The sequence below is a fragment of the Chiloscyllium plagiosum genome, unplaced genomic scaffold (assembly GCF_037043375.1).
Source record: "Chiloscyllium plagiosum isolate Xiang-an unplaced genomic scaffold, Cpla_swu_hap1 HiC_scaffold_14, whole genome shotgun sequence".
NCBI classification, from domain to species: Eukaryota; Metazoa; Chordata; class Chondrichthyes; order Orectolobiformes; family Hemiscylliidae; genus Chiloscyllium; species Chiloscyllium plagiosum.
In genome coordinates this window covers 121753652-121825740 of record NW_028270152.1, presented here as the reverse complement: position 1 = coordinate 121825740, position 72089 = coordinate 121753652, and positions in this window count along the sequence as shown.

The window sequence follows — 72089 nt, the reverse complement described above, 5'->3', positions numbered from 1 at the left end:
TATTTGTAGAAATCCTTTGGATTCTCCTTCACTCTGTTTGCCAAAGCTATCACATGCCCTCTTTTTATGCTCCCAATTTCCCTCTTAAGTAGCCTCTTGTTGCCTTGAGACTCGTCTAGTGATTCACTTTAAATCAGGAATTAAGAGGCTAATGATGACCATTTCGATTGTCGGAAAAATCCATCTGGTTCACTGACACGCTTTAAGGAAACAAACTGCCATTCTTACCTGATCTGGCCTACAAGTGACTCCAGACTCGCAGCAATGTGGTTGACTGCTAACTGCCCTCTGGCCAATTAGGGATGGGTAATAGATGCTTGCCTAGCTATGGACGCCTTCATGTGAATGAATTAAGAAAAAAACCTCAATTCCTGCTGTCTATTCATGATATATGCTTCCCAACTGACCCCCTTTTCTGAGAATATCAATCCCAATCGAATACATAGTTAATATCAAAAAAAATGGTTTCAACAATTTAGAACTTTAAGTTTTAGACGTAGTTCATCCTTTTCCATCTATATTTTAAAATTAATAGAATTATGATGACTTACCATAACGTGCTCCGCCACTGATACCAAAACCACCCCCTCCACACTGCCTTATGTCCCAAGGGTAAGGTGACGTTTAACTCCTTCTCTGTGATTCAGAGCATTGGTCGAGCTGCTGCAGCTTTGTAACTGGGATTGGTGTCAGCAGAGTCTTCGACTCATTGGGTTGAATCTAACAATAATTTGTCTAAGTGAGATTTTCATTGAGTGTGACAGAGGGATTTTCTGCACGAAGCTGAACTAGTTTCCTGATGCTATCTTATCTAAGTTAACTAATTATCTACCCACCTCACCCCATGGTATCCCAATCATTCAATGCCATCCCGATTCTGCCACCCATCATGGCTGTAGGTACTCAGCATCACCCGGATATCCCTGGATATTCCGTGGTCCCTGGCACTGGTCCCATCTTTAAAAGGCCAATGGACAAACGGTGAAGCATTCTCTGTTTTGAGCTGCCCTGCACAGTTTACTCCGAGCATGGCAGATAAGGGGCCATTGCACGACGGTTTGTCGGCAGAGGCACAGAGGTCCTGGTGGACAGGCTTGTACAGACGAGGACCATTCTCTTTCCAGAGGGGGCCACACCACCAGACCTACCAAGCATTGTTTGAGCTCATTGCAGTATCTGTGGTCTGAAGGAATCTTCAGCAATACAGGACAAGCATCAATAACCTTCCCCACTCTGTCAGGATAAGGCTCACCGTATACTCTCTGCTCCCTCACACTCACTGTTATTCCGTTAAAGCACCAACCCCAGATCAAGGCACATGCTCCACACTCTCAATGCTGCATGTCGCACCATCCCTCTCCCTTGCCCCTCTACTATGTCTCGCTCACGAATAGCACTGCATGGATACAGCATTGTTGTCTGACTCCCTCTGTACACGTCACCATCCCCCACACGCACACTCCCTCCCAAACTACAGCAGAACTTCCAGCAGGGTCACCCAATCTCACCCTCACTCCATCCTTTCCCGTCTCCTATTCGAGGAGAAACAGCTTGGAATAGGACAGAAACGGCCAAGCCGGGTGGTGGAGTGTCTGATATCCATCTACCACGCCCCCCCCCACCCCCACCCGCCAACACTCCGTACCTGTGTGTCTGTATTTGACTCTGTGTGTATCTGTACGTGGGTGGTGTTTAAAAGGGCACAATCTCTCCCTCAGCTGGCCTCCCCACACTATTGCAGTGACAATGGCAGAGGGTGATAACCTACGAGGATAATGTCTGGGTGGTAGAGAGGGCAGCAGCTCACATCAGCATTCAAACTGACAGGACCATCAACACACACACACACACACACACACACACAACTACATTGTAGTTCAACTGCAGCCTTTCACATGGACAAGAACGGAGCTTTCTTGCTTGCTTGCCCATCTGCAAACCTGCCTTCGAATTTACTTGAACGAATCTGATCTCGTAATGAAATGTAATGCAATTCAATTTAATGACTGTGCAAAGTATTGTAAAGTTTTTCTCCAAACTTGTTCTGATCACATGCCATTCTGTTTGAGAGTGTAGTTAACGCCTTCTGATCCTTCCACGAAAAGCAATACCGCATTTACATTCCTTGCGCAGTCAGCCCGGTTCAAAGATAGGAAAGAAATTGATGCGCTGATGTCCCAGTGCACCTCGGATTCCTGAACTAGTCTGTCTGTCAAATGTACCCCAAAGTCGTCTCTGAAAGACCTCATTTGGAAGCTGTCTGTCGTTATTCAACGTGCGAGAATTGGCACCAGAGGTCCTGAATCATGTTTTGGAGCAGTTCGCACGTTAGTGGCTCATTCAATCAGCAACAACAATGAAAGAAATTACACTCTCAGAGGAACCTCTGGACCTGTGCATTCATAGCGTCGCTAGTATTAAGGTGCGCCCCGAGATCTAAGTCATGTTGGAACTGAAACGGAGGATCCGACAGAGAGGGTACAGAATGACATCGCATTCATTTGGTTTTCTTTAAATCACTGACGAGCAGGAAAATGTAAACGGGGAGGGCGAGTGGGGAAGTGAGGCAGTTGCAGCTCCTTCTTTGTGATTCACTCAGCAACCAGAGACGTGAAGGTGACTCAGGCGTGAGAGCTCTTCACATCGAGAACCTTTTGACTTCTGTTACTCTGTTCAGAAACTGCCTTTTAGACGGAGGTGAACAGAAACTGCATTTCTAAAAAGCACCATGGAATTTACCAAAATTTATTGAGTCGCTTCTCGTCGATACCCACATAGGTTTCCAACTCAGTTGGTATCCATGTGGCTCATGCCCAGGTGTGAACATCTCTGCAGCAAATTGCACGGTTAAGGAAAAAGGCAAGGAAAGTGGCATCTCGAACTGGCTCCGAGGTCAGAGCATTCTCACAATGTGATCTGTCGTTCTCGGATTGTAATGCTACCTCCGGTTTTAGCGTGGAGAACATTCTTTGGGACTCTTATTCTGAAAAACAGGCACAGTGACTGAAACTATGCTGCACGGTATGATGTGGAACACGGCCTGCTCAGCTTTGTGCATTTTCCCTGTAGTCCGGTGTGTTTCATGTTCCGTGTAAACGTGAAAGTCGTCCTGTTTCGAGCAATGTGTGAAATCATTTAGCAAAGCAAGAATCAAAATTGCAGTAATGTCCAGCAGCTCATGATTATTTGACAAATCATAAGCGAACCTATATTCTCACGCACTCAGAGATACATTCATAGTTGAAAAGAGTCTGAGAAGATAGACTCAGCTTACCATTGATTTTTGTCTGGATTGATGGGCTATCAATATCTGCTGCGAAATTGACATTGTACCCGGACACATCCCAGCAGCTGTGCTCGTCGGAGAGGAATCATGGAACCCTTTTCATGTGACTTTGCGTCTGTTGTTATGCAGGAGCACAATTGGAAATGCAAGAAAATGGGGTTCGGGGCCGGCTCGTAGTGTGGCCGAGCGGTCTAAGTCGCTGCATCCAGATTCCAGGCTCGAAAGGGGCGTGGGTTCAAATCCCACCACTGCCATTTCAGCTTATCAACTCCAACGCTGCAGCTTGTTAAAATGCTGTTTCGGTCCCCACTGTACATTGATGTTGAAAGCAAAAGTAAAATGGGTTTGCTTCCCAGGGAATTCACTGTGGTGTGGGATAGTGCCAAATATTTCCAAGTGTCTCTGCTGTCATGATCGTGTTTGCCTCCCGCGCGGAAAATCTCTGCCGTTCCAGGCAAATTGAGCTTTTACTGGAACCGAATGGAGACTGTTATTTCATCGCTGTTGTGAAAAAAAGTCCTACGGTGACTCCAGTCCTTTTTATTTGGCTTTCTGGCTAATGGGAAAATCGTTCCAATGAATTTCGATGTCATACGTTATTGAATTTCTCCCATTTCCTTCATTTCCGTCCTGGAGACATCGGAAGGGAAAGGTAATCTACATCGAGACGTGATTGGTGAAATTCACTTTTTATGGCCAATTCTTATGATGTTCTTTCTTTCTCTCTTTTCAGCATTGTCTGGAAATTGGTGGTGCACTAAGGCTGCAGTATGTTTGAAAGAGTAGTTTGGAAATGCCCTGTTGTTTGTTGTGAGATTACTTTATGACTCATGCCCTCGGACTGTCTCACATTTAGCATTCATGCATCTCAGTGTCTGAAAATGCATGAGGTATGCCAGTTTTGTTTGTGTTCCGTGTTAAATGCTTTCTGTTTTGCGATTCGCTCAATACATTTCGAGTTAACAGGGTTTCTGAGGTAACTTCCAGCAGCAAAAATCCTCAACTGAGGATCTGGGAAAATTTCACAGAGTAAGTCAGTCGGAGCTAAAGTAAGGAAGTCGTTCGTTTCTGCAGTGTTTCACAATACTACCTTTCCCGTGAGCAGTCGAACAGACTAAATGATTGTGCCACAGACTGCAACAGCAAGCTCCGCTAAAAAATAATCCTTTAAAGGCGGTGTCAGCAACACAATGTTATTGGGGTACATCGCGTGAAAACAGGTACTTTGGGGTATCTCGTCCATGCTCACCACATTGCCAAAATTAAACAAGTCCCGTTCCCCAGCATTTGGCCCCAATTCCCTGAAACCCATCCTTTTCAGAAACTCATCCGATTACTTTTGCAATTTTCTTTGTTTAATAGCCTCCTCCACTTCCTCCGGTAGCTCATTCCATACACGCACAACCTTCTGTGTGGAAAATGTGCCTCAGGTCCTTTGTCAATTTCAGCCCACTCACCTTAAACCTATGCTCTCGAGCTTTCAACTCACCCCAACTTGGGTAAAACACGTAAATACTCAGTTTACAACCCTTCCATAAGGTCATGTCGCAGCCGTTACGCTGCAGGGAAAGTCGTCCCAGCCTATTCCACCTCGCCCTATGGTCCAAACATTGACGACATCCTTGTCTGCATTTTGTTATCAATTTCACGTGTCTTCTTTTTTTAGGTTTTCAAGATGTCAATTACGCTGGACAACAACGAGCGCTTGGAAACAGAAAGGTGAAACGAAGAATGGCTTCAAAGTTCATTGCTGGATGCCACAGAGCCGCCGCCGTGGTGCTTGGGGCTTGTTTCGGAAGAGTAGTGGCCATCACGTTCGTCTCACACGCGAAAAGTCCCTAGTTCGAAACTGGGCCGAAACTGCGTTGTTCTTCAACTGCAGCCTTTCCCATCTGCAAGCCTGCCTTCGAATTTGCGTGAACAAATCTGCTCTCGTAGTGAAATGTAATGCAATTCCATTTAATGACTATGCAAAGCATTGTAAAGTTTTTCTCCAACCTGGTTCTGATCATATGCCATTCTGTTTGAGAGTGTAGTTACCGCCTTCTGATCCTTCCACGAAAAGAAGGGCCGCATTTGCATTCCTTGCGCAGGCGGCTTGGTTCAAAGACATCGAAGAAGCTGATGCTCTGGTGTCACAGCGCACCACGAATTCCCGAACTTGTCTGTCTGTCAAATGCAATAGCTGTAGAAGGAAAAATAAAACGTGCTCCAAACTTCCCTTTATCATTCATCCCTGGTTTTGAAGTTCTAAACTCTAGATAGAGATCCATACGAATGAGGGAATTTCCCTCCTGTTAACTCCCACCAAACTCACATCGCCTGGAACCCTTCCATATGGACACAACTCAGTTTTACCTGGTGTCACACCACATGATCTGTTCGTCTTTTCCACCACGCCATGAAACCCCGCCTTGTCTTTCCAAATGTCATTATCCCTCACTACATCGATGGTATCCTTTCCATTTTATTCTTTCCAAGTAAACACTGTCCATTCTTCCTGACGTCTATTCATTGCAGTCATCGTTATCCATGTCTTTTGTTATCTCTTTATATTCCACTATTGTTCATGTTGAGAAAGGATGCTGGGTCCAATGCAACAAATTAAAGCCCGCTCTAATGCTGTATACTGCCATGACCAACGAAGGCAAAATGGAAGCTAATTCTTTCAAAAGGGAATCCGTTAGTTGTCGCATTATGTATCAATCCATGACTGGGAAGTGACTGTTTTTCCTCACTTTTCTCTCCTTTCTGAACATTTGCTAAAGCAACACAATACGGGAACATGACTATTCGCTGCAAGAAATGCACACCAATGCTCCAGGGATTAACCCTTACAGAGCAATTCTTTACCCTTTTTCTCTTCATTTGCTCCTGAATAAGGCACCTTACTGACAGTCGACCCAGTTGTAGGCAAATCATATCTCTGGCGCAGTGAGGCAGCAGTGATAACCAGTGAGCCAACTTGCGGCCCTGTACAATATTGCAAGGCACATGCGGACACGTTTGAAATGCGATTCCTGTCAAAGATGCTCTACTTTTGTTGTTGCCCTTATTAGGAACAATAAATCCTGATTCCCTGACCAAGAAATGAACCCAAACCACAGCGGTGATAGCGCTGCATCGTAACCATTAGCCGACCAGGAAGGATGGCATGTGCAGTTATATCTTCTCTCAGCAGCACAGCTTTCTTTTCCAGCGATGAGAAATTTCTATCAAAAAAGAATGTTCGTGACACCGTTCTTTTACAGCACAGAATAATACATTATGTCAGTGCCAGTCATTAAACATCCGTCTATTCTCCTTTCCAGTTACCACTACTTGGCCCACAGCCTGACGTATGAAGTGATCATTTCAATGAGACTTTCCATGCAAAGTTTTAATCTCAAATGAACCAGCGATAGAGACTTGAAGTCAGATACCGTCACATTTGTTCCTGACCTGCGGGAGACTAAACCTCATTTTGACCCATAGAGGGAACTATACAGACACATCTTTTGACAGCGACGAAGGACTCAGGAGAGCCCAATTTCCATAAAAGGAAGAATTGAACACTTTGGCCTCTTCTTTGTTCACTATTAGCTTTAAAACCCGTTTCTGTTTACATAGGTAAACTGGCAGGAGGCTGTCCTTCTAAGACTGCCCCAATCGTGAATATTTGGAACCTGCTAAACGTTGATTTCTCCACCGCTGGGGCAGCCTGGCTAGCTATGCTCTTCCAGCCTCCTATCTGTTTAATTGGATTCCAGCACATTCCTGTTTCTACATAAGGAACGGAAGCACAAAGCCGCATCCCTGTACGTTTTCGTCCTGCACTGTTTCACCGTTACTTTACTGCTCCTACTGAGTCACGTTGTTCTTCCTGCCAAACAAAGACATTCTTCGCATCAGAAGCTTGTCATTCTCATATTCCTCGAAAGAAAAACACGGATGTGGACTTCCAAACTGAAACAGATGAGGCCTGGTCTGCGTAAAAAAATGACTTCCAGCTGTTCCTTCAAAAATATTTCCTAACAACATATAGAACGCACCTTCGAATGCTTGCTGCAATAGTTGTAAGAAAATTCAGCAAGACCGCCGTGAGAATGGAGGCTACAACTCCTGGTTTACAAAACCAGGGCTCGAACCACTGAGTTAAGGAAGCACTAACGTCTTGAGACTGACAAAAGATGATGACCTCGAGCAGAACAAATTCTGTCAAATCAGCTTTGTGATACAAGCTTCGTTTTGTGTGACAAAATACGACTTGAAACCGACTTCTTTAATCACTTGTTTGATATAACACTTTGTCAGCTTCCGAATATCTCATAATGCGACAGGGATCAACATTTGTTTAAACTCACACAGAGGAAACAACACGACTGGCCTCTGGCTGAACAGTCAACTCTCCCTCCCACACAGCCAAGTTCATTCAGGTCCAGGGCCTCCGCCGCTCTCATGAACTGTCATATCTGTACATCTTCCATCCCACCTATCTGCTCCAGCCTGCGCTGCGACCTTTCATCATTATCCACACCTCCGTCAATCTATCACACTCTCCGCTACCTTGTCCCACCCCACCCGCTTCCATTTGTCTCTGTACCCCCTCGGTTCACAAGCCTCTTTCCTGATGAAGTCTCGTGTCCAAAGTATCGATTGTCCTGCTCATTCGTTGCTGCCTGCCCGCCTGCGCTTTTCCAGCATTACACTTTCGACTCAGTGGAGAGGTAGTGGATTTTGAGTTAGGGACTGAAGTCAGAGGCCTCAATTTTGCAATGATTGAATTGTAAGAAATGTCTGCTCCAACAGGACTGTATGTCAGACATGTCAGGACAGTGTTTGACCTGGAGGGAACACGGAGGCGATCGTCTTCATATCCACCTGCTGACCTGCTCGTTCTCTGTGGTGGAAGTTGTGTGCATGAAAGATTCTGACAAAATTCTGGTCAAATTCTTAGTGTCTAAAATCCCTTACCTTCAGACCATATCTTCAGACAGATTCTTGAGTCTTTTGAAAGACGGTTTCACACTCTCATTTTGGGATCACATCAATTTCGCAGGATATTAGAAGGCGAAGATTTAGAAGTCAACCTCTCCACCATGATCTGTTGAAGCCACGAATTTTATCCCAAATACAACTTGATCAGATTTCGAACATGAAAGGAAAAAGCTCTGGTAATAGTGTGAGATAAGTCGTTCAGGACCAGGTATTTACCTGTCATCAGACTTACACACCTCAATTGCAGTCATAGTGAGGAATGACTGAGGAAATGTAGGGATTCATTTCCCTGTCTGAGCTGAATTCCCACGGACGCAATGATACCAGAAACAAGCCATTCACCTGCTCAGAGTGTGGAAAGGGATTCACTCTGTCTCTGACCTGCTGCGACACCTGCTCATTCAAAATGATGAGAAACGATTTCAGTGTCTGAACTGCGGAAAATGCTTTAAAACGTCCAGCGATTGGAGAACCGAACACGACGCTCATACTAATGAGAAACCTTTTCTCTCTCCGGACTTTGAAAAATGTTATCAAACCTCTATGTGTTTCATCTCTGAGAAATATGCCCACATAAATAAGAGTCCATTAAGATATATAGAGACCTGACGTCTGACCCACGTGCTCACCCGGAATAGAGACCTTTCCAATTCCAAATCTGTGGGACCGTGCTGCAAAGTCAGAGCGACCGGATGGCTCATCACCTTTCTCGTCATATTAACAGGTCTTTCTAAATGCCATGACTGCGGGAAGTGCTGCAGAAGGTGCTGAATACTTGCGTGTGTTCAACGTGTTCACACTGAATAAAGACATTAATCATTATAAACGTTCCTGGGGACAGTTCATCATGAACGTCATCACATTGTGGAGAGACCTATCAAATATGTAGCCTGTGGGATGTGCTCTCTAGTCTCTGTAGAACTGATTTCCCATCGATATTTTCGAATTGTGAAAGACGTTTCAAGGAACCTATTCCAGGAATAGGTTTAAGCGATCATCTCAACTCTCAGTACACCATCTGGTTTGCATTTGGCCGCAAGCATTTACCTGCTCCATGTGAGCAAAACAGTTAGGTCACTCATCGACCCTGTTGAGAGAATAGTGGATCCCACTGAGGGAAGGAATTCACTCACTCATCGACCCTACTAAGGCAGTCTAGTGTTTACATATCGCAACAGCAATTGAACATTTTTGTTCTTCACATTCAGGCCTGGAATCAAAGGTGGAATATTCTAGATAACAATCAAATAAATCAGCTTTGTGCTAAATGCTTTGAGTAGGTAATGAGCAAGTTAGACGAAGTCAAGCCGGTGGAGGTGACCAGCTTGAATTTCCCCAGGCATATGTCAAGGTGCAGTACGGCAAACGGCTAAAGAAGAGGACATGGATTGAGGCTTGGCTGATAGGCAGAAGGCAGACAGTTGGGTAAAGGGGTCTTCTCCAGGATGGCAGCCCGTGACTAGTGGAGTTCAGCAGGAGTCAGTGTTGGCAACACATCTATTCACATTCAGTATGAATGATCCATTCAAAGGAACTGAGGGCGTTGTTGCTCCATTTGAAGAAGACCCAATGATAGGCATAAGGGCAGATCTTATTGTTGAAGTGGGCATGCGGCAGAATGACTTGAACAAACTGAATGCTTTTAAAAAATAGTTGCAGTTGTGGTACTTTGTGGAAAAGTGTGTGGTCATATGTTTGGTTGTAAGAGTAGAGGCACAAACAATTTTATGAAAGCAGAAAGAATTCAAACTTCAATTTTCTCTCATGTTTCACATGCAGTTTCAGTTGGTGATTTGGAAGGCAAATTCAATGCAGGTGTTCAGTTCAAGCGAATGGGAAAGCACGGGCAGAGGTTTACACCTCAGTCAATAGGAGGCTCTGGAACATTAGGATACATTTGGAACATTAGGAGCAGGTCTAGGCCCCATATCGAAGTGATGATATGTTTTGAGTGGTGGATCGGAGGTTTATAATGGCTGCCTCAGTGGCGAGTACCCATGTCTTGCGGCCTCAGCGATTTTGGTTCAATATCTACTTTGGATGACGGTGTATTTGGAGTTTGCACATTTTTCCCCAGATGAAAGATGTGCGGCTGACGTTCTTTGGTCATGGAAAATGCAGAGTTACAGGAATTGTAGAGGTGTGAGTTTGGGTGTGATTCCCTTCGCAGGATTAGTGGGGGCTTCTTGGTCCGAATGGCCGGGTTCCACATTGTAGGTATTCCGTTAGAACAATGTTGATTGCTGAGATTTACGCCTTGTCATAAGACTTTTTTTTAAAAAAGGGGACAGCTCCCATGTCAACACATGGTTTCAAGTGAATCTCTTGAACGATATAAGGAGTGGAGGGGCATTCTTAATGGAGGATATTATAAAGGTCAATCGAGGATATGAGATGTCATCAGAACATAATGCGAAGGATAGTCTAAAGAGAATCTACAAAAATTAAGAACTTGAGACCAAATAGGACTTTAAGATGAAAGAGCTCACCTTTGTTTTGAATCTCAGCAGATGGAGAGACATATAATGTTCACTTCGCGTCAGTTCACACCATGGAGAACGACATAACGGGTAAAATTAAATATTGATGTTTTGAAAGTCACATTGAAAAGGGGAAGGGCTGGAGGACCTGGAAAATATAAAGTTGGATATTTCTCTGGGATCTGATATCCTGTATCCCGGAAACTTGTGGGAAGATAGGGAAAGAAACCTTTGGAACTTTCGTAGAAATATTTTTATTATCTATTATGACGAGTGGGGAGCCGAATGACCAGGGGATGGCTATTGTGCCTTTTTTTAGAAAGGAATTCACGGAGAAGCCTGGGAGCGATAGATGATTGTGTCTGGTTATGGTCGTGGGTAAGTTGTTTGGTGCAATTGTAAATGATAGGATTCATATGAATGTTAAGATACAAGGAATGAATCGGGATAATCAGGATGGTTTTGCACAGAATTGATTGAGTTTTTTGAGGGCGTAACCAAGAAGATCAATGAGGACAAAGTAACAGACTTTGCTCACTTGGACTTTAATAAAATATTTTACACGGTTCCACATGGTTGACTAATTCATAAAGTTAGATCGCATGGAGTTAAATGTACGTTTTCCACTTAGATATAAAATTAGTTTAACAGCAGAGAATGGTGGTGCAGGGTCGTTTTCAGGCTGAAGGATTGTTACCAAAGGTGTCCCATTGGCTGAGCGCACATTCATTTTTTTACATTTAAATAAATGTTTTAGGTGGCAAGATAGAAATAAAGTTGCAAAATTGGTAGTAGAAGGTTTTGAAGCGATTTTTTCGTCAGGTCAGTTTCTCTCTGGCCTCGAGTTTAAAAAACGTGTGGGAGAGGAGTGGAGAAGGGTCATTCGTCCATCGTGAAGCGCACGATATCAGGCATACATCTATTCTCGTCCCGGTTTGCAGCAGTTACATTCTCCCTGTGATCTTAAATGACATAACAATGGTACTGAAGGTTGACCTGGTCACACTGTTGTAACCCCTTTGAGGAGCATATTCTCATGTTCATATACAGAGGCAGTCACACAGGCACATTTCCCGACAGTGACAGTGTCCTCAGGATTCTCCCCACTCCATGTGCTTTACGTCTGTAAGTTTCTCCAGAGAAAGGCGGCTTTAAGTGGAATACAAGGCACTTCGCAAGAAAATGTGCACCGTTGCGGTGAGCCGCGATATGAAATGGATACTGAGCTGAAATAATCGAACACGCTTCTCATGTGTAACTTTCAATAACACAAATCCCACCAAAACAAGCCGTCTGGCTCCTGGGGCCTGACAGGATAGCGCCCAGCAGACATTCCTCACAAAAAACAACGGACCCACGGCAAGATCTAAACACTTTCACGTCTCATCTTGTTCTATTTCTGCCTCTGTCACACCTCCACGTTCCCCTGAACGTCCAGTCTGATGTCAATGAGCTGTTTGATATCAACACAGGCACATCGAGAAAGTAATCTTTATCTCAAAAGCAGAGCCCGGGAATGAAAGCTGCAAGGGCTTGCTCTCGGCTGGTTAATGAGACATCACGGTCTCATCGTCCTGATTATCAGATAGACTGATTCCACAAATATGCACCGTAATAGTTATTACCAATGAAATGTGCCAATGAATACCGTGACTGTCAGAACTATCGGGGAGAGTAGCTTCGACCTCTTCCTCGCCGAGGGACATTTTGCAAAGGATGTCCTGTTACTTCACAAACTGACCACCTCGCAGCTGGCCATGGAAGTGTCTAGCACAAAAATGCCCTTTGGCCCACTAAGTCTGCACCAGTCCAACACAATCCCCTGAACGATTCTTATCTCATTTGGCGTCACTTTTGTCAGAGGGGCAAACGTATTCAGTAATGGAAGTGTACAACTAAATGGATCTTACCTGCTTTGGAGTTTTCTGCCTTTTCCATCCTGACAGGCGGTTGTTTGCAGATTACTAACGTTCCTTGCCTGAGTTATACGCATTTCACCTCATCCTGCGATTTGAATTTGCAACAAGAAAGCAGAGAACAAGCATTCTTCAAGTTCACTCTCGGCTCTCAATTACAGTCAGAAAATGCTTAACTGCATGAGGAATCCACAGTGGATTTAACGCCCATCTCGTCAACCACTTGGCCACAACTGCAGAAGCGCGCTACTAAACTTGTTTCAAGTTTATTTGTTTGAATTCAATCACCACAGTTTCGATAGGGTTAAATGTCAGGACATGTTTGGACTGTGTAAACAATCTCGATGGTTGAAATGGTCATTCAGTTAAAACGAAAGGGAGAGATGCAGGAGAAACTAAACAGATCTGGCAGCATCTGGGGAGAGATAAACAGAGACAACGATTCGGAGCTTCTCCAGGAGTTTTTCAGAACTCCATTTTCTCTCACAGGTAATGTCATACCTGCCGAGTTCCTTGAGCAGTTTCGGTTTTTGTTTGAGAGTCCGAGTGTCCACAACCCTTCACGAGCCATTCAACAATACAAAAACGCATTTGTGTTTCCTCACTGGATTTAGTTTCCGTTTGGCTACATATTACTGACCCTATTAAAAACCAGAAAGTGCACAGCAAAGGAGTCGGATGGATAAAAACAGCGACCGCTCCATGCGTGGGTATACCCTCTCGGTTAACAGCCAAATGAGAGGACTAATTGCTCCACAGAGACTGGGGAGTGCCTTGTAGTAGGCCCTTTGCAGGATCTCCTAAAGCAGACTGTTCGTGAATTCAAGCTTTTGCCTGTCCTTCGCAAAGTGAAAATTGTCTTCAATTTATTTGACGTTTCCAAAATGAATCCTGGAACATTCTTTGTGGACAATGGGAATAGTTTGATCTCACACTTTGCAGACACATACATTTCACCGGGAACCAGCTCTCCTAAAACCGGAACCTTCTCCCTTCGAGCCTTATGAGGAATATTTTTCTGAACTCGGTAAAATCCAGGAACTGTGCGGTCAAAAAAAACAACAGAATGTGTGAGAACAGCTGTCGCTCTGTTCCTGGGTCGTGGGAGAACAGCAACCTTTCAGTGAAGAGACGCACGCACTGACTAACATCGCCACAGAGACTGTTGAGCCAATGGCTTCAATGATCCCCGAATGCAAGCTGCAGCCTCCTCCTCCCATATTGACAATCATCTTTAATTAGTATGTCGTTTCCGAAATAAATCCTGGGCAATTCACGGTGAAGACATGGGAATAGTCTGATCCCACCCTTTACAGTCACATGCAAGACACCGGAAATCAGTTATCCTCCTACAGAGATCGCCTCATTTCCAGCCTTTCAGTGTCCTATCTGTTCCCGCATTTTCTAATTGCCCCGGAGCTGAGATGAGATTAGACTTCCTGACGTGCAGGTACAGAATCCTTTAATGTCACAGATCAATTCAAGTCCGGAGTACATCAGAGTCAAAATACCGGCCTCCGAAAGAACTGAAAGATTTCTAAACTGTCTCTGCCCGGCCGGCCAGTTCACCCTTCATTTTACACTGAATCCGCGCCCAAAGGAATATCTAAAGATTCACAATGCTCGACGCTGGGATTTCTGTTTTGCTTGGTGAAAGGTTTCCCACTTGACAATTGGCAACATTTTCCCAGAATCTTTTCACAATCCGCTGCTTTGCACCATGTAGATAGATAAATAAACCTCCTTTTGTGGAGAGATTCACGTCTCTGGAAATGTTTTCTTTGTAGCAAGTTTCCTGTATGTCAAGAAATGAGCAGACCTGAGAACATATCGAGTTGTTGAGACGGTTTTTCTGGAGTTGCAGAGATAACTCATCCAACAAGAAATCATTTAAAATCAACTGTGAGTGAAACATGCTCGGTATTGATGAGAGATTGAATGCATATAAAGGATCCGTTTTCATGAGCAGAGAGATTAATAATATAGCAATGGTCGAGTGAAAAAAGATGCGCTTTTATCGCGCCTTTCAGCTCCACTCCAATCACAGGCACTGAAGCACCTGTGAAGCAGATGTGTCATTGTCAGTAATAATGTGCTCATCAGGGCAGTTTGTTCAAACAGAGATTAAAAAAGAAAACTCAGAACTGGCACTGGAGACAGCAGTGAGATTGTGTTTTACTTTAAAAGTTTGTTCTGTTCTACTTTATATCCAGAATAGTGAAGGACCGGAGATCCCAATCTCAGGGGAAGGGGTTACCCACATAAGAAATAAATGAGGAGGATGTTCTCACATTCAGAGGGTAGCAAGTATGTAGAAACATTTACAGCAGAGGCCTTTCAAGACTGGGTATATTCAAGGCTTCAATTATCTCTCTGTTAATAGCATGGAGAAAGAGGCAGTGTGAAATGTGTCCAAATTTGCTGACAATACACACGCGTGGGAGAGCATGTTATGATGAGATCGTGGCAATATGAATAGGCATATAGATAGATTGGGTGAGTGGGCAAAAACTTGTCAGATGCAGTTACATGTCCGGATTATGAGGTCATGCACGTTGGTCGGAAGATTCAAAAGACAGAGTACCATTAAAATCGAGAGAAAGTAGAAGAAACGTGTGACACATTGGAGTCTTATACACGGCACAAACAAAGTTTAGTATCATATTATTTCCATGACAAAAAGGATGGCTCCCTTTACGATTGTTAACAATGAAAGAGATGGTTTCCCAGGAAAGAAAAAAATAACTGAAACTAATAGCCGAATCGAAAATTCAGAAAAGACTTGGATCGTTCCAATGGACGACGTTAGTGTTTATGGTTCTCTAACATTTGTTTACAATGGGGCTGGGTGTGGGAATTAGGGGAGCTGCGGAGTGGAAGTCTGATTACCCTTGATTACTCTCATCCTTCATCTGTCTTCGTCATTTTGTACGTTTTATTTCTCATTTTGCTTCCTATGAGTGCCCTTGTAAACTGTACCCGCTGGTGACTTATTTCCCTGGTTGTTCTTCATCACGACCCGAAAGAAATCAACATTCGTTTCTCCTGAATCTCGGTAATTTCTGATCAAATGTCACCAGAACCTCGACATTTTCCACGTCGGTCTGCCTTCTTGAAATATTAATTGATTTGTCACTGTGTTACTGTTGCACAAATCAAGAACAAATCAAACAGCACCAATAGCATCTAGGATGTAAACGCAGATAACTGCAGCCGCTCCCCAGAGCACTGCCAACTGTGCGATCACAGAAGCAGACATTGTACAGCCAGGAAACTCAAAACAACAGAAACACTCTTTTGGGCTGTTTCTCAATCAGCAATCGAATTTTACATTTGTAATATTAACAGTTCCCTCACACAAGGAACTACCTAATGCTGCAGACGGAGGATAAAGTGTGGACTGTAGATACTGGAGATCAGAGTCAAGAGTGTGGTGCTGGAAAACACAGCAGATCAGGCAGCATCTGAGGAGTAGCAGAATCGACGTTTTGGCCGAATATCTGATGAAGTATTCATGTCAGAAACATCCATTCTCCTGCTTCTTGGATGCTGCATAACCTGCTATACTTTTCCAGCAACACATTCTCCATTGCTGCAGACTGTCACACATTGCGAGATTCTAGCCACGGAATCAGCGACAGTCAGTGTCATGAGTCAACTTACTGCGGACACCTGGCAGTGGTGTTTCATGTCAAGTTGATCTTCAAGAATGCGTATCGTGAGTTGTCTGTCCTGTATAATGTTTCCTGCAGTCACGACATGAAATATTTTTTTTCCAAATTTGTCTTGCCTATGATGGGTATTTGGTCCATTTTTTGGTGAATTATTGTCAAATATGTCTTTCGGTTTATGCTGTCTCATAACTCCGAGTGGTCAGAGGAGTCTGGCTGTATGTGCCGAGACATACTTTTACCTATAATTTAGAGAGCTTGTTTTGTTGGGTAATGGCATGTCCTCCTGGCGTTGGTTTTGACAATGAATCTGCGGGAATATCTATTGTAGCAAAATATTTCTGGAAGATCCACGAAACAACACAACCAGCTGTTCCGAGTAGCAATGCACAGCGATGACGAGGACAACAAATTCGACTGTGACAACACAAATACATTGGGGCCAGCTAAACAGAGTGAAGCCAGAGAATTTCTAGAATGACGAGACTCATCCAATGACTCCATTAAAAAACAAGTTGATCTGGACTCAACATATTGGGACATGCAAAGTAACGACAAGAAACAGCAATTGAATGCAATGGGAAATAAATCAAATCAATTCGAAACGCTGCAGGACAGCAGAGCTTCACATGAGTTTCATCTGCCTTGAAGATATCACCGAGAAAGGGGAGGAAACGGCCGCAAACCAACTTCCCAAAACCATCGAACCTCCCCACACCATCTGCACCCTTCACCTGAATAACAGATTTTTACACAAACCTTGAAACCCTGAAACAGTCAGAGCCGCCCCAGCGGGAAAATGAACACTGGCATCCCACGTGACAACTGAGGTTACCAAACGCCACCAGGTGGATGTCAGAACTAACTGAGGCTGCAAGCTACTTGTGCATGCCCTTGTCAATAACACCTGCTTGATTATCCTCATCCCATTTTCCATTATTTAACGTTGTATGCCTTAAGCATTACAAATTCACAGTTAAGTATCTCTGAAGATTATTAGAATTTCTGCCGCTCTGACTCATAGGGACAATGATGTCCAGATTCCAATGACTCGCAAGCTGATAAAGATTTCTTTATGTAGAGCTACTCGAACGTTTATGACTCTTATCTTAAATCTATGATTAATTGATCCATCCATCATCGAGAAATCTTTCGTTAAGTGTACCCAATCCATGCCCCTCATTATTTCCTACATCTCAATGTTGTCTCCTCTCAATCTCTCCTGCTCTCACAAAAGCAAAGCCAGTCTGTCGAAACTCTTTCATAGCTGAAGTTCTTCAATCCAGACAATATATTGGCAAATCACTTCTGCACCATTTCCACAGCTGTCATATCGCTTCTTTTATGTGAATTGCAGAATTATACATAACACTCTAGCGAGAGACGAATAAAGACTAGAAATAAATGTGGGGAATTCGCAAACATTGATCTTTTCCAATAAAGTCGCTTTTCCTTGATACTGTTCTGCGTCCTTTTCATGAATCCAGTGCTCCAATGATATCTGGTCCATGCAAATCAAACACTTTAGATGAGGATTGATAACCAACCACATTATCTGATTGCATTAAGTGGCTTAAAGCTCCTCATGGTGGTATTGGTGCGAGTTCACCTAACAAGAGTGACAGCTGCAGCACTAACCTAACGGTGTCAATGTGAAAGTGAATGTTACTTTGTGCAATGCCCCAGTGGCATGTGAGGTAGGATAGAATGGAAGAATAGTGATTGAGAAAGGGAGAAACTTCTCCGAGATTAGGTGCACATAAAGTTTGAAGCAAGAAAATCATCACCTTCGAGAGCATGTTAACCTTAAAAATTGATTTCTTCCTTTCTGCGTTTGTTTTGCAAGGGTTATGTGGAGTAATATGGAACAAATGCGCATTGCTGATACTCGGTTTTGAATGGAGGTTGCTTCGGCCACAATGCAGAGGATGAGCCACTATACGATCATGTGAAAAAATAACCAACAGTAAAAGCAATAAATGCAATGGCTGAGATTGGCGAGGAACAGCACCACATGCACAAGAGGATAACCTACTGAGATTGGGTTTTATCGTCATCTTCGATGTCCTCAGTGGCTGTGGAGAGTCCATCATTGAGAATGTTGAAGACTGATTTCGATAGATTTCGAGAAAAATGAAATGCACAGGCTTAGCAAACAAATTGTTGAAATGTTGGTTTAAATAACAACGAAGTTTCTCATCGCTAATTCACCAGTGCCTCGAGACAAGATTGTAACTACGGTTGCACACTTCAATCACACTGGCTTCCAGGTCTGGAATAACAGAAATTTAGCGACGCAGTGGCGAAGGTCCGATCGGAATTTGAGAGCGGAATGAACGCGTGAATCTTTACTCTTTCTGCCAGTGACCAAGTCCGTGAGCATGCAGTTCTTCTATGAAGGCAGAGAGGCGCGTGAAACGCCCAGGATGGGAGCTCCAAACTAGGCTGGAGCAACTGGAATAGAGAGCTGTGGGAGAAAAGGCTGGGAGTTCTAACCTTATCTGGATACACTTCACTTGACATGGCGCAGTAACCTTTGGGTTGATGGAAAGTATCTTGAGCCGTTTTAATCTGAACTGAAATAGTTTTTGACAGCATACATTTTTGTGGATTGAGGGAGGATCTGCCCCAGGGAATTGTCACAATTATAAATAAACATTTCGCAAAGACTGAACTCGTCTAGGTGTATCTGTGCATTGTGAAATGGGCTAAATATCAGTGCACTCTGACATTTCTCATATTCTGACTTTGCAGTCGGTTAATTTTCTGGAAGGAATTTTAAAAATATTTTTTGTGTTATTCAATTTCCTGCTAGCTTGTTCTGGTCTGGTCATTGATGTAACATGAACAAACGAACATTAATATGATTTTGGGATTCGGTTCGACGTTCCCTCGAATTACGGAAGAAGAACAGGACAGCAGAGGTGAAATTTATCAGAACAGCAGTGATCAAATTGAATGAATGGGCAGACAGAGGATGAAAGGAAGCTTCATGGGGATAAATGTATTTTCTTTGCCAATGAAACTACCCGCATCACAAAGTGTCTCACGTGGGCTGACAGAAATGAAGTTTATAAGTCCTTATAAACTTGAGGTGGGGAGAATGTAAACACAGCCAGCTCCAAAAAAAAAAAAACAGAAACATTTGTTCTTTTCTGAACCTCAGTCCCGGACTGACTAAGATGACCTTTGGAAAATTATTTTGCACAATGTCCGAAGAGGACTTACAGATTCGACCACGGAAACCAAACTAAATATCAAGATCAAATCATACCACTTTATTCGCTACATCCCCCCTTTTGACAAATGGTCCTCACTGTGTGTTAATTGGCATGGAATGGGAATAATGATCGCGTTGACAGGGTTTACCAATGGGGCCACACCACACCCATTCCCTCATTCTGCACCCTGCCATTGTCCATTCATGCTTGTCCTTCGGCGTGGCCTGCGACTCGACCTCCCATAAGTCTGCTTTAGATTACAAATAATTGACATACACATGTCAACTGATCACTTGGCGGCTGCTGGGCTGCTGTCCTTCCCGGTGAGCTTGAGAAAGGGAATCGTACTTTTTCGTGTGGGCTTCACATTTACAGACAAGGGATGATTTAGGCGGTAGGAGGTCAGAAGTCAGACCACGGTGTATTTTGGGCATTCCAGTGTAGGTCAAGAAGCCCCTGTGTTTCCACAGAGTTCCACAATTATGTACAACCCGGAATGCATATCTGCTGTCTGTGTAAATATTCACTATCATTCACTCAGCCAATTGACATGCCTCAGTCAAGGCAATCAGCTTTGCTGCTTGAGCTGACAGATGACAAGAGAGTGATTCCGCTTTGACTACCTCGTGGGTAGTTACTACAGCATACCAAACACAATTCTGGCCTGTCCGTTTGCCCCTGAATGCGGACCCATTCACAAAAAAACGCAATATCCTGATTCTGAGTTTGTGAATCCTGCACGCCTGGTCTTGGTGAGTTACAGCGACACAGTCATGTGGGTCTCTGTCTCCTGTTGTGGCGAGAAGGCTAGCACATTACGGACGTTACATCTCGTTATTGTAATGTTAGGCATCTCCAATAGTACAGTATTGTTTCTGAGCCAATGTGCTGCAGACATGTGTGCTGTGTTTTGCTCGGAAAACAGTAAGGATGCATGTGGGACCAGGAGGGTTAATTCTCCAAAGCCGACTGTGTCCCTGGACGCTACAACACACTTTTTAAGCTGCAAACACGGCTTGCAGGCATATAGGCAATCCTGCCGCTCCGGGGTCTAGGTTTAGCCAAAATGTAAGTTACTGCCTCAATTTTCCCACATTCTCCTGCATCAGCACAGATGTCATGCATCTACCGTTTGTACAAAAGGCTTGTTTGGATTCGGACCCCCAGTGTAGGTGTGGTTTGGAGCGCCTGTTTAATTCAACTGCAACGGTCTCTGGTTCTGAAACTCTAAGCCATTGGAAATTTCATTTAGGGGCGCCTCAAGGGTTGTGTAATGTGGGATAAAAAATCGACAGTAGGAGTGCAAGACCAAAAAGAATAGCAATTGTTACTTCGTGTGAGGCTTTGGAATTTGCTGGATTGTTTGAACTTTGTCTTGACCAATGCCCTTCCCTTGTTCAGACAAGAAATGACCAAAGAACTTCACCTGTTGTTGCACAAATTGTAGATTTGCGAAACAAGCTTTGTGCCCATTCCTGGCGAGATGGCAGAGCGACACAAGCGTATCTTTCTCACATTGTTCCTCTGTTGGTGCTGCTATTAAGCATTCGTCTACATACTGCAGAAGCGCTGACCCCGGGGTTAAAACAAAAATCTCCAGACTCCAGCATCGAGCCTCATTAATTATGGTGGGGGACTCACAGTCATCTTGACAAAGTCGCTTGAATGTATATGATTTGCCTTTGAGTGGAAAAGTGAACCAGAATTGACTTTCTAGGTGTACCGGTACACTAAAGAAGACATTTGATAAATCCATAGCAGAGAAACATTTACTGCCAGGTGGAATTTGAACTCATATAGTACAAGGATTAGGAACATTTGGGGCGGGCGGAACAACAGTATAATTGACTACCTGCATGTCTTGAACAAAGCTCCGCTTCCCCGATTCACCTGGAATGTTTGCCTTTTTGACCAGAAAAATGGGGGCTCTCACCGGTGATTATCCACAAAGAATTATCACTAAAGCTTTCAGGAGGGATGCAAAGTAGTCTCCTTTGGCAGTCTCGTGTTTTAACGGGTCTCGTGCTCTGCATGGACGATACTCAGACTTCCCGGCTGTTCTTATGGGTTCACAGCTTCATATGAACCCCACATCACGTTTGCCTTTTGCCCTGCCCTTCTTAATCTTGGGTCCGAGACATCTACCATACCTAATCGCCAGGCTACTCTCATGGCGGGGGTTACCTGGACTGCTCCATCTGCCTGAGTTAGCTAATTTAGTTTCTTCATATCTGTCCTTCTGTGTGCATTGAATCAGGTCCGCACATCGTCGCTGAAAATACCATCTTTCGTTTTTTTGTGCCTGCAGTATGCATCGTCTCAAATTCTGCCACCTCTCGCTGGATGCCTTCGCCAATGGTACGTGAGGAAAGGTGCCTTCCATATCAAAAGGATTTTTTTTCTCATTCCTTGACTGTTTGTCCCTGATATGGTAGTTTACTGGCCTTGTATGCTTGCTATTATTTCGGTTTAACTTTACATATTTTTCTGTCTGTCTGCAACACATGCCTCTGCAAAGTCAGGTAATTACTTATTTGTTTCCCTGAGCTTTTATTGGATTCAAAATAAATGTTACTTTACCATTACAATGGACATCACATTTTTTTTACAGGTTGCGGCAACAGCGAGGGCCGAAGTGCCTGTACTGCATTGTAACGTTCGATGTTGTCAGTTGCATTTCCTGCTGGTTTCAGATATCTCTCCTCACTCTGGAAACTCCCGATCGCATGTTCCAGAGATTTGTCTGCACTTCAGTTAATCGAGGCAACTGTATTTCCTGCTCAGAATGTGATCTCTCTCCAATGGAGAGAGGAAAATAAAGTCGGTGACAAAGCTGAGATCTCTTACGTTCTGTCCAGAATCAACAAAAACTATCCCAATCTTCCAGTCTCCTATAACTTCAACATTACACTGTGTTCCCACCCTTCAGGCTCTCTGTTTGTATTCCTGATGAAGGGCTGTTGCCCGAAACGTCGATTTCACTGCTTCTCGGATGCTGCCTGAACTGCTGTGCTTTTCCAGCACCACTCAAATCTAGACAATGTGTTCCCAGGCCATCATTTCAGTCTCTGGTTTGCTGCAGTGCTCCTTCAAACACAACACAAGCTGGAAAACACGCAACTCATTTTCTACCGGCAGACCATGAAAACTTTAGGACCCAACATCAAGTTCAATCATTTTAGAAACCGTCCGCCCTCTTACACATTCTTCACCCACCCTCCCTTCCCATTAGTTCTGAAGATGGATCGTTGGACTCGAAGCGTTAACTTTCCTTCCTCATCAGAGATAGACAAGAGCTGCTGATTTTGTTCAGACCTTTTGGGTTTTCTTCTGAGAACTTTGTTTTTCTGTTGTAATCGCCAGATACTGGAAGCGTCTGAATGCAGGAGGAGAATTTCACAGGAGATGAAAAGAATGGAAAGGGTTTGACCACTCCCATTGTGAAGGTACGCGAGCTAGCCTGGGGATGTTGCTCTAAACGCAGAGAAGGCTGATTAAGAAACCGATTAAAGTGCTCATTTTATGAAGAGGATAGATATGTGTGACAGGGATAAGCCTGTATTGGGAAGGAACAGAGTAACATAAATGAAAGACAGGAGACAAGGAGGAGATTTAGGAAGAATACTTTCACCTATAGAGTATTGATTATCTGGAAATCATTATCTGAATATGTGGTAAAGGTAAGTGTCATGAGAACGTTTCAGCAGTCTGTAGCCGAACACTTGATGAGCCAGAGCACGAGTGGATAAGGACCAGGTATCAGAAAGTGTGACGAGGACAGACAGGCGCGAGATGGGTATCCTGAATGCAATGCGTCAAAGGCAAACTAGTGTGCTTAAAGACCACGGCTTGCGCGGTTCTGTGGCGCAATAGAAAGCGCATTGGACTTCTACATCTCTATTCAGGTTGCTATTCAAAGGTTGTGGGTTCGAATCGTATCAGAGTCGAGTTTTAATTTATGTTTTGCAAAGTGGTCAGACCAGACCCTGCTGCTCATCTGCAAAACCAGTAATATTCGTGCATAAACCTAACTGTCTCGAAACGGAACATTTTCCTCCCACAGATTTACATTATCGATGTCTATTTATGGTAGAGTCTGATAAATACCTGTTAGCCAGTACGATGTTGTGGATGGGCTGGAAAAAGACAGAAAATTGTTCTGTGAGCCAGGATGATATCAAATTACGTGGCAGGACAGGATAGGTGTTAAGAATGGCCTCCTTCTGCTCCTTTGTGTCTGTGCCATTTCTGGCCAAGGTTTTTAAATAATCACAATGAGGACAATATGAATTAAACGCCAAATAATATTTTGATCTCATCTCCACTTCGCTTCCCTCCCGGCTGGAATAGACAGCTCTTGTTTCAGCTTTAGATCATACAGCGGAGGATTCTCACAAGTTCTCCTTCAGGCTGAACGTTCCTTCACATAGGTTTCCAAGTGGACACATGGAGCAAGCAATTGCATGGATTCAGGGGATTCAGGGGCAGATTTCCCCTTTGCTGGGATGGAATTCTGGCCAAGATAATGAACGTGAATTTCTGACATTTTGAATCTTACTCTGGATTTTTGCGACTTTACGAATTAAACTGAATTTAATTTGCCCTTGCAGAACATTATTCAATCTTTACTGTGCATAAAGACCATGCTACATGCTCGTGCACGTGATATGCTGAACATTGTTGATGTTGTGTGCAGTGTGGGTCGATGTCTCAGATGAACATGCCAAAGGAAGTTGGTGAAATATCAGTGAATCGAATTGTCTGACGAATTGAAGCCGATAGAAGGAAAATCCCAGTACAATGGCCACATAACATTGCCTGTGACCAACGCAGGAAGCCATGGTAAATGTATGCAGTATTCAATAAAACCGATTTTCACCACATTTATCTATGCCATTTTCCTGAAGCTGATGCTTCATAATCGATGATCCATTATCAGTATAACCACCTCTGCACTGCGTTTCATTTCAGATACACAGAAAAAAAATGAGTAATTGGGTTGAGGGGCCCAGTGGTAAAATCAGGAGCCGTTCGTCACCATTAGACGGCACATCCAGTGGTGCAGTTAGTTAACTTGCTGTACTTGCATGACAGAATGGCAGCACATGAAGTGCCAAAGTTGTGCATTGGATTCTCGCCAGGTGTTTGGTTTACTGATACTGATCAGAGATGATTGCAACTTCAAGTTGAAGAACAGTTTAAACCCGGAATATTACATTGCAATAAAGTGCTTTTTGCACTAATGTTGCACCGACCTGTAAGACCAATCTGAAGTCCATCTGACCAGCATTTTGACATTATAAGCCGTAAGTTTATCCAATGATCATTTATTTGCCCTGAAGGTTGGTGAGTCTACGACTGTTGAAGACAAGGCGTTCTGCACTCTTACTACTCTCTGAGAAAGGCAGCTACCTCGGCATCTATCACCCTCAAGTTACATCGATATGCCCTTGTGCCAACCATCATAATTTGAAGAAAATGCCTTCACTGTCCACATTACGGCAAACTCTGATCATCTTTTATGTCTCTATTAATTCACTTCTCAAACTTCTTATCTCTATCAAAAACAGCCTCAAGTCCCTCAGCCTTTCGTCGTAAGACCTTCCCTTCACAGAAGGCAACATCCGAGGAAATCTCGTCTACAACCTTTCCAATGCTTTCACATCCATCCTATAATGTGGCGACCAGAACTCGAAACGTTTGGCCATACCAGACAAATTTCTGGAGCTGCAAAGAGATCGTTTGGCCCTGAAACTCAATCCCCCTCCCAATAAAAACTAACACACTGTGCTCATTGCAAACAAATCCATCAACGTGTGTGTTAACTTTCAGAGTTTTATATACATAGACACCGAGATCGCTCTGCTCATCTAAACTTCCAAGAATATTACAATTAGCCCAGAACATTTTATTCTTGTTGTTCATTCCAAAGTAAATCACCTCACACTTTTCCACAATAACCTCCATATGCCACCTCTGAGCACCGATCTGCAGATTATTCATGTCCGTCTGTAACCTGCAGCAGACTTCTGCACTGTTGACAACTCCATCGACTTAGTGTGTCCTGCGAATTTGCTCATCCATCATCCCATGCTCGAACCCAGGTCATTTATAAAGGTGACAAACAGCAGTGGACCCTAAAAGGAACCTTGTGGTACACCATGAATAACTGAACTCCAGGATGAATATTTTCCATTAACTACCACACTCTGTGTTCTTTCAGCGAGCCAATTACTGATCTAAACCGCGAAATCACCCTCAATCCCATGTCTCTGTATTTTCTGCAACAGCCGACCGTGCATTCGTGAAAATCATATCCACCATGTTAACCACTTTACTCTCATCCACTTTTTTGTTGACCTTTTCAACGAGCTCAATAAAGTTTGTGAGGCACAACCTGCTATTCGCAAAATCGTGTTGACTGTAGCGAATCAACTTCTTCCTGCTGAGGTGATCATAAATCATATCTCTCATAACCTTTCCCAAACCTTCACCTTCAAGGAAATACGGCTCACTGTTCTATAATTTCCAGCGTTCTTCCTACTACTCTTCGTGAAGAAGGGGACAATATTTGCTGAACTCGAGTCTTCTCGCACTAATCACACATACACTGACGAAATAAAGTTGGTAGTCAAAAGTTCTGCAATCTCCTCCCACGATTCCCAGAGAATCCTATGATACATCCCATCAAACCCAGGGGACAAATCTATTTTCAGGCTTTCAAGAATTGCTAACAACTCGTCTTTATGAATATCAATTTCGTTTATTCTAACAGATTGCATCTCAAAATTCTCTTCGACAGCATTGTCTTTTTCATTTAAGATATGATGAAAAATATACATTCAGCGCCTCTCCTATCCTCGGACTCCGTTGACGACGTCCTCCTGCTGTTCTTGGCAGGCCCGAATCATATCTTAGATATTATTTTATTCTTGAAATGACAAGAGAAAGCTTCCGGGTTTTAAATGACCCTGCCAGCTAAAGATATTTAATGTCCCCTCTTTGCTCTGAGTAGCTCTCTCTTTTGGCCCTTCCTTGCTAGCTTTTAATTTTCAAAAGCCCTAACTCAGCTTTCATATTACATGTTTACATACACCGCCTTCTCCATCTTGACAAGAAATTCAACTTTTTGAGTACAAATAGCTCCCTGTCTCAACCTCATATTCTCTGCATGACGCACACACACATATCAAGGACATGCATGAGTGCTTTCCTGAACAAGCTCCATATTTCAGGTTTGCAAAACCCCTGCGTTTATTTTCCCATCTGGTGCATCCTAACTCTTGCTGATCGCATCATACTGGCCTTTCTCCCAGCGGTACCTCATGCTCTGCGATATATATATATATTCCTATCCATCACTAAATAAACATACCGAATTGTGGTCACTATCACCAAAGTGCTCAATTATCTCCAAATCGAACAGTTGACTTGCTTCAATACGCAGTACCAAATCCAATATGTTTTTGATTCTTGTTGGCCTGTCTACATGCTGCGTCACGAAACCCTCCTGCACACATTCGACAAAGACTGACCAATCAGAGCTCCTCAAACAATAACATTTCCAATCAATATTTGGAAAGTTAAACTTCTCCACTACAACTACCTTGTTACTTCCGTTCCTATCCAGAATCATCTTTGCAATCTTTTCCTCCATATCTCTAGAACATTTTGGTGGTGACCTCTACTTGCCTGATTTTAATCTCAGCCCATTCTACTTCAACAGATTGAGTCGGGTCCTCACCAAATATCCTTTCTGATACCATAGCACTGTCTTTGACTAAAATTGCCCCATCTCCCCCTCTTTAACGACTTCCCTGTTCTTACTGAAAAATCGAAACTGAGGTGCCAGGAACAACCATTCATTTTAGTGCTCCATTCATGTCTCTGAAATGGCCACAATATTGAAGTCCCAGTTAACAACCCATGACACCTGCTTTATCCCAGATGCTCCAAGCGGTGAAGTAGACAGACTTCAAACCACCTTCATCCTTGCCAGCATTCACTCGCAAACCCGAAAACCTATTTATGTCCTAACCACTCAAAACTTCCAGCAAACCGCAGCTAAAATTCGGGTTTGCAATCCGCTGCTGAATTCGTTTAAACCCTCCTGAAGAGCTTTACAAAATTATCCACTCAGGATATTGGTACCCTTCCGGTCAGGTGAAGACCATCTTGTTTGTAGAGGTCCAACCGACTCCAGAATGAGCCCCAACTATCCAGATATCCAAATCCCTCTCACCTGCACTATCCTTACAACCACGTGTTCATCTGCTCTCTCCCTATTCTTTCCCTCACTATAACGTGGCATGTGTAACCAATCAGAGAGAACAACTCTGTTTGATCTAGATCTAAAATGTCACCCTGGATCTCTGAATTTCTGCCATACATCCACATCAATTTTATTACATAAGTTGTTCGTGCAGATGTGAAACATGATCTCGGGCTGCTCCCCCTCCCCTTAAGGATCCTGAAAACACGCTGCGAGACATCACAAACCTTGGTAACGTGGAGATATCACTTCAATCATGAGCCTGCCCTGTACCCACAGAAACTGCAATCTGTCCCCCTCACCATGTAGTCCCCAATAACTATTGCTCTCCTCCCCGCTCCCCTACCCTTCTGATCACAGGGACAAACACTGTGCCAGAGATCTGTACCCCATGGCTTACCCCTCGTAGGACATCCCCCCCAAAAAGTAACAAATACGGTATGCTTGTTACAGATGGGCACAGCCAAAGTGGATGCCTGCACTGGCTGCCTATTCCCTTTTCGTCTCCCGACTGTATACCATCGACCATTTTCTTGTACCTGAAGTGTAACTGCCTCCATATAACTCCTCTCAATTCACCTCCGACGAACCAAAGTTCCAATGTTCAGCTCCAGATCCCTAAAGCTGTTGCCAAGGAGATGGAGTTGGGTGCAATTCCCGTAGATTCAAATGTCAGGGACATAACAGTAAACTCTAAGCTCTCACATTCTACAGGAAGAACATTCAAATGGCCGACCATCCATTTCTAATGTTCTGAATTCACACACACACACACATACACACACGGAATTGGTTGGTCGGCCATTTGAATGTGCTAGGAGAAAGTGAGGACTGTAGATGCTGGAGGTCAGAGCTGAAAATGTGTTGCTGGAAAAGCGCAGCAGGTCAGGCAGCATACAAGGAACAGGAGAATCGATGTTTCGGGCATAAGCCCTTCTTCAGGAATGAGGAAGGTGTGTCCAGCAGGCTAAGATAAAAGGTAGGGAGGAGGGACTTGGGTGAGGGGCGTTGGAAATGCGATAGGTGGAGGGAGGTCAAGGTGAGGGTGATAGGCAGGAGTGCGGTGGGGGCGGAGAGGTCAGGAAGAATATTACAGGTTAGGAAGGCGGTGCTGAGTTCGAGGAATTTGACTGAGACAAGGTGGGGGGAGGGGAAATGAGGAAACTGGAGAAATCTGAGTTCATCCGTTGTGGTTGGAGTGTTCCCAGGCAGAAGATGAGGCGCTCTTCCTCCAACCGTCGTGTTGCCGTGGTCTGGTGATGGAGGAGTTCAAGAACCTGCATGTCCTTGGTGGAGTGGGAGGGGGAGTTAAAGTGTTGGGCTATGGGTGGTTGGGCTGGTTGGTCCGGGTGTCCCAGAGGTGTTCTCTGAAACGTTCCGCAAGTAGGCGGCCTGTCTCCCCAATATAGAGGAGGCCACATCAGGTGTAGCAGATGCAATAGATGATGTGTGTGGACGTGTAGGTGAATTTGGGGTGGATATGGAAGTGTCCCTTGGGGCCTTGGAGGGATGTAAGGGGGGAGGTGTGGGCGCAAGTTTTGCATTTCTTGCGGTTGCAGGGGAAGGTGCCGGAAGTGGAGGTTGGGTTGGTGTGGTTTGTGGACCTGACGAGGGAGTCACGGAGGGAGTGGTCTTTTCGGATCGCTGATAGGTGAGGGGAGGGAAATATATCCCTGGTGGTGGGGTCCGTTTGGAGGTGGCGGAAATGACGACGGCTGAAACGTTGTACATGGTGGTTGGTGGGGTGGTAGGTGAGGACCAGTGGGGTTCTGTCCTGGTGGCGGTTGGAGGGGCGGGACTCAAGGGCGGAGGAGCGGGAAGTGGAAGAGATGCAGTGGAGGGCATCGTTGACTACGTCTGGCTGGAAATTGCGGTCCTTGAAGAAGGAGGTCATCTGGATTGTATGGTTTTGGAACTGGTCCTCCTGGGAACAGATGCGGCGGAGACGAAGGAATTGGGAACATGGGATGGCGTTTTTACAGGGGGCAGGGTGGGAGTCAGTCGGTTTATAGTAAATGTCCGTGTCGATTCGGTCACCCGAGATAGAAATGGAAAGGTCTAGGAAGGGGAGGAAGGAGTCTGAGACAGTCCAGGTGAATTTGAGATCGGGGTGGAAGGTGTTGGTAAAGTGGAAGAACTGTTCAACCTCCTCGTGGGAGCACGAGGCAGCGCCGATATAAAGTGGATGAACTGTTTAACCTCCTGTTTAACACATATGTATAAATGTGTGTGGGCGTGCATGTATGTGTTTGTATGCATATATATTTAAACGTTGCAAAAGAACATTGAGTAAAACAGCATTTATTCAAAAAAATATCTGATTTTGTGGAGTGTTCTGTCCTTGGGAAATACCTCAGTTACTTAAGACCAGCCATAAAGACTCCCTGAGTGAATATCCATCACTCACTAGAGATACAGAGGTGATTTTTGAAGTCGATGACGTTTGTCATGTCGCTGATCGTGCGCTGTGTTAAATTCTGGAAAGGACGTTTAGCTCGTATCATATTACTAATTTTGCTGCAAACTCGCACAGTCCATTAAAACAATCCAAGTTATTAGGTTTATCTCATTGGACATTTTGTCTGTTATCAGAAAAACTGGAATAGAAATGACAAAGCTGTTTTTAAGTACTGCTATGAAGATTACAGAATTCAAACAGGAATTATTTTCGTGTCTTGTCACTAGATATGCTTGGGGGAGATGAGTGAGCATCAAATGAACTCACTCCCTTCTCTGTGATTGCAGCCAAATTTTCGAATGCAACAGATGAAAGAACAAAGGTGCATCACATCGGCAGGTCAGTTCTAACTCACGATAGTGTAGTTTCACTTTGATTCTCGCCATCTCCTAAAGTATTAGCTGAATGGGGAGATCAGGATCCTGAAGGTATGCTGAGACATTGCGCGAATTATTCCCACACTGTTGCCATCACTTTATATCATAAACCAGTTATGCAGCAGACTGTGCTAACCGGCTTCCCTCTAATGCTGAGCTAACACAAACAGCTCAGTTCTTTTACAATTTATAGAAGTTCACATAGAACAAGCTGCTAAAGCTTTCCTCAAAATCAGCTCATTCTACACTTAGTCGTGCTCAGTTGCAGGTGTTATGAGGCTTCTTTCCAATTAACGTTAACCAACTGGAGAGAGTGCACGTAACGTGTACCCATTCTGGCCGCCCAGACTCCCTGTCCCGATGAAATTCACTCCTTGTGTGTCTGCACATGTGCTAAAGCAACACAATAAGGGAATATGGAATGCCTACAGTTCAGAAATTATCTATACGATACAACAAATGCACACCAATCCTCCTGGGATTAACCCTCACAGAACAATTCCTTACCCTTTTTCTCTTCATTTGCTCCTGAATAAGGCAACTTACTGACAGTCGACCCAGTTGTCGGCAAATCATATCTCTGGCGCTGTGAGGCAGCAGTGATAACCAGTGAGCCACCTTGCGGCCCTGCCCAATTATGCAAGGCACATTCGGACGCGTTTGAAATGTCAAAGACGTTCGACTTGTGTTGTTGCCCTTATCAGGAACAATAAATCCAGAATCCCTGACCAAGAAATTAACCCAAACCACAGCGGTGAAAGCGCTTTATGGTAACCACTAGTCGACCAGGAATGACGGCATGTGCAATTGCGTCTTCTCTTAACAGCATATGTTTCTTTTCCTGCGATGAGAAATTCCTTCCAAAAAAGAGTGTTTGTGACACCGTGCTTTTAGAGCACAGAATAATACATTATGTCAGTGCCAGTCATAAAACATCCAAATATTCTCGTTTCCAATTTCCACTAATTGGCCCACAGCCTGACGTCTGAAGTGTTCATCTGAACGAGACTTTCCCTGCAAAGTTTTGATCTCCAATGAACCAGTGAATGAGTCTGAAGTCAGATACCGTCAAATTTGTTCATGAACTGCGGGAGAACTGAGCCTCATTTTGACCCATAGAGGGAACTATACAGACACATCTTTTGAAAGTGACAAAGGCCTCAGGAGAGCCCAACTTCCATAAAATGAGGGATTGACCCTTTTGGCCTCTTCTTTCTTCATGACTCGCTTTAAAACCGATTCTGTTTACATAAGCAAAGGGGTAAACAGGCGGGAGTCTATCCCTCAAGGACTGTCCCAATCGGTAATAATTGGTACCTGCTAAATGTTGACTTCTCCAAATCTGAGGCAGCCTGGCGAGCTGTGGTCTTCCAACTTCCTGCCTGTTTAAATGGATTCCAGCAGATTCCTGTCTCTACGTAATGAACAGAAGCATTCAACCGCATCCCTGTACGTTTTCGTCCCCCAATATTTCACCGTTACTTTTCTGCTTTTCATGAATCACGTTGTTCTTCCTGCCAAACGAAGGCATTCTTCGCATCAGAAGCTTGTCATCCTCATGTTCCTCGAAGGAAAAACACGTATGTGGACTTCCAAACTGAAACAAATGGGGCCTGGGGCGGGGGGGGGGGGGGGGGGGGGGGGGTTCTGTCTATAAAATGACTTACAGATATTCCTTCAAAAATAATACCTAACAACACGGAGAAAGCACCTTGCTGCAATAGTTGCAAGAAAATTCAGCAAGGCTGTAGTGTGAATCGAGGTTACAACCCCGAGCTCGAACCACTGAGCTATGGCAGCACTAACATATGAAGCGTTTTGAGACTGACAAAAGATGATGACCTCTAGCAGAAAAACTTCGGTCATCTCACTTTTGTGATACAAGCTTCGTTTTGTGTGACAAAATACGACTTGAAACCCACTTCTTTGATCATTTGTTTGATATAACACTTTGTCAGCTTCCCAATATCTCATAATGTGACAGGGATCAACATTTGTTTAAACTCACACAAAGTAAAAGCTTTGAAGCTTCTTTTATATAAAAGGCACAATGTAGTATTGATACCGGCTCATTACCCTTGATTTCAGCATGTATTGCAGGTTTTCTTAATCACTTGGTGAGTAATTCCTTTCCTTTTGCCTGGTGCAATTTACGTTGCCACGGGAATTCATAATTTATGGCCTTGGTAGGTGACTTTTAGGCACCAAACTTGAAACAGTTCAAATCGAACATGCTCCGGAGCTTGGAATTCGAGGGAATGCAGAATATCTGAGAGTGCACTTTAAAACATAATCTTGGGTGTCGTGTCCGCTGGCTGGGTTGGCATACTATTGACTAGCTCTATTTGCTCTTGAGTGGGCTGGAGGCTATGATAGTGATAGTTAGAGGGAAGACAGTCAAGAGATTTGTAGAAAATGATGAAAAATTTGAAATTTTGCCGCCCGGTGATGGGTGAGCAACCCTTGTTGTGAGTACTCCCACATGCTGGAGAGGTATTGGAAGACCTCAGGATTACATCATTGGGTGAATAACCTGCAACTCCTTCCCTTCCACCATGTGGGAGCCCTTGTGGAAAGATAAAGCTGCGAAGGCCGCAGTGCACGTTTGGGAAAATGGGCGTTCGTAAAAATGCCATTCAGATAATGCACAATGAAACTGTGAACAGAACACAAGTACACCTTTGAATAGAAGCAGTGGGAGTTAGACCATAGAACATAGAACATAGAACATTACAGCGCAGTACAGTCCCTTCGGCCCTCGATGTTGCGCCAACCTGTCATCCCAATCTGAAGTCCATCTAACCTACACTATTCCATGTACGTCCATATGTTTGTCCAATGACGACTTAAATGTACTTACAGTTGACGAATCTATTACCGTTGCAGGCAAAGCATTCCATACCCTTACTACTCTCTGAGTAAAGAAACTACCTCTGACATCTGTCCTATATCTATCACCCCTCAATTTAATTCTATGCCCCCTCGTGCTCGCCGTCACCATTCTTGGAACAGGGCTCTCCCTGTCCACCCTATCTAAACCCTCTGAGTATATGATATGTCTCTATTAAGTCACCTCTCAACCTTCTTCTGTCTGACGAAAACAACCACAAGTCCCTCACCCTTTCCTCGTAAGACCTTCCCTTCATGCCATGCAACATATGAGTAAATCTCCTCTGCACCTTTTCCAAAGCTTCATCATCCTTCTTATAATGTTGTGACCAGAACTGTATACAATAGTCCAAGTGCGGCCGCATTAGAGTTTTGTCCAGCTGTAGCATAACCTCATGGTTCCAGAACTCGATCCCTCAATTAATAAAAGCTGTATGCCTTCTTTACAAACTTGTCAACCTGGGTGACAAACTTCAAGGATCTCTCTACCTGAAAACCGAGATCTCTCTGCTCACCTACACTACCAAGAAACTTACTATAAGCACAATACTTTGCATTCCGGTTGTTCCGATCAAAAGGAATCACCTCTCACTTGTCCGCATTAAACTCCATTTGCCACCTCTCAGCCCAGCTCGGTAGCTTATCTATGTCTCTCTGTAAACGACAACATCCTTCATCACTATTCACAACTCCACTGACCTTAGTGTCGTCTGCAAATTTACTAACCCACCCTTCTACGCCCTCAATCAGGTCGCTTATAAAATATAACGAACAGCAGTGGACCCAACACCGACCCTGGCGGTATACCACTGGCAACTGGACTTCAGGATGAACATTTCCCATCAACCACCACCACTCTGTCTTCTTTCATACAAACTGCTACATCTCCCAAAATCCCATTCCTCCGCATTTTATGCAATAGCCTACTGTGGGGAACCTTATCGAACGCCTTGCTGAAATCCATATACACAACATCAACCGGTTTACTCTAATCGACCTGCTTGGTCACCTTCTCAAAGAAATCAGTTAGGTTTGTGAGGCACGACCTACCCTTCACAAAACCATGCTGACTATCCCTGAACAAATTATTCCTTTCCAGATGGTTATAAATCCTATCTCTTATAACCTTTTCCAACAATTCGGGCGGCACGGTGGCACAGTGGCACAGTGGTTAGCACTGCTGCCTCACAGCACCAGAGACCTGGGTTCAATTCCCGCCTCAGGCGACTGACTGTGTGGAGTTTGCACGTTCTCCCCGTGTCTGCGTGGGTTTCCTCCGGGTGCTCCGGTTTCCTCCCACCATCCAAAGATGTGCAGGGTCAGGTGAATTGGCCATACTAAATTGTCTGTAGTGTTGGGTAAGGGGTAAATGTAGGGGTAGCGGTATGGGTGGGTTTCGCTTCGGCGGGTCGGTGTGGACTTGTTGGGGCCGAAGGGCCTGTTTCCACACTGTAATCTAATCTAATCCAATCTAATTTACCAACAACTGAAGTGAGGCTCACTGATCTAAAATTAACAGGATTGTCCCTACTCCCCTTCTTGAACATGGGAACCATATTTGCTATCCTCAGGACTCATGGCACTATTCCTGTAGACAATGACGATTTAAAGTTCAATGCCAAACGCTCGGCAATCTCCCCCTGGCTTCCCAGAAGATCCTAGGATAAAGCTCATCCAGCCCAGGGGGCTTATCTATTTTCACACTCTGCAGGATTTCTAATACGTCCTCCTTGTGAACCTCAATCCCACCTAGTGAAGTAGCCTGTATCTCAGTAATCTCCTCGACATCATTGTCGTTTTTTAGACTGAATACTGTTGAAAAGTATTCATTTAGTGCTTCCCCCATCTCCTCTGACTCCACACATAAATTTCCACTGCTATTGCTGATTGGCCAAAATCTTACTCTCGTCATTCATTTATTCCTTAAATACCTATAGAAAGCCTCAGTGTTTACCCTGATCCTATCCACCAAAAACTTCTCATGTCTCCCCCTGACTCATCTGAGCTCTCTCTTTCGGTCTTTCCTGGCTACCTTGTAACCCTCAAGCGCCCTAACTGAGCCTTCGCCTCTCATCCTCACATAAGCCTTCTTCTTCCTCTTGACCAGACAGTCTACTTCCTTCGGAAAACACGGCTCCCGCTCTGGACAGCTTTCACTCTGCCTGACAGGTACATACTTATCTCGGAAACACAGTAGCGTTTCCTTGAATAAGCTCCACATTTCTAATGTGCCTATCCACTGCAATCTCCTTCTCCATCCAGTGCTTCCTAAGTCTGGCCTAATCGCATCATAATTGCCTTTCTCCCAGCTGGAACTCTTGTCCAGTGGTATACACCTATCAATTTCTATGTCAAATCCCCCGTAACAACTACCCTGTCATTCTCACTGCTATCGAGAATCATCTTTGCTATCCTTTCCTCGACATCTCTGGAACTATTCGGAGGCCTAGAGAAAACTACCAACAGGGTGACATCTCATTTCCGGTTTCTAACTTCAGCCCATATTACGTTTGTTGACGAGTCCCCAAACATCTTTTCTGCAACTGTAATACTGTCCTTGACCAACACTGCCACAGGTCCCCCCTCTTTTACCTTCTTCTCTGTTCTTACTGAAACATCTAAATCCTGGAATCTGCAGCAGCCATTCATGTCCCTGTTCTATTCATGTCTACGAACTTGCCACAACACCGAATTCCCAGGTACCAACCAATCCTGCAAGGTCATCGACCTTACTCCAGATGCTCTTGGCGTTGAAGTAGACATACTCCAAACCAACGTCTTGCTTACCGGTGCAATCTTGCGACCATAAGACTTGTTTTGGACCTCCCTACTCTCAAACTTTTCGATACTTGAACTACAACTTTGGTTCCCATCCCTCTGCTGGATTAGTTTAAACACACCCCAATAGTCTTACGAATTGCCCCCCAGGATATTGGCACCCCTCTGGTTCAGATGAAGACCATCCTGCTTGTACAGGTCCCACCTACCCCAGAAAGATCCCTAATTATCCAAGAATCCAAAACCCTCCCTCCTGCACCATCCCTGTAGCCACGTGTTCAACTCCACACTCTCCCTATTCCTTGCATCACGAGCACAACAGCAGGGAGGGAATTTGAAAGGACGGATGGAAGTGTATTATGACCGTGACTTCCAAACGAATGGATTAGAGTTTGAGCTGCAGAAGAGCAGAGACGTGGAAGAGTTAATGATGTTAATAAAGTGCAAGTCGGCTGACATGGTGATGTTGGGGATATGTGGTTAAAAACACATCAGAAATTGAAGTATGTCACCATGGTTATGACGTGCCTGTTCAGATCCAGACAATTTCCAGGGATGAGATTGAATCAGTGGCGAGGGATTTTCTCCTAGGACTTGGTCGATGATGCCTTCCAGCTCATCTCATCCACTTCCCTCAACTCCGCTCCCAAAACTCATCCCTCCAACTGAGACGAGGACGGAACTCCCTTCTACATCACTTTAAAATCCAGCACCCTCTGTAGACATCATGTCATCCTCCGGCATTTCCGTCAGTGCAAATGAAACCCACCAACTAAGATGTGTTTCCCTCCCCACCCCTACCCACTTTCTGTAAATATAATTCCCTCTTCGACTTCCTGGTGGTGCACGCCCCCACCAACCACCCTCCCATCCGCTCCCAGCAAACCTCTCATTCCAACACGGGATTTGCAAAACATCCATCCACACCTCCGCCCTCAACTCTGTCCAAGGCCCCAAAGAACCCCTCCATGTCCATCAGAGTTTCACCTGCATTTCCACGCATGTCATTTACTGTATCCATTGTTCCCTTTGCAGTCTCCTCGACATTGAGGAGATCGGATGCCTAATTATAGACCACTTCGGAAAACTTCTCTGAGACACCCGCACCAAACAACACCACTGGCCCCTGGCCGAACATGTCAACTCTCCCTCCCACACAGCCAAGTTCATTCAGGTCCTGGGCTTCTGCCGCTCTCATGAATTGTCCTGTCTGTCCATCTTCCTTCCCACCGATCTGCTCCACCCTGCGCTGCGACCTATAATCATTACCCCCACCTCCATCCTCCTATCACACTCTCAGTTACTTTGTCCCAGCCACACACGCTCCCATTTGTCTCTCTACCACCTCGCTTCACAAGCCTCTTTCCTGATGGTGCCCGAAACGTCGATTGTCTTGCTCATTGGATGCTGCCTGCCCTGCTGTGTTCTTCCAATATCACACTTCTAATTGAGTGGCGAGGCAGTGGATTTTGAGTTAGGGACAGAAGTCATATGCCTCAGTTTTGCAATGATTCAATTGTAAGAAATGTCTGCTCCATCAGGACTGGATGGCAGACAATTCAAGAACGTGTTTGACCTGGAGGGAACAGGGAGGTGATCGTGTTCATATCCACCTGCTGACCCGCTGGTCTCTGTGGTGGAGGCTGTGTGCATGAAAGATTCTGACAAAATTCTCTTCCAATTCTTCGTGTCGAAAATCCCTTACCTTCAGACCTTATCTTCAGACAGAATCTAGAGTCTTGTGAAAGACGGTTTCACACTCTCATTTTTGGATAACATCAGTTTCGCAGGATTTTAGAAGGGTAAGATTTACAAACCAACCTCTCCACCATAATCTGATGAAGCCGCACAGTTTATCCCGAATACAACTTGATCAGATTTCGAACATGAAATGAAAAAGCTCTGGTCACAGTGTGAGGTAAATCGTTCACTTATTGTGTGTGTGGACGAGGCTTCTACCTGTCATCAGACCTTACAAAGCTCAATTGCAATCAAACTGAGGAAAGACTGGGGAAACGTGGGGATCCACTCCCTGTCTGAGCTGAATTCCCGTGGACGCAATGATACCAGGAACAAGCCATTCACCTGCTCAGAGTGTGGGAAAGGATTCACTCTATCTCTGACCAGCTGCGACACCTACTCGTTCAAAATGATGAGAAACTATTTCAATGCCTGAACTGCGGAAAATGCTTTAAAACATCCAGCAATTGGAGAACTGAACACCTCGCTCATACTAATTAGGAACCTTTTATCTCTCCGGACTTTGGAAAATGTTATCAACCCTCTGTGTGCTTCATCTTTGAGAAATATGCTCACAGTTCATAGTTAGAACGAACAGAGTTGTTGTCTCTGGTTTGGTACCCGTGCCACGTGATCGAGAGTCGAGGAATAGGGAAAGAGAACACTTAAATGCGTGGCTACAGGGATGGTGCAGGAGGGAGGGATTCCGGTTTTTGGATAACTGGGGTTCTTTCTGGGGACGGTGGGACCTCTATAAACAGGATGGTCTACACCTGAACCTGAGGGGCACCAGTATCCTTGGGGGGAGGTTTGCTAGTGCTCTTGGGGGGGGGTTTAAACTAACTCTGCAGGGGCATGGGAACCCAGATTGTAGCTTCAGGGTGCAGGGCCTGGAGTGTAGGGAGGTTAGGAACATGGCATCAATTTCCAAGGAGGGTGTCTGTAAACAGGAAAGTGGCTTGAAGTGTGTATACTTCAATGCAAGGAGTATACGAAATAAGGTAGGTGAACTTGCAGCGTGGGTTGGTACCTGGGACTTCGATGTTGTGGCTATTACGGAGACATGGCTAGAACAGGGACAGGATTGGCTGTTGCAGGTTCCTGGATTTAAATGTTTTAGTAGGGTCAGAGGTGGGGGTAAAAGAGGGGGAGGTGTGGCATTGCTTGTCAAAGATAGTATTACAGTGGTGGAAAGGACGATGGATGAGGACTTGCCATCTGAGGTAGTTTGGGCTGAGGTTAGGAATAGGAAAGGTGAGGTCACCCTGTTAGGAGTCTTTTACAGGCCTCCTAATAGTCCTAGAATTATTGAAGAAAGGATAGGGAAAGTGATTCAGGAGATGAGTGACAGTAATAGGGTGGTTGTTATGGGGGACTTTAACTTTCCTGATATTGATTGGGAAAGCTATAGCTCAAGTTCGTTAGATGGGTCAGTGTTTGTTCAATGTGTGCAGGAGAGTTTCCTGACACAATATGTAGACAGGCCAACAAGAGGTGAGGCCATACTGGATTTGGTTCTGGGTAACGAACCAGGCCAGGTGTTAGAATTAGAGGTAGGTGAGCACTTTGGGGATAGTGACCATAATTCGGTGATTTTTACTCTCGTGATGGAGAGTGATAAGTGTGTACTACAGGGCAAGAGTTATAGCTGGGGTCTGGGAAATTATGATGCGGTGAGGCATGACTTAGGATGTGTTGCTTGGAAAAGTAGACTCCAAGGCAAGAGTGTAAATGATATGTGGAGCTTGTTCAAGGAGCAACTATTGAGTGTCCTTGATAATTATGTACCTGTCAGGCAGGGAGGAAAGGGTGGTGCGAGGGAGCCGTGGTTTAATAAGGAATTGGAATCCCTTGTTAAATGGAAGAGGGCGGCCTATCTCAAGATGAGACGTGAAGGTTCAATTGGGGCGATTGAGAGTTATAGGGTAGCCAGGAAGGACCTGAAGAGAGAGCTAAGAGCAGCAAGGAGGGGACATGAAAGGTCCTTAGTCGGTAGGGTTAGGAAAAACCCTAAGGCTTTCTATAGGTATGTTAAGAATAAAAGAATGACTAGGGTAGGAATAGGTCCAGTCAAGGATAGTAGTGGGAAGTTGCGTGTGGAGGCGGAAGAGATTGGGGAGACACTGAATGAATACTTTTCTTCAGTATTTACTCAGGAACAGGGCATTGTCGTCGATGTGAATGCTGAGACACAAATAAGTAGAATGGATGGCTTTGAGGTATGTCGGGAAGAAGTGTTGGAAATCCTGGAAAAGGTGAAAATAGATCAGTCCCCTGGGCCTGATGGCATTTATCCTAGGATTCTCTGGGAAGCAAGGGAGGAGATTGCAGAGCCATTGGCCTTGGTTTTTATGTCCTCTTTGTCTACAGGAGTAGTGCCAGAAGACTGGAGGATAGCAAATGTGGTTCCCTTGTTCAAAAAGGGGAGTAGGGATAACCCTAGTAACTATAGGCCGGTGAGTCTCACTTCTGTTGTGGGCAAAGTCTTAGAGAGAATTGTAAGGGATAGGATTTATGCACATCTGGATAGGAATAATGTGGTCAAGGATAGTCAGCATGGTTTTGTGAAGGGCAGGTCGTGACTCACAAACCTTATTGAATTCTTTGAAAAGGTGACGAAGGAGGTTGATGAGGGGAAAGCGGTAGATGTGGTATATATGGATTTTAGTAAGGCGTTTGATAAGGTTCCCCATGGTAGGCTACTGCAGAAAATACGGAGATATGGCATTGAGGGTGAGTTGGAGGTTTGGATTAGGAATTGGCTGGATGGAAGAAGACAGAGGGTAGTAGTTGATTGCAAAGTTTCTTCATGGAGTGCCGTCACTAGCGGTGTTCCGCAAGGATCTGTTTTGGGACCATTGCTGTTTGTCATTTTTATAAATGACCTGGAAGAGGGGTTAGAAGGTTGGGTGAGCAAGTTTGCGGATGATACGAAAGTCGGAGGAGTTGTTGACAGTGAGGAAGGATGTGGCAGGTTACAGCAGGATATAGAGAAGCTGCAGAGCTGGGCAGAAAGGTGGCAAATGGAATTCAATGTAGCTAAGTGTGAGGTGATTCACTTTGGGAAGAATAACAAAAAGATGGGGTACTGGGCTAATGGTCGGATACTTGGTAGTGTGGATGAGCAGAGGGATCTTGGTGTCCATGTACACAGATCTCTGAAAGTTGCCACCCAGGTAAATAGTGCGGTGAGGAAGGCATATGGCGTACTGGCTTTTATTGGTAGAGGAATTGAGTTCCGGAGTCCTGAGGTCATGATGCAGTTGTATAAGACTCTGGTGCGGCCGCATCTGGAATATTGTGTGCAGTTTTGGTCGCCATACTATAGGAAGGATGTGGAGGCACTGGAACGGGTGCAGAGGAGGTTTACCAGGATGTTGCCTGGTATGGAAGGAAGATCGTATGAGGAAAGACTGAGACACTTGGGGCTCTTTTCATTAGAGAAAAGAAGGTTTAGGGGTGACTTGATTGAGGTGTACAAGATGATTAGGGGGTTAGATAGGGTTGACAGTGTGAACCTTTTCCCGCGAATGGAGTCGGGTTTTACAAGTGGGCATAGCTTTAAATTAAGGGGGGGTAGATATAGGACTGAAGTTAGGGGTAGGTTCTTCACTCAGCGAGTCTTAAGTTCATGGAATGCCCTGCCAGTAGCAGTGGTGGACTCTCCCTTTTTATGGGCATTTAAGCGGGCATTGGATAGGTATATGGAGGATAGTGGGTTAGTATAGGTTAGGTGGGCTTGGATCGGCGCAACATCGAGGGCCAAAGGGCCTGTACTGCGCTGTATTCTTCTATGTTCTATGTTCTATAAACAAGAGTCCATTAAGAATCAAAGAGACCTGACGTGTGATCCACGTGCTCACCCGGAGGAGAGACATCTCCAGTTCCAAATCTGTGGGACGTGCTGTAACGTCCGAGCGACCGGATGGTTCATCACCTTTCACACAGTATTAACAGGTCTTTCTAAATGCCATGACTGCGGGAAGTGCTGCACTCTTTCCTGAATACTAACGTGTCATCAACGTGTTCACACTGAGGATAGACATTAATGACTATAAACGTTCCTGGGGACAGTATATCATGAACGTCTTCACATTGAGGAGAGACCTTTCAAACATGTAGTCTGTGGGATGTGCTCTCTAGTCTCTGTAGAACTGATGTCCCATCGATATTTTCGAATTGTGAGACACGTTTGAAGTGAATTTATTCCAGGAATAGGTTCAAACAATCATCTCAACTCTCAGCACACCATCTGTTTTGCAGTTGTCAGCAAGCATTTACCTGCTCCATGTGAGAAAAACAGTTAGGTCACTCATCGACCCTGCTGAGAGAGTAGAGGGATCCCACTGAAGGATGGAATTCACTCACTCATCGACCCTACTGAGACAGCGGAGAGTTTACATATCTCAACACCGATTGAACTTTGTTCTTCACATTCAGATCTCAAAGCAAAGTTTTAATATTCTAGATAACAACCAAAAAAATCTGCTTTGTGTTAAACACAGTATCGAAGGTCATTGGAAGGATGGGATTACAGAGTACGTGAAACATCAGCACAGGTTGTCAAGGAGAAATCACATTTGACAAATATATTAGAATGTTTTGAGGAGATAATGAGCAAGTGAGACGAAGTCAAGCCTGTGGAGGTGACCGGCTTGAATTTCCATAGACATATGTCAAGGTGCAGTATGGCAAACTGCTAAATAAGAGGCCATGGATTGAGGCTTGGCTGACTGGCAGAAGGCAGACAGTTGGGTAAAGAGGTCTCTTCCAGGATGGCAGCCCGTGACTAGTGGAGTTCAAAGGAGTCAGGGTTTGCACCACAGCTATTCACATTATGTATGAATGATCCATTCAAAGGAACTGAGGGTGTTGTTGCTCCATTTGAAGAAGACAGAATGATAGGTGGAAGGCCAGATCTTATTGATGAAGCGGGCATGCTGCAGAATGACTTTTAGATTAGATTACTTACAGTGTGGAAACAGGCCCTTCGGCCCAACAAGTCCACACCGCCCCGCCGAAGCGCAACCCACCCATACCCCTACATTTACCCTTTACCTAACACTAGAGGCAATTTAGCATGGCCAATTCACCTTACCTGCACATCTTTGGATTGTGGGAGGAAACCGGAGCACCCGGAGAAAACCCACGCAGACACGGGGAGAACGTGCAAGCTCCACACAGTCAGTCGCCTGAGGCGGGAATTGAACCCGGATCTCTGGCGCTGTGAGGCAGCAGTGCTAACCATTGTACCACCGTGCAGCCCACAAACGGAGTGAGTGCTTCGAAAAACGTTGTAGTTGCCATACTTTGTGGAAAATATGAGGTCATATGTTTGGAGGAAAGAGTAGAGGCATAGACAATTTTCTGAAAGCAGAAAGAATTCCAAGTTCAATTTTCTCTTATGTTTAGCATGCAGTTTGAGTTGGTGTTTAGGAAGGCAAATACAATGTCGGAGTTCTGTTCAAGCAAATTAAAAAGCACGGGCAGAGGTTTAGGCCTCAGTCAATAGGAGGCTCTGGACCATTGCATTTGGAACATTGGGAGTAGGTTTTGGCCCCATATCTAAGTGATGGTATGTTTTGCGTGGTGGATAGGAGGTTTATAATGGCTGACTCAGTGGTGAGTACTAATGTCTTGCAGTCTCCGCGATGTTTGTTCAATATCTACTTTGGACGAATGTGAATTTGGAGTTGGCACATCCTGTCCGTTTCAGCCTGCGTTTCCTCCCCAGACTAAAGATTTGTGGCTGACGTTCTTTCGTCATGGGAAATTCAGAGTTACAGGAATTGGGTAGAGGTGTGAGTTGGGTACGATTCCCTTCGCATGATTAGTGGGGGTTTCTTGGTCCAAATCTCCGTTTCGCACATTTTAGGTATTCCGTTAGAACAACGTTGATCGCAGGGATTTAGGCCTTGTCATAAGAAGTTTTTTAACCGAGGTGACACCTTCCACATAAACACATGGTTTCAAGTGAACGCCTTGAACGATATAAGGAGTGGAGGGACATTCTTGTGGAGGACATCATAAAGGTCAATGGAGAATATTAAATAGCCTCAGACCATAAAGTTAAGTATAATCTAAAGAGATCCTGCAAGTACATTAAGGAATTGAGACGAAATAGGACCACTTTAAGATGAAAAAGCTCACCTATGCCTTGATCCTCAGCAGATGGAGAAACATATAATGTTCATTTCGCATCAGTTTACACTGTGGAGAACGAAATGGCGGGTACACCTAAATACTGATGTTTTGAAAGTAGTTCACATTGAAAAAGGGAAGTGCTGGAGGACCTGGAAACTATAAAGTTGGATATTCCTCTGGGATCTGATCTCCTGTATCCAGGAAACGTGTGGGAAGTTAGGGAATGAAACTGTTGGGCCCTTCGTAGAAATATTTTTATCATCTATTATTACGAGTGAGGCGCTGAATGACTGGGGGATGGCTAATGTTGTGCCTTTGTTTAGAAAGGAATTCATGGAGAAGTTTGGGATCGATAGACCTGTGTGTCTGGTTATGGTCGTGGGTAAGTTGTTGGATGCAATTCTTACCGATAGGATTTATTTGAATTTTTAGATACAAAGAATGAATCGGTATAATCAGCATGGTTTTGCACAAAATTGATTGAGTCTTTTGAAGGCGTAACCAAGAAGATCAATGAGGACATAGTGGTAGAGTTTGCTCACTTGGGCTTTAATAAAAGCTTTTACACTGTTCCACATGGTTGACTAATTCATAAAGTTAAATCACATAAGTTAAATGTAAGGATTCCAATTAGATATAAAATTAGTTCGATAGCAGGATGCTGAGAATGGTGGTGGAAGGTAGTTTTCAGACTGGAGGACTGTTACTAATGGTATCCCATTGGCTGAGCGCACATTCATTTTATTTTTCATTTAAATAAATGATGTAGGTGGGAAGATAGAAAGCATGGTAAGTAAGTTTGCAAAATTGGTAGTAGAATGGACAATAATAAGTTTCTGGAAGGTTGTGAAGCGATTTTCTCGTCAGGTCAGTTTCTTTCTGGCCTCGAGTTTAAAAAGCTTGTGGGGGAGGAGTTGTGAAGGGCCATTCGTCCATCGTGAAGCGTACGTTATCAGGCATCCATCTATTCTCGTCCCAGTTTGCAGCAATGAGATTGTCTATGTGATCTGAAATGACATAACAATGGTACTGAAGGTTGACCTGGTCACACTGTTGTAACCCCTTTGAGGAACGTATTCTCATGTTCAAATACAGAGGTAGTCACGCAGCCACAGTCCCCGATAGTGACAGAGTCCTCAGGATTATACTCATTCCATGTGCTTTATGTCTACAAGTATCTCCGGAGAAAGGAGGCTTCAAGTGGAATACAAGGCACTTCGTCAGGAAATGTGCACCGTTGCTGTGAGCCGCGATATGAAATGGATACTGAGCTGAAATGGTCCCAAACGCTTCTCATGTGAAACTTTCAATAACACAAATCCCACCAAAACAAGCTCTCTGGCTCCTGGGACCTGACAGGTTAGCGCCCAGCAGACATCCCTCCCTAAAAACAACGGGCACACGGCAAAATCTAAACACTTTCATGTCTTGTCTTGTTCTGTTTCTGTTGCTGTCAGATCTCCCGCATCCGCTGAACGTCGAGTCCCAATGCCAATGAGCTGTTTGATATCAACACAGGCACATCGAGAAAGTAATCTTTATTTCAAAAGCAGAGCCAGGCATTGTAAGCTGCAAGGGTTTGCTCTCTGCTGGGTCATGAAACATCACGGTCTCGTTGTCCTCATTATCATATCGACTGATTCCACAAATATGCACCCCAACAGTTATTACCAATTGAAATGTCCCAATGAATACCGTGACGGACAGAAAGATCAGGGGAGAGTAGCTTCGACCCCTTCCTTGCCGAGGGACATTTTGCAAAGAATGTCCTGTTACTTGACAAAATGACCTCCTCGAAGCTGGCCATGGAAGTGTCGAGCACAATAATATCCTTTGGCCCATATGTCTGCACCAATCCAACACAATCCCCTGAACTGTTCTTATCTCATTTGGCGTCAATTGTTCAGAGGGGCAAATGTATTCACTCATGGAAGTGGACAACTAAATGGGTCTTACCTGCTCTGGAGTTATCTGTCTTTTCCATCCTGACAGGCAGTTGGTTGCAGATTCTTAACGTTCCTTATTTGAGTTTACGCATTTCACCTAATCTTGCGATTGAATTTCAAACAAGAAAGCAGAGAACAAGCACTCTTCAAGTTCACTCTCGGCTTACAATCACAGTCAGCAAAATGCTTAACTGAATGAGGAATCCACATTGCATTTAACGCCCATCGCCTAAACTACATGGCCACATCTGCAGAAGCGTGCTACTAAACTGGTTTCAAGTACTCCCTCCCTGTGGAGCTTTGGTTCGTTTTGTTCGGAGTTCGGTTTGTTTGAATTCAATCACCACAGTTTCGACAGGATTAAATGTCAGGACATGTTTGGTTGGTGTAATCAATCTCGGTGGTTTAAATGGTCATTCAGTTAAAAAGAAAGGTAGAGATTGCAGGAGAAACTAAACAGATCTGGCAGCATCTGGGGAGAGACAAATAGTGACAACGATTCAGAGCTTCTCCAGGAGTTTCTCCGAACTCTGTTTTCTCCGACAGGTCCTGGCAAACCTGCCGAGTTCCTTCATCAGTTTCTGTTTTTGTTTTAGATTCCGAATGTCCACAAACCTTCACTAGCCAGTCAACAATACAGTAACGCATTTGTGGCTCCTCACTGGATTTGCTTTCCGTTTGGGTGCATATCCTTGACCCTATTAAAAACCCGAAAGTGCACAGCAAAGGAGTCGGATGGATAAGAAGACCGGCCGCTCCATGCGTGTGTACACTTTCTCGGTTAAAAGCGAAACGAGAGGACTAATTGCTCCACAGAGACTTGGTTGTCCCCTGTAGTAGGCCCCTTGCAGGATCTCCTAAAGCAGACTGTCAGTGAATTCAAGCTTTTGCCTGCCCTTCGCAGAATGAAAATTGTCCTCAATTGGTTAAAGTTTCCAAAATGAATCCTGGGACATTCATTGTGGACAATAGGAACAGTCTGATCTCATGCTTTGCAAACACATCCATGTCACCGGGAAACAACTCTCCTAAAACGGGGAACTTCTCCCTTTGAGCCTTCTGAGGAACATTTTCCTGACCTTGGTAAAAACCCAAAACTGTGCGGACAAAGAAAAAAACAGATGGTGTGAGAACAGCTGTCGCTCTGTTCCTGGGGCGTAGGAGAACAGCAACCTGTCAGTGAAGAGCCGAACGCACTGACTAACATCGTCACAGAGACTAAGGAGCCAACGGCTTCAATGACCCCCGAATGCAAGCTACAGCCTGCCCCTCCCATATTGACAATCATCCTTAATTAGCATTTTTCCTAAATAAATCCAGGGAAATTCACGGTGAAGACATGGGAATAGTCTGATCCCACCCTGTATAGACGCACCCATGAAACCGGAACCAGTTATCCTCCAACCGGGATTGTCTTACTTCCAGCCTTTCAGTGTCCTATCTCTTCCCGCGTTTTCGAATTGCCCTGGAGCTGAGATGAGATTTGACATCCTGACGTGCAGGAACGAGAATCCTTCACTATCATAGATCATTTCATGTCCGGAGAATATCAGAGTCAAAGTACCGGCCTCCGAAAGAACGGAAAGATTTCTAAACCGTCTCTGCCCAGTCGGCCATTTCACCCTTCATTTTCCACTGAATCCGCGGCCCAAGGAATATCTAAACATTCCGAAAGCTCGAGTCTGGGATTTCTGTTTTGCTTGTTGTCAGTTTTCCCACTTGACAATTGGCAACAATTTCCCAGAATCTTTTCACAATTCTCTGCTTTGCACCATGTACAGAGATTCACGACCCTGGGAATGTTTTGATTGGAGCAAAGAAGATTAATGGGAAATTTCTTGGGGACGTTTAGAATGATGTGGGAGAAAGAGCTGTGGATAGGCGGATTAATCGTCAGGAGGAAGTGCTGCCTCTGACCAGGGTAATTGACCAGAGAACGAGGAGGGAAGACGTTTAATGGAAAAAGACAACTTGTTTCAAATAAACTCAGTGAAATCTACATATATCCCATGCGTTTTTTTATCATCTGTGGATAGAGAAACAGGTCCGTTTTGAGTCAGGTCCGTTTCTTGTTCAGAACGCAAGTTTCCTACATGTCAAGAAATGAGTAGACCTGAGAACATATCGAGTTGTTTCGGCGGGTTTTCTGGAGTTGCAGCGATAACTCTTCCAACAAGAAAACATTTAAAATCAACTGTGAGGGAAACATGCTCGGTATTGATGAGAGATAGAATGAATATGAAGGATCCCTTTTCATGAGCAGAGAGACTATTTACACGGCAATGTTCGAGGAATAAAGATGCACTTATTTCGCGCTTTTCAGCTCCACTTTAATCACAGGCACTGAAGCACCTGTGAAGCTAATGTGTCATTGTCAATAATAATGTGCTAATCAGGACAGTTTGTTCAAACAGAGGTCAAAAAAGAAACTCAGAACTGGCACTAGAAACGCCAGTGAGATTATGTTTTACTTTAAAAGTTTGTCCTGCTCTTGTTTATATCCAGAATTGTGCAGGACCAGTGATCCCAGTCACAGGGGAAGGCGTTACCCTCTTAAGAAACAAATGAGGAGGATGTTCTCACATTCAGTGTGTCACAAGTATGTAGAAGTATTTACATCCGAGGCTAGTCAAGACTGGGTATGTTCAAGTGTTCAATTATCTCTCTGTTAATAGCATGCAGCAAGTGCAGTGTGAAATGTGTCCAAATGTGCTGACAATACACACTCGTGGGAGCGCATGTTATGATAAGATCATGGCAATATGCATAGGCATATAGATAGATTGCGGGAGTGGGGACAAACTATTCAGGTGCAGTTTCATGTCCGGATTATGAGGTCATGCACTTTGGTCAGAAGAGTCAAAAGACAGATTACTATTAAAATCGAGAGAAAGTAGAAGAAACATGTGACGCAGAAGAATATTATACACGGCACAAAGTTTAGTATCATATTCTTTCCCAGACAAAAAGGATGGCTTCCTTTCCGAATGCTGACAATGAAAAAGATTGTTTCCCAGGAAAGATAAATAACTGAAACTAATAGCCTAATCGAAAATTTAGAAAAGACTTGGATCGTTCCAATGGACGACGTTGATGTTTATGGCTCGCTAACATTTGTTTACAATGGGGCTGGGAGTGGGAGTTAGGAACCTGGGGAGTGGAAGTCAGGTTACCCATGATTACTGTCAACCTTCATCTGTCTACGTCATTTTGTACGTTTTATTTCGCATTTTGGTTCCTGTGAGTGCCCTTATAAACTGTACCCGCTGGTGACTTATTTCCCTGGTTGTTCTTCATCACGACTCGAAAGAATTCAAAATTCTTTTCTCCTTGATTTCGGTGATCTCTAATCAAATGTCACCAGTACCTCGATACTTTCCACGCCTGTTAGCCTTCTTGCAATATCAGTTGATCCGTCACTGTGTTTCTGTTTCACAAATGAAGAACAAATCATACAGCACCAATAGCATCTAGGTTCCGAACGCAGATAACTGCAGCCGCTACCCAGAGCACTGCCAACTGTGCTATCACAGAAGCACACATTGAGCAGCCAGGAAACTCAAAACAACAGAAACACTCTTTTGGGTTACGTACCTGGCTGTATATCTCAATCAGCAAACGAATTTTACATTGGTGATCTCAACAGTTCCCTCACTCAAGGAACTAACTATTGCTGCAGACGGAGGAGAAAGTGAGGACTGTAGATACTGGAGGTCAGAATCGAGAGTGTGGTGCTGGAAAACACAGAAGGTCAGGCAGCATCAGAGGAGCATGATAATCGACGTTTTGGCCGAATGCCTGATGAAGTACTCATGTCAGAAACGTCCATTCTCCTGCTTCTTGGATGCAGGCTAACCTGCTGTACTTTTTCAGCAACGCACTCTCCATTGCTCAGACTGTCACACAACCGAACTTCGAGCCACGGAATCAGCGACACTCAGTGTCATGAGTCAACCGACTGAGGACACCTGGCAGTGGTGTTTTGTGTCAAGTTGATCTTCATGAGTGAGTTGTCAGTCCTTTATAATGTTTCCTGCAGTCACTACGTACAACATTGTTTGTCCAAATGTGTCCTGCAGACGATGGGTATTGGGCCATTTTTTGGTGAAATGTTGTCAAACGTGGCTTTCGGTTTATGTGTTCTCATAAATGCGAGTGGTCAGAGGAGTCTGGCTGTACGTGCCGAGACATTTTTAACCTATAATGTAGAGTGATTGGTGTGTTGGGTCATGGCATGTCCTCCACGCCTTGATTTTGGCAAGGGATCTGCGACAATATAGAACATAGAACATAGAAGAATACAGCGCAGTACAGGCCCTTTGGCCCTCGATGTTGCGCCGATCCAAGCCCACCTAACCTATACTAACCCACTATCCTCCATATACCTATCCAATGCCCGCTTAAATGCCCATAAAAAGGGAGAGTCCACCACTGCTACTGGCAGGGCATTCCATGAACTTACGACTCGCTGAGTGAAGAACCTACCCCTAACTTCAGTCCTATATCTACCCCCCCCTTAATTTAAAGCTATGCCCCCTTGTAATACCCGACTCCATACGCGGGAAAAGGTTCACACTGTCAACCCTATCTAACCCCCTAATCATCTTGTACACCTCAATCAAGTCACCCCTAAACCTTCTTTTCTCTAATGAAAACAGCCCCAAGTGTCTCAGTCTTTCCTCATACGATCTTCATATCTACTGTTGCAAAGTATTTCTGGAGGATCCAGTAAACAACACAACCAGCTGTTCCGAGTAGCAATGCACAGCGATGACGAGGACAACAAATTCGACTGGATCAACACAAAAATAATAGGACAAGCTAAATAAAGTGCAGCCAGAGAATTTCTAGAATGACGAGACTCATCCAATTACTCCATCAAAAAACAGTTGATCTGGACCCAACATACTGGGAAATGCAAAGGACGACAAGAACCAGCAACTGAAAGCTGTGGGAAGGAAATCAAACCAATTCAAAACGCTTCAGGACAGCAGTGCTTCACACGAGTTTCATCTGCCTTGAGGATATCACCGAGAAACTGGAGGAAACGGCCGCCAACCAACTTCCCAAAACCACTGAATATCCCCACACCATCTGCACCCTTCACTGGAACTGCAGATCTTTACACAAACCTTGAAACCCTGAAACAGTCAGAGCCGGCCCAGCGGGAAAATGAACCCTGGCCTCCCACGTGACAACTGAGGTTACCAAACGCCACACGGTGGATGTCAGAGCTAACTGAGCCTGCAAGCTACTTGCGCATGTTCTTGTCAATAACACCTGCTTGATTATCCTCATCCCATTTTCCATCATTTAACGTTGTATGCCTTAAGTATTACAAATTCACAGTTAAATATCTCTAAAAATTGTGAGAATTTCTGCCGCTCTGACACATACAAACAGTGATGTCCAGATTCCAACCACTCCCCCGCTGATAAAGTTTTCTATGTACAGCTACTCGAACATTTATGACCCTTATCTTAAATCTATGGCTACCGTTTGATTGATCCCTCCATCATAGGGAATGTTTTCGTTAAGTGTACCCAACCCATTCCACTCATTATTTCCTACATCTCAATACTGTCTCCTCTCAACCTCTACAGCTCTCAGAAAAACAAGGCCAGTCTAAATGAACTCTATCATAGCTGAAGTTCTTCAATCCAGACAATATATTGGCAAATCACTTCTGCACCGTTTCCACAGCTGTCATATCGCATCTTTTATGTGAATTTCAGCATTGTACATAATACTCTAGTGAGAGACGAATAAAGACTTGAAATAAATGTGGGGAATTCACAAACATTGGTCTTTTCCAAGAAAGTCTCTTTCCCTCGAAATTGTTCTGTATCCTTTCATGAACCCAGTGCTCCAATGAACTCTGGTCCATGCAAATCAAACACTGTACATGAGGATTGATAACCAACCACATTATCTGATTGCATAAAGTGGCTTAAAGGTCCTCATGGTGGTATTCGGGCATGTTCACCTAACAAGAGTGACAGCTGCAACACTAACCTACCGGTGTCAATGTGAAAGTGAATGTTAATTTGTGCAATGCCCCAGAGACATGGGAGGAGGGATGGAAAGAAAGAATAGTGATTGTGAAAGGGAGAAAATTCTCCGAGATTCGATGCAGATAAAGTTTGAAGCAAATAAATCATCACCTTGGATAGTATTTTCACATTAAAATTGATTGTTTCCTTTCTGCGTTTGTTTTGCAAGGGTTATGTGAAGTAACATGGAACAAATGCGCATTACTGATACTCGGATTTGAATGGAGGTTGCTTCGGCCACAATGCAGAGGAAGAACCACTATACGATCACATGAAAAACTCAACAGTAAAAGCAATAAATGCAATGGCTGAGATTGGCGAGGAACAGCACCACATGCACAAGAGGACAACGAACTGAGATTGGAATGAATCGTCATCTTCGATGCCCTCATTGGCTGTGGAGATTCCATCATTGAGAATGTTGAAGACTGAGTTCAATAGATTTCTAGCAAAGATTAAATGAACAGGCGATAGTACACACATTGTTGAAATGTAAGTCTCAAAAACAACGAAGTTTCACATCGTTACTTTATCAGTACAGAGGGACCACGTAGTAACAACTGTTGAACACTCACATCACACCGGTTCCCAGGTCTGGAATTAGAGAAATTTAGTGGTGCAGTGGCGAAGATCCGATCGGAAATTGGGAGTGGAATGAAGGCGTGGATCTCTACTCCATCTGCCAGTGACAAAGTCCGTGAGCATGCATTCCTTCTCTGAACGCAGAGAGGCGCGTGAAACGCCCAGGCTGGGAGCTCCAAACTCGGCTGGGGCAACTTCTGTTGACATGGAATAGGGAGCATTGGGAAAAGAGGCTGGAAGTTCTAACCTCATCTGGATACACTTCAATTGACATGGCGCAGGAAACATTGGGTTGATGGAAAGTACCCTGAGCCATTTCAATCTGAACTGAAATAGTTTTCAGCAGCATACATTTTTGTGGATTGAGGGAGGATCTTCCCCAGGGAATTGTCACAATTGTAAATAAACATTTTGCAAAGACTCAGCCCGTGTGGGAGTATCTGTGCATTATGAAATGGACTAAATATCATTGCACTCTGACATTTCTCATATTCTGACACTGCAGTCGGTTAATTTTCTGGAAGGATATTTTTAATTTTTTTTGTGTGTTATTCAATTTCCTGCAAGCTTGTTCTGGTCTGGTCATTGATGTAAAATAAACAACCAGAAATTAGCATGAAGTTAGGATTCGGTTCGAGGTTCCGTCGAATTACGGAAGAACAACAGGAGAGTAGAGGTGAAATTTATCAGAACAGCAGTGATCAAATTGAGTGGACGGGCAGACAAAGGGTCAAAGGAAGCTTCATGAAGATAAATGTGCTTTCTTTGCAAATGAAACGTACCGCGTCACAAAGTGGTGACAATTGAAGTCAAGCATTGTGGGTGATAATATTTGCTGGTTTTGTGAATGTCTCACCTGCACTGACAGGAATGGAGCTTTTAAGTACTTCTACACAGAGTGAGGCAGGGAGAATGTAAACACAGCAAGCTCCAAAAACACAGAAATATTTCTTCTTTTCTGAACTTCAGTCCCGGACTAAGATGACCTTTGCAAAATTATTTTACACCATGTCAGATGAGGATTTACAGATTCGAACACGGAAATCAAATTATGTATCAAGATTAAATCATGCCACTTGATTCGCAAAGACAAAAGCAACATGGAAGTTTTACCTTCTGACTCGCAGTAATTCTTGCACAATATCATAAATTTGTTTCCCATGAAACGGGAACAGCTGCTCTTCCTCTAACTTCCTAAACGTATTAAAACCTTTGTATGTTGAACAAATTACACCTGAATCGTTTTTGATCTCTGTAGAACAACTTCAACTTCTCCACCCTGAACTTAGATATAATATTCCGCATTTCTTTGACTGTTCTGATAAATCTCCTTTTCGATTTCTCCACAGACATTCACATTCTTTGTCGAGATCACCTGTTTGCGCAAACCCAAATGCTGTGTATTCATGTGGGTGATGTCATCACACACAGGCAATTGCTCAGTAACATCACCCTGATTCCCGGGTATTTCCTCAAGTGTGAACGTTTGCTTTGACCACAGTGCTTCTGATTTCGTTCGATCTGCCGGGTCCAACATTTGATTAGCAAGAGGAAATCAAATAAATCAAATACATTACTTCAGTAGCTTTTACTGATAATCTACTGTTACAATCTGACACAATCTTTTGTACTGTCCACTCTCCTACCAATCTTGATCTCATCTGCAAACTCACTGACCATGTTTTATACATTTTTATCTAAATCATTTGTATGAATGAAAAACGAAAGTGGGCTCAGTATTGAACCCTGTGGAACACAGCTGGTAACAGTCCTCCAGTCAGAACACTAACTTCCACCACCGTCATGCCTTCTACCATTAAATTAATTTTATATCTAATTGTAAAGCTTACGTTGAATTCTATGTTAAAAATTAATCAACCTTGTGGAACCTTTTAAAAGGATTTATTAAATTCCAACTGAACAATGCTTACCACTTAGTGCTCATCAATATTCTTGGTTACGTCCTCAAATAACCCAACCATGTTTGTGGGACAGAAATTCCCTCGCACAAAACCAAACTGATTAGCCCTATTCATTACTCGTCTCTCAAAATACATATAAATCCGATTGCTCAGAATTGCTTCCAACAACTTACCCACGACCTTAGCAAGCCTCACAGGTCTATCATTTTCAGTTTTCTCCATTCATCCCTTCCTCAACAAAACTACACTCTATTTATTGGGCACATCACTCGCAGTAATAGGTGATGCAAATATTTCTACCAAGGGTCCAACAGTTTATTTCCCTGTTTTCCCACAAAGCCCTTGCTGCACGAGATCAGATACCAGAGAAATATCCAACTTTATATTTTCCAAGTCTTCCGGAACTTCCTCTTTTCAATGTGAACTACTTTCAAAACATCAATGTTTGTAGCCTCCATTTCGTTCACTAATGTGAAATGAACATTTAGTGTCTCTCCCATCTGCTGAGGTACAAGACAAATGTTAGCTCTTGCATCTTCCTGGGATCCGATTTGGTCTCGAGCACTGAATGTACTTATAAAATATCTTTACTTTATCCTTAAAACGTATGTGCTAAGGCTATCTAATATGCTCGCTTTGCCTTCATGATTTCCTTTGAAGAATGCCCCTCCACTCCTCATATTGTTCATGAGATTGACTTGAGATCGCATGTTTACATGGAAACTGTGTTTTTTTTAAAAAATAAATTCTTCGACGACAAGTCATTCATCCCTGCGATCATCGTTGTTCTAATAGAATCCTGACAATGTGCGAAAAGGCAAATCAGCCCAAGAAGAACCCATGAAACATTCGAAGATCATTGCACATAAGCTCACACCTCTACCCGATTCCTCTAACTCTGCATTTCCCATGGCCAAATGACGTCAACAACGTATTTTCCTTCTGTGGAGAAAACTCATGTGGACACGACAAGAAGGTGCAAACTGCAGATAGTCGCCCGATGAAGAAATTGAACCAGCGTTGCTGAGGCTGGAAGACAGCAGTGCTACCACTGTGTCAGCCATTGTAAACCTCCTATCCACCACTCATAATATATCTCCCCTTAGACATGAGGGCAAAAGCTATTCCAGATAATCCAAATGCGTCTGACGTGAGCCTCTTCTCGCGTCAGTTGCAAACCTCTGCAGTTGGTTCTTAACTCGCTTGAATGAATGCCAACATTGCATTCACCCTCCTAACGGCCAACAGAACCTGCATGTTAAAGATAAGAGAAACCTCAGATGGATCTCTCAAGTGCCTTTAACCGAGGGATCTCTGAAGCCTTTCCCCATCACAAAATGGTCTATGCCTCTAATCATGCCATTACTTTATGACCTCTCTTTTTCACACAGTGTTCTAACTGCAACAATTCTTTATCCATGCATTCATTAAGTCCATGTCATTCTGCAGCCTGCCCACTTCCTCAAAACCATCTGTCCTTCCACCTGTTGTTGTGTATTCTGCTAAATATCAACAAAACTCTCAGGTCCTTTGACCCGATCATTCACGCATAACGGGAATAGTTGTGGTGCCAAAACTGACTCTTGTTGAACCCTACACGTCACGCGCTGCCATCCTGGAAAAGACCCTTTCACCGAACTGTTTTCAGCCAGTCAGCCAAAACTCAAGCCATGCCAGTACTTTGCCCCTGACACCATAGACCCTTATTTCGCAGCTTCCGATACTGCACCTTGACAAATGCCAGCTGCGAATTCAAGCTGATCACATTCACAGAATATACTGTTTCTCACTTGCTCATTACCTCCTCATAGAATTCTATTACGTTTGTCCTTAAGAACCTGTGTTGATGCTTCAAGTACTACGGAACCCCATCCTTATATTGACCTCTCGTATGCTATTGAATACAAAATTGATTTGTTTGACATTTATCTAAAATTTTAAAACTTTGCTTTCAGTCCTGAATGTCACGAACAACAAAGTCCAATTGCAGTTGAACTCTGCGCTCTGAGCTCTCTCAGCGGGCTCGATGAGTGAATTCCTTCCCCCAGTGGATCTCCCTGCGGTTTCAGCAGGGTCGATGAGTGAGCTAATCTCAAATGAAGCATGAAAATACATTCTGCCCACTGCAAACTCGCTGGTGTACTGAGAGTTGAGATGATCGCCCGAACCGAGTCCCACAGTGAAAACAATTGAAGTGTCTCTCAACTTCTGAAAATGTCGATGGAACAGCAGTCCTGCAGGGACTGGAGAGCACATCCCACACACCGGATATTTGATAGTCTCTCCACAATGTGAAGACGTTCATGTTTAAACGATCCGAAGGAACTGGTATAGTGATTACCACAATCTCAGCATTTGAAGGGTCTCTTCTTTGTGAATACGTTGATGCCATGTCAGTCCCCAGGAACATTTGCAACACTCGTCACGGCCTGGGCGTTGAAAAGACCAGTTAGTAATGTTGATGGGACTTCACGTCGATCGGACATTTGCAGCACGTCCCACAGTTGTGGAATTGAAGATGTCTGTCCTCTGGGTGAGCACGTGGATCGGACGCCAGGCCCCCAGAAGTTCTAAAGGACTTTCATTCGTGTGAGCACATTTCCCATGCATCAACTACACAGAGGTATGATAATATTTTCGAAAGTCTGGACAGATGAAAGGTTTCTCATGGGTATGAGCATGGTGTTGGATAATCCAATCACAGGACGTGTCATCGCATTTTCCGCAATCCAGACATTGAAATGATTTCTCGTCATTGTGATCGAGCAGGTGTCGCAGTGGGTCAGAGAAGGAGTGTATCACTTCCCACACATTGAGCTTGTTCCTGGTGTCATTGCTTTCATGGGGTTTCAGCTCAGATGGAGAAATGAATCATCACTTGTCTACAGTCTCACTTAAATATGACTACAATTGTAGTTTGTGAGCTGTGGTGGGTGCAGAAGCCTTGTCCACACACACAAGTGAACGATTCTCTCCCACCGTAACCGGAGCCTTTTCCTTTCATGTTCAAACTCTGATCAAGTTCTATTTCGGATAAAATGCGCGACTTCATCTTTCATGGTGGAGTGATTGTTTATTAAAACTTCCCCTTCTAATATGCTGTGAAACTGATGTTATAATTTTTTTTAAATCAAGAGAATGAGAAAGAGTCTGTCACAGACTGTGGATTGTGCCTGAAGTTAGGATTGCAGTTAAAGGATTTAGGAACCAACAATTTGACAGGAAATTTGCAAGAATCTTTCAGACACACAGCCTCCACTTCTGAGAAGGAGCAGGTCAACAGGTGGATGTGATCACCATCAAATCCCTGTTCGCTCGAGGTCAAACACTGTCCGGACTTCTCTGATATCATGTCCTGTTGGAGCAGACATTTCCTACAATTGAATCGTGCAAACGTGAGGCCTCTCTCTTCAGTCCCCAACACAAATCCACTGCCTCGCCACTGAGTAGAGATTGTGGACTTGGAAAGGCACAGCAGGGCAGGTAGCACCTGAGAAGCAAGAGAATCGACGTTTCAGACAAGAGCTCTTAATTTGGAATGAGGTTTGTGAACCGAGGCGGTACAGAGACAAATCGGAGAAGGCAAGGTATCTGAGAGTGTGATAGGTGGGTTGAGGTGTGGGTAATGTAAGATTGGTAAGATAACGAGTTTTTTTAATTCTTTGTTTTTTCAATAGTCTCTTTGGGAATTTAGAATCGTGGGAATGGAGGTGAGGGCATTTGAATGTTCCTCCTGCCGAATGTGGGATTTAAGCGTCATGACTACTGTCCCTGCTGACTACATCTGCCGGAAGTGCACCCAACTCCAGCTCCACGAAAACCGCGTTAGGGAATTAGAGCTAGAACTGTATGAACTTTGGATCATTCGGGAGGCAGAGAGGGTTATTTAGGGGAGTTACAGGGAGGTAGTCACTCCTCAGGTACAAGTAAAAGGCAAAATGGTTAGAGTCAGGTGACGGAAGTGGAATCGGCAGGCACTGGAGGGATCCCCTGTGGCCATTCCCCTCAATAATAAGTATACCGTTTTGAATACTATTGTGGGGGACGACTTACCAGGGGAAAGCAGTGGGACACAGGGCTATGGCACAGTGTCTGTCCTTGCTGGTTAGAAGGGAAGGGGGGAGAGGAGCAGAGCAGTAGTCATTGGGGGCTCCATAGTTAGGGGACAGATAGAAGGTTCTGTGGGGACGAAAGAGACTCACCGTTGGTGTGTTGCCTCCCAGGTGCCATGATTCGTAATGTCTCTGATCGTGTTTTTGGGATCCTTAAGTGGGAGCTGGAGCAGCCCCAGGTCATGGTCCATCGAGCACCACCGATATAGGTAGGAAGAGAGATGGGGATTTAAGGCAGAAATTCAGGGAGCTAGGATGGAAGCTGAGAGCTAGGACGAACAGAGTTGTTGTCTCTGTTTGTTTGTCCGTGCCACGTGCTAGTAAGGCGAGGAATAGGGAGAGATTGGAGTTCAACACGTGGCTACAGGGATGGTGCAGGCGGCAGGGTTTTGGATTCTTGGATAATTGGGGCTCTTTCTGGGGTAGGTGGGACCTGCACAAGCAGGATGGTCTTCGTCTGAACCAGAAGGGTACCAATATCCTGGGGGGGGGGGTGATATTCGCTAAGGCTATTGGGGGTGGGTTTAAACTAATCCAGCAGGGGGGTGGGAACCAAAATTGTAGTTCGAGTATAGAAAAGGTTGAGAGTATGGAGATCCGAAATCAAGTATCAGGGATGCAAGATGGCACCGGCAAGCAAGATGTAGGTTTGAAATATGTCTACTTCAACGCCAGGGGCATCCAGAATAAGGTGGATGAACTTGCAGCATGGGTTGGTACCTGGGACGTCGATGTTGTGGCCATTTCGGAGGCATGGATAGAGCAGGCACAGGAATGGTTGTTGCAGGTCCCAGGATTTAGATGTTTCAGTAAGAACAGTGGGCGCCACGGTGGCACAGTGGTTAGCACTGCTGCCTCACAGCGCCAGACGACCCAGGTTCAATTCCCACCTTGGGCGACTGTCTGTGTGAAGTTTGCACATTCTCCCCGTGCCTGCGTGGGTTTCCTCCGGGTGCTCCGGTTTCCTCCCACAGTCCAAAGTATGTGCAGGTTAGGTTAATTGGCCATGCTAAATTGCCCCTAGTGTTAGGTGTAGGGGAATGGGTCTGGGTGGGTTGCTCTTCGGAGGGTCGGTGTGGACTTGTTGGGCCAAAGGGCCTGTTGCCACACCGTAAGTAATCTAATCTAATCTAAACAGAGAAGATGGTAAAAGAGGCATTCTTGGTCAAGGGACAGCATTGCAGTTACAGAAAGGATGTTTGGGGACTCGTCAACTGGGGTAGTATGGGCTGAGGTTATAAACAGGAAAGGAGAGGTCACCCTGTTGGGAGTTTTCTATAGGCCTCCGAATACTTCCAGAGATATTGGGGAAAGGATAGCAAAGATGTGTGCAGGAGGGCATCCTGACACAGTATGTAGACAGGCCAACACGGGGTGAAACCACATTAGATTTGGTACTGTGTAATGAGCCCGGCCAGGAGTTATATTTGGAAATAGGTGAGCACTTTGGTGATAGCGATCACAATTCTGTTATGTTTACTTTCGTGATAGAAACGGACAGCTGCATACCACTGGGCAATATCTTCAGCTTGGGAAAAGGCAATTACGTTACGATTCGGCACGATTTAGAAAGCATCATATGGGGAAGGAAACTGCAGGTTTTGGGCACATTAGAAATGTGGAGCTTAATCAAGGAAAAGCTCCTGAGTGTCTAACATAAGTATGCACCTGCCAGGCATGGAGGAAGCTGTAGAGCGCGGGAGCTGTAGTATATGAAGGAAGTTGAATCTCTGGTCACGAGGAAGAAAAAGGCTTATGTTCAGATGAGATGTGAAGCCGCTTGAGGATTACAAGACAGCCAGGAAAAACCTAAAGGGTGACTCAGAAGAACCAGGAGGAGACATGAGACGTTGTTGGTGGATAGGGTCAGCATAAACCCTAAGGCTTTCTACAGGTATTTAAAGAATAAAAGAATGACAAGAGTAAGATTAGCGCCAATCAATGATAGTCGTGGGAAGTTGTGTGTGGAGAAGAGGGCATAGGGGAAGCACTAAATGAATATCTTTCGACAGTATTCTCCTAGAAAACGACCATGTTGTCGAGGAGAATGTTGAGATACAGGCTATTAGACTAAGTGGGATTGAGGTTCACAAGAAAGGAGTATTAGAAATCCTGCAGAGTGTGAAAATAGATAAGACCCCTGGTCCGGACGGGATTTATCCTAGGATCCTCTGTGGAGCCAGAGAGGAGTTTGCCGGCCTTTGACATTGATCTTTAAACCGTCATTGTCCACAGGAAGAGTGCCAGAAACTGGAGGACAGCAAATGTGGTTCACCTGTTCAAGAAGGGGAGTAGAGACAACCGGGTAATTACAGACCAGTTAGCCTTACTTCAGTTGTTCGTAAAGTGTTGGAAAAGGTTATAAGAGACAGGAGTTATAATCATCTGGAAAAGAATAACTTGATTAGAGATAGTCAGCACAGTTTTGTGAAGGGTAGGTCGTGCCTCACAACCTTTATTGAGTTCTTTGAGAAGGTGACCAAACAGGTAGATGAGAGTAAACCGGTTGATTTAGTGTATCTGGTTTTCAGCAAGGCGTTCGATAAGGTTCCCCAGAGTAGGCTGTTGTACAAAATGCGGAGGAATGGGATTACGGGACATATAGCAGTTTGCATCAGTAATTGGTTTGCTGAAAGAAGACAGAAGGCGGTGGTTGATGGGAAATGTTCATCCTGGACACCAGTTCCCAGTGGTGTACCGCAACGGTCGGTGTTGGGTCCACTGCTGCTCCTCATTTTAATAAACGATCTGGATGAGGGCGTAGAAGGGTGGGTTAGTAAATTTGCAGACGACACTAAGGTCGGTGGAGTTGTGGATAGTGACGACGGATGTTATAGTTTACAGAGAGACATAGATAAGCTACAGAGCTGTGCTGAGAGGTGGCAAATGGAGTTTAATGCGGACAAGTGTGAGGTGATTCTTGTTGGTCGGAGTAACCGGAGTGCAAAGTATTGTGCTAATGGTAAGTATCTTGGAAGTGGAGATGTGCAGAGAGATCTCGGTGTTCAGGAACAGAGATCCTTGAAATTTGCTACCCAGGTTAACAGGGTTGTTAAAAAGGCATACGGTGATTTAGCTTTCATTAATAGAGGGATCGAGTTTCGGAACCATGAGGTTATGAAACAGCTGTAAAAAAACTCTGGTGCGGCCGCACTTGAAATATTGTATACAGTTCTGTTCACCACATTATAAGAAGGATGTGGAAACTTTGGAAAGCGTGCCGATTTCCTCGGATGTTGCCTGGAATGAAGGGAAGATCTTACGAGGAAAGGCTGAGGGACTTGACGCTGTTTACGTGGGCGAGAAGAATGTTGAGAGGTGACTTAATAGAGACATATAAGATAATCATAGGGTGGTAATTATTTCTGATGAAAAATCGTGAAGTAGTTTTCTCCAGGACTAATCTGTTTGAGTTTGGAATTCCACTTCTGTGTTTCTCCTTCGAGGAACATGTGGATAACAAGCAGCTGACGCGAAGAATGCTACAGTTTGGCAGGACGAGCAACATGAGAGAATAGAAGCCATAGAGTAACGGGGAAACAGTTGGGGAGGAGACGTACGGGAAGCAGCTTAATGCTTCTCTTCCTATGTAACGACAACACAACTAGAGGAATCCAAAGTAAACAGGCAGGAGGATGGGAGATTACAGGAAACCAGGCTGCCTCAGGAGGTATACGTTCAACGTGTATCAATTCTTAATGGCTGGGCCTGTTCTCGAATGGCAGCCTGCTGCCTGTTTACCTCTTTGCTTACGTAAACAGGCTCTGGTTTTCAAGTCTAAAGTGAAGGAAGAAGTAGCCAAATGGATAAATTCCTAATTTTCTGAGGCATTTGTCACTCTCACAAGATGTGTCTGTGGTAATAGAAAGAACTAAAATTCCACCGAATCGGTCAAAAGAATTGACGTCTTCATTGGAAGCATCTTGCAAAACAAGTTGTTTATCTTCTTATACTCGGTTTTCCTAAATATCTATCAAAAATGAGCTGTTTCTGAGTACGTTGTAGCCAGAACATTTGAAAGAATTTCATTCTGTTTGAATTATTTGTGGCCCTTCTTAATATACCGATTAATGTCTCCGATCGATGAATGCAACGGAGAATATCAGAATCAATCTCAGACCGCTGTCAGAGGAGGGGAAGATAGGAGCGTCTCGCACGGTGCTCTTGTGCACATTATCAATTTCAAACCAATCCAATACCTGCAACCCGTGGGAGTTTTAAGGAAACAATTTAAAAGAGCCCCGTTTCAACTCTGTGAATCTTTATGGGAATGAAGGATGAACTGACCGAATGAGCAGAGACTGTCAAGGTACCTTCCCCTTCTTGAAGGAGCAGGGACATGATCTCTGATGTTCTAGAGGCATGAACTGATCTGAGATATTGAAGCATTCCCATCAGAGCTGCTCCACTGTCGTTGTTGTCACTCTCAGCAACAATATAATCTGATTCCCTGACCACGCACCCAACCCTGGCCGCAGTGAAGAAAACACCGACTCTTAACCAATACACCACCAGTGCTGCCTCGCAATCTGTTGAACTGCTTCTTAATGCCAAAGCATACGGCGTTTAATTTATCAGTACATAATTTTGAGCAAGTCATCGACTGTTTACAGAATGGAAAGAGGCCCATCATCCAAGTTTTCAGCTCTTGGACTCTGCCCTTGTGGTCTCAAATGTTTCAAGCACTCGTCGCAATGCTATCATCCAGGCACGTTTTACAATGTATGCGACTGAAGTTTAAGATGGATAACCTGTGTTCACACCCCCTCGGTGATCTCAACCCCATTTCACTTACAGAGGCAAACACACAGACACGTTCTGGCGAAGTGACTGTGGCCTTTGGAGAGATCAGCCAGAAAATAGGACTGCACTCAATTGGCTTATTTTGTCCCATTTCAAATTTCAACACCAGAGTTTGGTTGCAGCAAAGAAAGGAAGCATTCAGCCATTCCCCTGTCCGTATTCCTCCCCTATCTAAGCATTGAGCTACGGAGGCAGTGTGCTCTGAAAGAAGGATTCTCACGCTTTAGAAAAAGCAACATAATACATGATTGGATAGCCCGTGCATTAGAAACCAGTCGAAACAAAACCAAGACAGAACTGAAGGCATCATGAGCAGAAGGATGGGAGACTGTAATGCCGAATCAGACAGTGTCCATGTTGATAGACACAGCGACTGTCCCTGGAATCCAGTCATTTGGATTCCGTGCTCTCACAGCCATGGCCTGCGAATCGTTAGCATTTATTGTTACCAGTATGAAATGCTGCTTTCCCCTCAAAAGTAGAATTATGACCTGGACATGCACACATAAATTGTGAAATTGATATAAATTGATGTTTTTTTCTTCCATATTTGGGCTGGAAGTGTAACATGTAAACACTTAGATTATCATTAAAATCCAATAATCAAGTCAGTTCGTGTTGTCACAAAATTACAAAACCAGAGGAAGAGCTGGGAGTTGCATGACTGAAGGAGGTGACTGCTCGTGGTTCCGACCCACTTTTCATCCCTTTTGTCCCAAAAACAAGTGCAGAAGCAAAATACTGGCAATCTGATATATATTTAAAAAAAAAAAAAAAAATGCTGGAAGTATTCAGCTTGTCAGGCAGCTTCTGAAAGTGTGGTAGAGGTCAACACCATCACAACTTGATTGTCTTTACTTTGTATTCACGATAACTAATGTCCAAGTCTCAACTCATTCAGACACATTTCCTCATCTTTAAAATGTATGCACGCTTTGCCATGAGAAACGTTTTGTCAATTAATTCAGTACTGACAGAATAACCGTTTAAAGCTGTATGAAACATGTTGCAAAGAGTCATACCAGACAAAATGAGATGCCACGTGAAGAAATATGTGCTTCATTCAGGATAGTTAAAATAGAATTGTTCATAGAAAATTGTGGTGAACTTTCTGGCGATTTTTTTTATGAGGTAAGAAGAAGTCTTGATGATGATAATCCAAAGTGATTAGCTCGGGTACTCGTTGCTGTGGTTCTGTTCGCCGAGCTGGACGTTTTTGTTGCAAACGTTTCGTCCCCTGCCTAGGTGACATTCTCAGTGCTTGGGAGCCTCCTGTGAAGCGCTTCTGTGGTTTTTCCTCCGGCATTTATAGTGGTCTGTCCCTGCCGCTTCCGGTTGTCAGTTTCAGCTGTCCGCTGTAGTGGCCGGTATATTGGGTCCAGGTCGATGTGTTTGTTGATGGAGTTTGTGGATGAGTGCCATGCTTCTAGGAATTCCCTGGCTGTTCTTTGTTTGGCTTGCCCTATAATGGTAGTGTTGTCCCAATCGAATTCATGTTGCTTGTCGTCTGCGTGTGTGGCTACTAGGGATAGCTGGTCATGTCGTTTCGTGGCTAGTTGGTGTTCAAGGATGCGGATCGTTAGCTGTCTTCCTGTTTGTCCTATATAGTCTTTTGTGCAGTCCTTGCATGGGAATTTGTACACTACATTAGTTTTGCTCATGCTGGGTATCCGGTCCTTCGTTCTGGTGAGTTGTTGTCTGAGTGTGGCTGTTGGTTTGTGTGCTGTTATAAATCCTAGTGGTCGCAGTAGTCTGGCTGTCAGTTCAGAGATGTTGTTGATGTATGGTAGTGTGGCTAGTCCTTTGGGTTGCGGCATGTCCTCGTTCCGTTGTTTTTCCCTTAGGCATCTATTGATGAAATTACGTTTTTTGGCAAATACCTTTTATAGGTGTTCCTCTTCCCCTTTTTGCAGTTCTGGTGTGCTGCAGTGTGTTGTGGCCCTTTTGAATAGTGTCTTGATGCAACTTCGTTTGTGTGTATTGGGGTGGTTGCTTTCGTAGTTGAGGACTTGGTCTGTGTGTGTGGCTTTCCTGTGTACCTTTGTGGTGAATTTTCCGTTTGGTGTTCTCTGTACCATCACGTCTAGGAATGGGAGTTGGTTGTCCTTTTCTTCCTCTCTCCTGAATCGGATTCCTGTGAGCGTGGAGTTGATGATCCGGTGTGTTTTCCCTATTTCCATGTTTTTAATGATTACAAAGGTGTCCTCCATTTGTGTCCTTAATGTAGCGACTCAGAAAACCATCTCATACATACACCACGTAAGTCTCCTCCATAGTATTGTTACTGATCTAACTTACTCAGTCTATGGGCAGATTAAAGTCACACGCAATAGCGAGAAGGCCACAAAAATAAAAGAGTAGAATTAGGTCATTCAACCTATCGAGACCTCTCCAATATTTGGTCATGGTTGATATGTTTCTCAACCTCATTCTTCGGCTTTCTGCCATCTCCTGTAACTGTTGATCCTCTCATCAATCAGGGACCTATCTATGTCTGTTTTGAAAAATTGCAATGACTTGACCACTAAGCCCTCTACGGGAAAGGGTTCTAAAGAATGACTAGCCTCTTGCTGAAGAAATTCCTCCGCATCTCACTTCAAAATGGTCATCCTTTCTCTATATACTGTGCAGTCGGCTCCTGGTCTCTCGTGCGAGTTGAAAATCTTCTCCACAGCCACTTTAATTGCCCCTCTCTGTATTGTTTAAGTTTCAATCTGATTCTCCTCAAATTTCTAAATTGCATCAAGTACAGCCTCCGAGTTTTCAACATTTTATGACAAGCATTTCTTACCCCCAGGATCATTCTTTTAAACCTTCTTCGGACCCTCTCCAATGTCATCATATCTTCTGGAGTATTGTGTGCAGTTCTTGTTTCTTCGTTACGAGAAGGATTTTATTATATTGGAGAGGGTTCAGAAAGTATTTACCAGGATGATGTCATGAATGGAAGTCTTCTGTTATAAAAATAGGTTGCGGTTTCTTTTTCACTGGAGCAGAGGACTTCGACGTTTGGCCTTATAGAGATTTGTAAGATCACGAGGAGCATAAATAAGATTACTATCAAAGGTGAGGGAGTTCGAATCCAGGAGCATATGTTTAAAGTACGAGAAGGAAGTTTTATAAAGGACATGAGTGGCAGCTTTTGCTTTACACCCGTTGGTCACTGTGTGCAATAAACCGCTAGAGGAAGTGATGGATGCAACTACAGTTAAATTATTTAAAGGTCTTTTGGATAAGTAACTGATTAGGAATGTATTGGATGTTTTTAGGCCAACGGCAGGCAGGCGGGTCTATTTTAATTTGGCAATGAGTTCTGCATGGTATATATGGAGTGAATGGTCTGCTAAACTGCTGTAGGACTCTGAAATACCCTTAGATATCGGGACTAACTTCCTGCAATATTCCAAATGCAGTCTGACCGCGACTATGTAAATGCTCAACTGGACAACTCTGCTCTTGTATACGAGGCCCGTTGATATGAATTATAAAATTGAATTTTCCTTCCTTAATTCCAACTGAACCTGCCTGATCCAGGGCTCCCAAGTCACTTTGTGCTTCGGATTTCTAAAGGCTTTCCGTGAACAGAAATTAGTCGAAGCCTGCCTTCTTCCTCTCATACCGCATAACCTGACACATCCCATTTTGTATTGCATTTGCCACTTATTTGCCCACTCTCTGCGTCTGCCTCGCATCTTATAAAGTTTCCCAGCTTTCTTGGCACGACCTGTCTCTCCAACTACGTGTAACGTGAATAGTTATGCTCTCAACACCGATGGGTGTGCAAGTCTTAAAAAATCAGTAGCTGCCATCCTGTAAAAGACCCCTCTGTTCTCACTCAGCCAGTCAGCCAATCCCCTCCTTGTCACTAACAGCATGCTTTTACCTTATTTAGCAGTCTGCTGTATGGCACTTTATCACATGACATATGAGTATTGAATTAGATCACGTCCACCGGCTCTGCTTTGCCTAACTTACTTGATACTTCCTCAAAGAGATCTAGCATAGCTGTCAAACATGACGGTGACTTGATGAAGACATGCAGACTTTGCTGTACTTTACCATTCATTTCCAAATACTGTGCAACACTGTCGTTCACATGGCCAAAAGTAGTCTGTGTCTGCCTCTCCCCTTTCTTTCAGCAGGGGTGTTGCATTTAAAAATTTCCACTCATCTTGGACCCACCCTGACGCCGATGACTCCTGAATGATCACGACCAATGCCTCCATAATCTCCTCAGCAATCTCCTTCAGAAATCAGGAATGCAGTCCATCTGGTCTCAGTGACGTAATCCCTTCAGACCTTGCAGCTTCCCAGGCATCTTCTGGTTATCGTTGGCATTTCATTCAATTCTTCCCTACGTGTCTATTAATTCACATATTTTGTTGTTGTCTTCCACTGTGAAAACTGATGCAAAGTACTTGTTAAACTGCACCATTTCGTTGTTCCCCATTACGTCTTCTCCAGTGCACCAATTTGCACTCTTCTCTCTGTTGTCTCTCCATCATTCAGGCGCTCTGCCTGAATTGCTGAATTTCTGATGACGGGCTTTTGCCCGAAACGTCGGATTTTCCAATTCCTCGGAAGATGCCTGAACTGCTGTGCTTTTCCAGCACCACTCTACTCCAGAATCTGGTTTCCAGCATCTGCAGTAATTGTTTTTACCTAGTTGACTTTAACCCTACTGCGAATCCTCTTGCAAGGATGCCTGCCTTGAAGAAATTTTCCACCTGTCTGTACAACAATCTCTTCCACTGGAACTCCCAGGTCATTTCCTCTGCCCTGAAGCTACCTTTCCCCACTCTCCTCACTGACCTGTCACCTTCATCCCCACCCACACTCACCTATTGTATTCTATTCTACTTTCTCCCCACCCCCACCCTCCTCACATTTATCTCTCCACCCTTCAGGCTCTCTGCCTGTACTCCTGATGAAGGGCTTTTGCCCGAAAAGTCGGAATTTCCTGCTACTCGGATGCAGCCTGAACTGCTGTGCTTTTCCATCACCACTCTACTCAAGGATCTGGTTTCCAGCATCTGCAGTCATTGTTTTACCTTACTATTCTCTCTGTAACCTTTTAAATATGTGAACAAACTCTTGCACCATTCTTCATATTTCAAGTTCACACACTTGCGTACTAAATCTTAATAACTCATCTTGCCATTTCGGTTGTTCTCTGCTCGTTATTGAACCCTTCCAAATGCTCTAGGTTTCACTAATCTACATCAGATGGTAAGTTTTTTCTTTTGTTTCTGTGCTCTCCCTGACATCTCTTGTCAGTCATGTTTGCTTTATCCTCTCTTAAGCATGTTCAGGTGGCGAGAACAATGGATCCGGTGTTCCTTGGAGCTGACGGAGTGCCATTTGTACTTGGGATAAAGCCTGCCAACTTTACAGTACAGCAGAGTACATGGAACAAGACTGTGACCAGGACACAATGATTGTGAATTTCTCTTCTGGACTGTTAGAGAAGGGTTTATGAAACTGCATTTTAGTGAGTTCAAAGGAGAGCATTTACACACACCAAACCCAAACTAAGGTATATTTGTGTCTTCTGAATTTCTTACCTGGATTGACAGTGATGAATTTTAGATAGCCCTTTTTGTTATTTTACCATAACTCATGTCGACTGTGTCTTCATGAGTTTTCCACCAATTACCATCCCCAGAGCCTGTGACTGTCACAAATCAACTCCATTTTCCTTCTGCTTCTCAGATCATAAGGATGTAGAAAATCTGCTTCATTTTTATTTCCTGATGTCTGTCTGCGCACGCTAAAACATTCATCGACCTTCTTTCCCTGCACATAAAACCCGACCAGCTTAGTTATTCCAGCATAGCCTGTTTTATTAAAAAGTATTTCAGCTGCTGCAGTATTTTGCTATTATTTTCTTGAAGGTGTTTCTCACAGCACTGAGTCTAAAAGAACAGGTGTTCCAACGATTAGCTGCTTTCTTACTGAGTGGTGGATACAGAAACAGATCCATGGCCTCCTGTGTGAGTCTTTTTTTCTTTAATTTTAGTCACAATTACCGAATGATTGCAACAAAATGGAATTTGGCACATCGTGCTCATGCTGGTTTCCTGAGCAGATTAGTTCACCCACTCTCCAGCCCTTTCATGAGCAAGACTGGCTGATATTGTCAATCTCCAATTGCCTGTGTAGACGTCGATAAATGATCTTCTTGAACTGCTGTAGTCCACGTAGTGCACGTGGCGGCAGATTACTGGCAGGTGAGGAGTTACAGGTTAAACACTTGGAAATGATGAAGGAATTGCAAGGGATATCCAAATCAACAACATAAGATTATAATTCTACCCCGTCTTCCATCTGTCAAAATGTCCAAAATGATTCCCAGGAATGTGAAAAGGCAACACTTGACACTAAGCCACATAAAGAGTTGTTTAGGCACTTGACAGAGCATGTTTGAATGGGTTCTCTCACAATTATATGCTTCAAATCAATTTTACACGGTATTAGAAGGATTGATTTGCACTAAGCAAATTTGGATCAATGATCACAGCAGAGTCTGACTGAGCCACATCATTTATCCGAACCTGAACAGTATGGTGTTCTGAACAGGAAAGGTACAAACTTCGTTGGAAGTCGGGAGAAACAGAGCACGTGTGTGTGGGCGAGGCTTCAGCTGATCATCTGGCCTGGCAAGACGCAAAGCGAATCAGCACAGTGAGAAACTTTGCAAATGTCAGGATTGTGGAAAAGGAGAAAGTGAGGATCGCAAATGCTTGCAATCAGTGTCGAAGAATGTGGTACTGGAAAAACACAGGCCGTCAGTCAACATCCAATCAGAAGCCCTTCATCAGGAGATTAAATGTCCCAAAAATATGAAACAAGGGGCAAAACAAATAAGAACAGTAAAGAGGTCGTACTTCAAAAGTTAAGTGGACTAAAGTTTGAGTCAATTAGACCAGACAGGCTTTATCCCAAAATGTTGAAGAAAGAGGAAGACAATGAGAGAATGTGGATGCGCTGGGAGTCATCTTTCAAGTTATGTGATCTCTGCAACGTCTCCTGTGGAGTGGAATTCACATTGGTACCCCACTGTTTTGCTTGTTCAGGAGGCTTCTTATCCGGTCCCATACAACTTCACGAAATACAATGTGGTTGTTGTAAACGTACCAGCATTCATTAAGGATTGTTTACCAGCTGGAAAGCATAGAGTAGAATAAGCGCACTTTTCTCAGGTTCGTGTTCTGTTACTGGTGGAGTACCACAAGGATCAGTGACAGCACTGCTGCCTCACAGTGCTGGAGACCGGGGTTCAATTCCACCGTCACGCGATTGCCAACATGAAGTGTACACATTCTCAGTGTCTGCGTGGGATTCCTGCGGATGCTGCTATTTCTGCACACAGTACAAACATTCACGGTTCAGATGAATTGCCCATTATATCCAGGAATGTACAGGCTAAGTGGATTGAGCATGCTAAATGCAGCATTATAGGGAGAGAGTAGGGCCTCATTGCCGTGACTGCAGGGATTCTATGATTCAATGCTTGAACCAAATTGTTCCCAACCATTATACATGATTTGGACATTTGGACATCTTGTAATTTTTCCAAACTTGTTGATGACACCAACTGGATCGGAATGGATATTGTGAGGAGGATGGTGGGAGCCTTCAAGTGAAGTTTGACAGCCTCACGAATGGGTCAGTAAATGGCAGTTTATCCATAGCACACGATAGCTCCACAAAGAACTTCAATAATCTGGTAAAATCTGACTACACTTTCGCAAAGTATCTTGAATTTTCGTCATACCCTTGATTTTCTTTCTCCAAGTGCCTTGCTCAACAACTTTATTAAAAAAAAATTGAGAAGCTTTCATGTGACAGATGTTAAGCTAACTGCTTGTCATTTCCTCCTTGACTTCCCTTCTGTTCTGACTAAATAAAACTCACTGATCTGCATTGGTTCACAGGATGACTCTCCACTGATTTTATAATTCTCAGATTTGTTTTCAAATCCATCCATGGTCTTACACCCCATTAATCCACCACTGCTTCCAGCCCAACATTCCTCTGTGCTCTTCCCACTCCTCTACTTCTGCTCTCTGTATTCAAACGCTCCTTCCGCCCCCCCCCCCCCCCCCCTCCACTGCCAAATATGGATTTTACACTGAATGAGAGAGTCTGAAACAGTCTTGCATTTCATTAAATACTACAGGCTACTGCTCTTGGCGTTAATATAAAGTTCTACTACATCACCATGTTATCTAAAAAAAATAGATCACTTCATTCTCATGGCTATGATGTAGATTCCTGCAAAATACTTGACTATTTTCTGTGTGCTGGCAAGTCCAGTATCTTTCTCTATCCCCTGTTTCACTTTGATTGTGACATGGCACATTTTACTTCTCCTTTATTCACTTATAACTGTCCTTTGTTTGAGGTCTGTATTTCTGGTTTTGTGTGTGGTGGGGCAGTGACAGCCTGATGTGGAATTG